We start from the raw sequence: 72089 nt of genomic DNA on the forward strand, positions 1-72089 counted from the left end.
TCGTGAACGAATCATTCGATTTAACCAGTTCTTCTTGAACCAGTACACCAAATCGAACTGAATCGTTTGAAATGGGTTTTTTTTTTCTTCTTCTTCCCATAGCTAATACTCATGCATTTTACTTATAATTTATTTCCATTTTCTGTGTATTTCGTTTAATACTATTTTATTCTCTTATTTTTATATTCTTTTTTTTCTTAACCTGTTAATCCACAACCGGACGCCAGCATCCTGAAATCCCGAATTTCTTAGGCCTCTAAATTATTAATGTGACCAAAAATATATAGCCTAGGCTTCATGTGTCTTTTTATAAAGTGATTTTTATAAAGTAAACATAAGAATATTGTTAGTACGGTAATATACACATTTACTGGACTTAAGCAACTTATCTTAAAATCAACTGATCACTCATATAATGTGTTTTTTTTTTTTTACATGATAAAATACATCATATATGATACATAAGGCTTTTGAAGAATGTTTATTTGTACATCTCTCAGTCATCACTAAAATGCATTGCATCTTGTTTTGCCCTGAGTTGCAGAGCTTTAATAATAATAAAAAAAACTAGGCATTTTCATGTATATCATCTTACTAGACATATTACTGAGAGACTACAGGGAAACCTGCATTGTATATATTTAGTCACTGTTATAAAAGTCTCATTCATTACAAGCCATAAGAATGTCATCGTACTTTTGACCAGGAAATTACAACAGTTGCACCAAACTGCATATGTTTTGCTCAGTTTGGGTCTTTGAAAGTGATTCAACTTACTGTTATTATGTCAGGATTTACAATGAGCACAATCTCTTATTTTTGAGGCAAAACAATGCACTCTGGCTTGATATACATGGTAGTAAAGTCTGAATATTTTCTCTTATGTTTTTTTAAACGTTTGCATATCGGTACTCGGCAAACCTCGAACTTTTCACACACTCCAGTTCCATCAGTGTCTCCCCAAAATTGTATGATTGAGCTCTATGTCTCTCCGAGATGTCAATCTTAACTGACCAATAATATTGGGGAGCTCTTTCCTCCGATTCCTTATTGGACGACGTGAATTGAGTATGATTGGTCAGTGCAGCGCCGTCGGTGGTGTTGTGATATCGCGATATCTCAGGCGTATGTTCTCTCGCTGCAGCGCTGTAGCGGGCTGAGTGTGGGTGCTTGACTGCCAGTGGATCCATCGTTTCTCTCTTCTCTCTCTCTCAAGCGAAGTGCAACCTGATATATCAAGGCTGTTTACGTTGCCTTTTAACTTTTGAAGGGCCAGCGGAACAGCGCGCTTGAATGTTTCAAAGGTGAGTGAATGCTGCTTCTCTGCGTCCTGGCGAGTATGAATCCATTCGCTCATTCAGTTGCAGCGCTAACATGTCGACAGTGCAGTACCTTAGAGTCGAGCATCAAGACTGCTAGCAGCTAGTCTCAGTCATTCTTGTTCGTTTAACTCGAAACTGCTTGAAAATCAATAAACGTTGAACTCTGGTTCCCATAGCAACATGTTCCCATGCGCGTCCCTTTGACAGCATGTCTTCGCGACTGTCGGGAAGTTCCCAAACTAACCAGTGCTAGTGTGCAGCAAACCGAGTTAAAGCTCACTTGTGTGATGACTGCTCTGAAACATTGATAGAACAACAGAAACCTTTTCTCTCTGTGCACGGTCTGTCAGTGTTTGTGTTGTGTGAACGTGCGTGTGGTCGGACTCTCACGGATGATGTATCTCTGCAGGATTGCCTACTTTGGGCATAATGTGTTTTGTTTACACGATACTATTAGATGTATTGATTGGTACTTTTTTTGTTCGACTGTCTGCTTTTCACCGAGTTGCCAGCAGTAATGGACTGTTCGGAGATGTTATTGTCGCTTTTCTAAGCTGAAGTGGTTTCTTGGCTTAGAGCAGAGATTAGTTGTTGTTGAACACATAACGTTACCTCATAATAGAATTAAAAGTGTGTACTTTGTCATTTTGCTAATTAAAAAATTAGACTAGAGATAGTCAAAGCCTACTGGAAAATCTATTTGTGGTGGTCAGTTTTGATATTGTGTCTGGGTTTCTACAAATAAATCAATTAATGGAGGCTCTGTATATATGAGCAAGATCACACTCGTAGCTGTGTGATATAGCTGTATATCAGCACGGCTGTGATTTGGTCATAGGTACTCACAGTGTGCCGATATATAGCCATATCACACAGCTACGAGTGTAATACTGCATTTATACAACAGTTCGACAGCATGAGTGTAAATAAATTACTTAGTGTCTGTATGGGCCCAGCGAGGGAGAGGCTTTTTTTTTATCAAGGGGGTCTCTTGTTACCATCTAATGGCAGAACAATGTATCTAAAATCACCATCAAGAACATACGCGCACGCACACTGTTTCCCAATACTAAATACTAGTATTATTTATATAAAATATAATTTTTTGAATGATAATATTTAATAAACAACAATAACAGCCAACATAAAATAATTTTGACTGAATGCTTGGCAAATCAGTCAAAAGTACGAAGGCAAAACTCTAATATACAGCTTTAAGTTAAATATAATGGGATAAAATTTTGCCCTCAGCCAAAACTATTTGCTCTGGAACAAACAGTATATCAATATATAGTTTGCCCATTAGATTTACCCAAAGCAAATTATATCTCGTGTTTAACCAGATTTGTGGAACTATTTTCTTTTTTTTTGTTGTTGTTGTAGCTGTGCCAGCTGTGCTGTCTCCAGAAAGAAACAAATAGCTATTTTGTGCTGCTCATTATCAAGTTGAGATCTTCATCTCCATGGAGTCACCGCTCGAGTACCGAAGGATGAATATCTGACCGTTCAGGCCCAATAAGGCACGAGAAAGAACTCTGTTCAGTACTCATGCTCCTTGTGAGAAGCGGATTTATGTGTGCATGTATCAGTTGTTTGCACTTTCTCAGACAGTTTGCACATGCTAACATTTTTGCTGCAAATTGAACGCACACAAATGGTTTAAAATCACTTGTTTTTAAACTGCTGTGCTTACAAATGCATTCAAATGACAAGCTATTGTGACGGCGCAGCATGGGAATGTCATGTGAACATAACTGCAAATGAGAACATTGACCAAAATCTGTTGGGTTGACAGATTTCTACCGATTAATCATGTCTACCATTACAGCACCAACACTATTTTATTGTGAAATAAAACAAGTATTTAAAAAACCATCAAGATTTTATTTTGGCAGAAAACCACAGGGAGCCCTTATAGCTTTTGTTTTTTTTTGACGTATAAACACTTGGTTGGTAGCCACATGTTGCGTTCCCAAAATTACATTACAGGGCTCCAGAATGCAACCATTTTTTTCTGCTGGTGTGTCAACTTTTTGTGAGCGGTCGCACTGGCACGCCCATCTCATAAGCTCTGCCATTTCTGTTGCATTTGAGAAACATCAAATGGGAAACAAAACTAAACTAAACCGCTCTACGTTTCAGCTGCGCAGCAGCTGCGCACTGGTTATCAGCTCAGACCGTGATGCAAACAAACTTGTTTGAGCTCAGAACAGCTTCACTCGGCAGCTAGATTTGATTTCACGACACTGTTACTGCACAGATGCAACAGTGCTGCCAGAATTAGTGAGAATCATTCGAATTCTACACCGCGCTGACAGGAAACCAGAATTGTTAACACTAACTGTAACCATGCTGTTGTGGTAGAAATCGTCGAATGCATTACATCATTCATTTCAAGGTTTGTACAACCTTTTGAAAAAGAAATTCAAGCACTTTTCAAGCATTTCACACAACTATTTCCAGCACTTTAAAGCTCTAAGATGATCCAGTTTTAATTTATTTTTTAATGGGATGACCAAGATATACTTTGTGGTAAACAAACACTTATGTAAAATGTAAAAAAATACAATTATAAATCACAATTATAACAAGTAGACAGCAGCAGAGGAGCACTTGTTGGCGTATTAGTCATTCATTTCTAACTGCACTTATTAATGCAAAACAATAGTACTTTTATGATTAAATGATCTTTATTTTGAATACCCTCACACATCACCCCCAGTGCTACCAAATGTGCTCCTGGCTCCACCGTCTGTAGAACTGAGTGGCGCTGGTGCCACTGCTCTCAAATGTTAGTCTGGAGCCCTGCATTATAACGAACCAAATACAGAATCGATGCAAATAAATAACACTGAAACATGAACTGTGCGCACAAGTGTTGTGCTTCACTCTAAAACACATGGTGGATATATATATATATATTTATAATATATGCACCATGTGTATATTAATAATTACAGCCATGTCACAAATTATTTTTATTTGTATTTATCGTGCTGCCCTAATAGGGATAGAGAAGCGTTTCCTGACTTTGTTAATGTGTTTTCAAACCTGGTAACTATCTGCCTAGTCCTGTAAATGAGGCGAACAATTCTCAGTGGCTCTGTCACGTTCCACTGTCTCTGATCAGCTTTATCACATGCAGCACATTTGCACTCCAAAGAAATGAATTAAAACAATCTAATCCATTTTCTAACATAAGCGTAACAAGTTGGACTCCTCTGATAACAAATCACAGACTTCAATTTTCTTCAAAGACGTGACCCCTTACCTTACTTGTCTTTTTTTTTTTATCAACCCCTTATCACAAAATATTATTATGGGACCGCTTCAAACCCCATAGTTCAGTTTAATTTAGAGGTATATGATATTTCGTCACACTGTTTTTACATGAAGGGGCATGGGGGAATTCTGGTTGATTTTGGCCAAGGGGGAAATTTGGAGCACAAAAAAATGTACTAAGAAAGAGGACAAGTAAACTGGCAGGGACTCTGACTCTTTATGAGCCCTGGTTTTCAAAAGGCCGCTGAGAGCTTTTGTGGCTGCATTATTATGAGGGTGGAAGAAGACTTCAGCTGTTCATAAGCAGTATCGATAAAATGTAAACTATATTCAACCCTAATTGCAGAGAAAGCATTTAGACTACTGTTCACTACTATTATTAGTAGTACTCAGACGTGAAAAGCCACTATTCACCTGTTATAAAACTAGTAGTATGTTGATTTAATAAGGCTTTGTGTGTCATATTTGAGCTGATGGAGTCTGTTATAATGGATGGTTCACTGTGGTACTGTTGTAAACACATGGCCAAGGCCTCCTGCAGGGACTAATATCAGTCACTTGTGGGAAGTCGGTCCCATTTGGCCCTTGGCTGGACACTTCCTGAGCCCTTGGCTACAGGGGCCACTCGTAATTTGGATCACTCGGATGCTCTTGATGACTACAGAGCTGGCCAAGGAGCAGTGCCGGCGCAGGCCCTCTGCCAGCATCACTAACCCACCGCTGCCGCTCTCTCCCCCCACACAGGCAGGTTTAAAGGAAACTCAAGTGAAAGCTTGCTCTACTGAACTGGGACTGAAAACACTATGTATGTAAAGGGCGCTAATGGATTTCGGGCATCCGAGATCAATAAAACCAGGAGACAAAAAAGGTTTGTGGCTTTCTTGTAACCAATATTCTATCCATGTTGCTGGCTTTGAAATTGATGTTTTTTTTTTCAATTGAAGAATAGTAGGTTGTACTTCAGCAGTTTGCATGGTCTTAGGCTGATTTTTGCAAAGTCTCTCTGAAAGTTGGAGCCAGCCTGTGTATGTTGGGCACAGACTTTTTTTTTTTTTTTAGTTTGAGACTGAGTCGGAGGATATCATATCAAACATGTCTGATATTTTGAGCTATCAACATAAGCCTTTCAAGCTCTGCATGAGGGATGCCTTTTATGAAGCTGTTTTAGTGCAGCGATGTCTTTTTTTTTGTTTTTTTTTGTTTTGCCTTTCATGTCTGCTTTTTGCTTCTCTTTAAAATGCTGTACTCTGCAGACCATACATTTGTTGTTAGAATCTTGACTAAACTGTCACTCAAGTTTTAAGAATTAATTTTTTTAAAAATATTTTTTATTTCAAATGAACATGAGAGCCTGAACTCACAGAGGAACTGTAGACAGCTTGTCTGTTGTGCTACAGTACACAAGTAAGTGTCATGGTCCATGGGTGTTGGGGGGGCGGGGCGGTTATTTACCCTGGCAGTTGAGCCCCTTGCTGTGTCAATCAAGGTGCCTCCAACCCAGTGCAGTTCACAAACGCACACATTCATATTTCATTACTGTCTGACTATCCTAACCTCAACAGCCCTGTAACAAAGACCTTGGGCCCTGTCTACTCGGACATCAAGACATATTTTAATAACAATACAGCCGGTGTTGTTCTTTCTCTTATCTGTTGTTTTAGCTGCTGAACGAACAAAGCAAAGGAAGGGGTTGTCAGGAGGTCCAGTCTAGCAATTATTATTTGGCAAAGCAGCCACCAGCCAGACTTTATAAGTGTGTGCCAGCTTTGTGACATTCTCAGAGTTATGGTAGTGATCAGACTGCACACACTGGGTTCTGATGGAGGAGTTCTCGTTGGCCTGCTATGTTTCCTGCTGTCCAATAAGCTGTCAAGCTATTGACATGACTGTTGGACATGTCACACCCCACCTGCTCCGCTCCACCACCCAGCTGAGATCAGATGCAAGCGCCTGGACCCTTCCCAAGCTCTTGATTTTTCAGTCTCTTTAGTGCTCCAGTGAGTTTTCAGTAGCGCATGCCTGGTCGAGCTAGTCGAGGCATCGCTGATGGTTGAGTTGATCTATTAGTTAGTCACACACCTGCACAGACCTAAACTAAATTTGCTGTTTTGAAACCAAAATGTATCCCTTAAAGGATTCCTGAAGATCTTAAGAGGTTTCTTTTAGAAAAGCATTGTAATTTTTCCTCTAGTTTTCAAATTCTTGGCAGAGGCAAGCTGTCCTTAGACCTGGATATAAGGATATACTTTCATGCCATGTCACCTCTCGATAGGGCTGTGCAAAAAATCGAATGTGATTTTCATGCACATCTCATCAGTAAAGACGCTCCTTTAAAGGCGCAATATGTAATTTTTCTGCTTTAAAAATAGCAGAAATCACTATATGTATGTTATATATATTTTTAGTTGTGTACTTACATCATCCCGACAGTTTCCACGAACTTTCAAATCCGGAGAAAATTATAGTTTAATTAGAAGACACGGCACGTTTCTTTATTTCCTTTTGTCGCCCGTCTATGGCGTCATATAAACTTTGACCCCTCTAGTTTATCTAACTTCCTGCGGAACCACCAAATACAAAGGTGAACAGAAACAAAGACGAGACGAAGAAGAAAAAGTAGTAGCCTTGATTGAGACTATTATATTTTATATTTATATTGTTTATATTCGTATTTAAACCTCAAGCAATAACTTAGTTATGGATCATGATTATGCTTTGCCTGCACGTTCTGTGAAGCGCAAACGTACGGGTGAAATAAATGACCAGAGATGGTTTTGGGACGAGAATCAACAAGACACGGGTAAATATTGGAGTTGCATTTCCAAGATAGAGAGAGCTTCGTGACAAGCTGAAACTACAGAGAGATGCCGAACTCGCTTGCATTCTGATAAACAGGTATGCATCCATTTAGCTAACTTTATCTATCCGTATATTTTGTGAAACGACGATGTCTTGTGTAAAACGCAAACGGACTAGCTCTCATGTAAATCTACATTTGTTCTACATATAGCTGAAGTATGCTTTGAAGAGTGTGCTTTGAAGTAGCTTCAAATGCAGTTCTCTAACTTGTTCGATATCATAGTATAACGTAATTATAATTATTAACGAAAGGCGACCGTGTTTTTTAACATATATTACTACTAGCTAGATGGAATATTGACTTGATAGGGGTCTCATAATTCATATAGACGGTTTCATCGGGCGCACGCGCCTGGACCTAAGTTAACTTCCGGTCTGTGTTGTGTATATCGGTCTGGCTGCGGTGCCTTCTACAAATGCAGTTGTGGTTGTGCTGTGGGATGTGTTTCCCATACATTTATTTATTTTTGGAGACTCGCCACAATTTTAAAACTGATCTTTTTTCAAAAAGGCTTCATTGAGTAACGTTACGTACTGCACGTTAAATAATAATAATTCCTTACATTTATATGTTTAAATATAAAAGCGAGGCACAGGTGTTTTTATATCGCTGTATTTCTGAAGGAAGACTTGCATGTTATATGCCTGATAGCAGCGTATGAGCGTACCAGCTCTGCTTCATTTACAGCTGTTACTGGGGAAACCACTATTTCTCGCGCTTTATGTCTATGCTTTAAAACATCTCCTGTTGGCAAATAATGAATTTGCATTTTCATTAAGTCCGCCTGATCCACGCAGCAAACATTTTGTTTGTTATCAAAAAATATCTACTCTAGAGGGACTTGGCTATTGTTATTGATTCTATTTGGAAGTCTACCAGAAGTTAAGTTAGGTCCACAAAAGCGCTCATGCGCAGTAACGTTTGTTTATGTTGTTGCCGTTGAAACCGTCTATATCTCTCCGTTCGAAAAGACGTGATTGTCAAAATACTAAGTTAGAATGAGTGAGGAATGATAGGGAGCGACAGAGCGTGTGTTCCAATGAACAGCAACTCCCATGAGCCTTACGCTCTTTCCCGACGTCATCAAAGTACGTCTTATGTTATTATTTTGATTGAGTGACCCCTGGTGGCCAAAAATTCCATACTACACGTTTAATTAGAAGTATATCTCCAGCACATGTGTTCAGATAAGGGATGCCAGGTTTTCACATTAAATCCTGCCCTGTTGCTTCTCAAAAGTCCAAAACTAATCGCGATTCCAGGAGGTTCCCAGATAAAAATAAAAATTGCTTCCCGGGGTCAAAATATACGTTTTTTTTTTTTTTTTTGGCATGGTTGTCTTGGTAAAATACGCATTTTAGGGGCTAAATATCACGTTATTGGTATACAACCGCAGACTTGGCAACACTAGTTCAGGTGGAGCAGCAGTTACTACACAGAGCCGTAGTCTACCGACAACTAACACAAAATCGCTTTCAAAATCGACAAACAATTGCCACCGATTTTAAAATTGATTTTGTGTATATTGTCAGTGAATTACTGCTCTGTGTAGTAAATGCCAACCAGTGTTGCCAAGTCTGTGGTTGTTTTTCATGTCCGCGGGTCAAAGCGACAATACCAATAACATGATATTTAGACCCTAAAAGGCAAATTTTACCAAGGGAACCATGCCATAAAACTTATATTTTAACCCCCGGAAATCAATTTTTTTTTTATCTGGGAACCTCCTGGAAACCCGGTTGGGCTACTTTTGGACTAGTTTTGAGAAGCAACTGGGCAGGATTTGTTACAGGAGCGTCTTTACTGATGAGATGTGCATGAAAATCGCATTCGATTTTTTGCACAGCCCTACCTCTCGATAGTTTGCGACTGTGAAGAGAATAAGAGTGTGACCTTCTGTGAAAGACAACTCTAGAGCTTTTCCTTGATCTTCAGCAAATATTGTGCTGCTGATTATATTAACTTCTTAAAAAGTTAAGGCTTGTCACATGAGATCTTTGGTGTCTCATGACAAGCATGAATCCTTTGATTTCAGTTAATCCAAAATAAGGTTTGCAAATCTGTAAAGCAGTTTTGATGAGCTGGATTTGCTGTTGGCCTGTTTTGACTGAAAATGCCATCAAGGATACTTCCACCCATACACTGCTGTTGGGGCATTGTCAGTTCAATTTTGTTATTGCACTTTTCTGAATGCATGTTTTCTGAATGCAGCTTTAGAAAGAACAGTGCTTTAAACCCCCAGTGAAAACAGAAAGATAAACTGCCTTCAAGCCTATATCATCTAAGGAGAAAAAACACATCATGACTGGGAACCGATCCTCTGGTTGATACTTATTTGTCTTTTATAGTTTTAGCCATATCATTAACATACTTTTTCAACTTCCAGTTAAAAAATACTTCAGGAGAGCTTTGAAGTCTCAGTATTATTGAAGGGATGCAGAAAGTAAATGACGTAAAGCTCCACTCACTGTTTAGAACAAATTAATTTAATCAGTCAGTTAAAAGATTCTCAAACTTACAAGTAAGTTAGCCTCTTGAGTCAGACTCATTTACATGAACCTTCAGAGTTCACAATTAACTTTCTTATTGAACCCATCATTATTTTATTGTTTATTTTATAATCTTTGTGAACACTTTTCTTTGCAACTGAACCATCTATGACCAAACAATTTTGCAAATTTGCAACTTTACAAAAAATGGGCTCCAAAGTATGTTAAAGTCTACAACAACTGATAGTATTGTCCAAACATAATCTAAGATATTAGTGCATTAAATAGCCATGGTATCAGATTTACTGTAGCAGACTAAAGATATTGATCTCAAATATCTATTTGTCATTTAAAATGAATAGTCCCTCAGTGTCAGCAGTAAGAATTGTGATATGACTTAAGTCTTATGATTCAGGCTTCCTTGTTTCTAAACTTCTATTAATAAATTTTGGCAGTTAGGCTAAACACACACTTTTTTTTTTCCACGGGGGAAGTGAGGCTTTTAAACAGTACTTCAGAGGGGCTGTCTGAAAAATCCTTTCAAAGTGCGCAGTTCAGTCATCTGCACTTATTTGCCCATCTCTCTGCTTGCATTTTGAAGTGTCGTTTGTGCTGCTTTGGCTCGTTTGACTGATGGAGTGCTTTGAGGTCAAAATAACTATTTATCAGGCCTTCTTTAGTGAAACCTCTTGGAGAGTTCTTGAAGAGCACATTTGAAGCTATGATTAAATGGATCATAGCTTTAAAAAAAAAAAAGTCTTATTTTAACAAGATTGAATTTGTCTCTAAGATGGAACAGGCTACGTTTGATATAATTTTTATTTATTTATTATTATTATAATTTTTTTGACAGTAAAAAACGATCATTATAAAAAGAGACTCTGTCACTGTTATAATGACCCAAAATAATATTTGAGCCCACTTTCAAGACAAGGAACAGTTGAGTGTTATAAGAACTAAAATTCTTTTTAATTCTGTTCTATTTTTGGTTCATTTTAAGGAACTAAACTTAGTTTGGTTCTTTTAAAACTGTGTGAAATAGTTGAAAAAATCAAATACAGATTAATGTTTACCATTAACGTTATAAAACGTATTCAGTCCACAACAGAAAGTTATTTTCTTTGTCATAGTTCTTCCTTTGATTATAGGGATAGCTCACCCAAAAATGAAAATTAGATGTTGATATGCTTACCCCCAGGGCATCCAAGATGTAGGTGACTTTGTTTCTTCAGTAGAACACAAATTATGATTTTTAGCTTCAGTCGTTGCAGTCTCTCAGTCGTACAATGCATGGCTAGTGGTAACAGAATCTATAAGAATAAAAAAAACACAAACACAATAGAACTGTTAGATTTAAATCGGAACAGCCAGCTAAGGATCTAATGCAACAGTTTTGAACGAGCGCACCTTTTTTAACAACCCAAAAACAGACACCAGAGCCCTGCATTTCAGCCTGAGCCCAACAGCCCTGACTTTTCACGTCATAGTTCAGATGCGGACCGGGCCTCCCGCATGTTTAAGACTTCTCCTTACTTTTACATTTTAGACATCCGTCAATTAGTGATGAAAAAAAAAAATAGCTGCGCTGGTGGAAACAACATGAGACTGTGCTACCGCAACTGTCGAGCGATTCGACAGTTTTGTTTATTATCCCACAGCAGCAGTAAGATGTTTACCCCCAGGGCATCCAAGATGTAGGTGTCTTTGTTTCTTCAGTAGAACACAAATTATGATTTTTAGCTTCAGTCGTTGCAGTCTCTCAGTCGTACAATGCATGGCTAGTGGTAACAGAATCTATAAGAATAAAAAAAACACAAACACAATAGAACTGTTAGATTTAAATCGGCACAGCCAGCTAAGGATCTAATGCAACAGTTTTGAACGAGCGCACCTTTTTTAACAACCCAAAAACAGACACCAGAGCCCTGCATTTCAGCCTGAGCCCAACAGCCCTGACCTTTCACGTCATAGTTCAGATGCGGACCGGGCCTCCCGCATGTTTAAGACTTCTCGAGTGAGCTGTGAATGCACAAGACACAGGTTGAGCAATAGGACACGTTTTAAGTGCACATACTCTCTCTGGGGTGAGAGCAGCGTTTATCTGAGCATACGCATCAGGTTTTGTAACATAATGCGCTCTCGCTGCTGCTTCTGCACCCCATACACATACTGTAGACGCACTGCAGACAGAGTATGTGTGAACATTGGGCAATAAATATATTTCAACACCTGAGGCACCGCTACAATGAGTTCTATGACCAATGCATGGCAAAAAGAATAAAAATCCCTGGACACCTGTTTTATTTTATTTATTTATTTATTTATTTTTGCCATATGTCTAGGTATTTTGTTTGACATATGTTTCAAATTTATACTGAATGCATTTATGACTGTAAAGCATGCCTGTGTTTGTCAAAACCGTGATTAAAATCGAAATCGCAAAAGGTATCAAAACAAATCGTGATAGTTTTTTTTTTTTGTCCATATCGCACAGCCCTACACATTACTCGTGTATTTTCCGTACATTTGTAGTGTGAAAGGGGCTCAAGAAAGCCAAACTACAAGAGTTGGCCATCTGAGGGGCATGTGACCGCAATGGAGTATAGTCCATAAGACATTGAGCCATGAGATGTTAAGTTTAAAGCCCTTAAAATACTTATTAGGTTTTCTTTTCATTTCATGTATCTTTATATGTTTTAATTTTAAATTACAGCTCAGTGAAACACTTTAAACACCAACACTTTTTCATTAAGTTACCTTTCTTGTAGAATTGTGATTCAAATAAAGAACTTCATGGTGACCAGATTGTTACTTAATCATTTAGGCTACAAGTCAATATTGCCTATATGGAGAGTGATTTAAAAAAAGTTAACTTGTAAAACTGCGGTGTTAAATGCGATGCGGTTGAAAATTTGGGTGCACATAACTTTTATGCTGGTGCACCTAAGAAAAAAGTTAGGCAGACCAGTGCAACCAGTGCAAAAAGTTAGTCTAGATCCCTGGTAGTACAGACGTTCCTATCGTTGATAGCAGAGGAGCGGATCCAGCGAGAGCTTGATGGAGGCACGGAATGTAAAGTTTTTTACGAGTTGCAGCAGTAGAGCTGGCGCAACAGTAATGAAATGTGAATAACCTCGTCCACTTTAAAGCGATACTAAACTCCAGTGGAAACTCAAAAAGAGCAGAGTCGAGTCATGCCATACCGTACTAAGCTGTACCAAGCCGAGTAGTACCACGCAGTGGAAAAGAACCATAAAAAAGATACCAGCTGCGATGATGAATGAAAATGTTATTTTCTATATTTGAAGATTGCTTTCAAAAATAAGCCTGATGTCCATTTCTTTGGCAAGAAACAACGTTGTTGAGAAAACTGATGATTTTCACAAGGGAGTGTTTTCCAAGTAGACAGCCTTGAAATGAACCCTGCTGTGCATCCTGTCTTCAGATATTTTGCTCAGAAACACTCACATACACTGGTATGGAAAGCGTAAACCTTTCAAATACGTTTTTGCGCTCACTTTGAAGAGAAGCAACAGCTTGGATATCTGTTAATGTGGCGAGTGCCTTGAAATCCCTCTGACGGAAACATGTCGTTTCCACAGAAGGCAGGAAGTTAGATTCAGTTCCAGCGTTGTACATCAGAGAATGCTCTGAAATCTGGAAAAGCTCTCTCTGGACGCAGGATGATATGACTCATATTGGTGGATGTTTACTTTGCTCTGCTGTGTTTGTGCTCTTCCGTTAAGTGCACTTAAAGTCTAGCTGAGATTGGTCAGATTTAGGATAATTTTATGTTTGTTATATTGGAACTGTCTTTCTAATTTGCTTATTCCAGGTTCAGAGGTACTGAAGCACATTTTCACCTTAAAATGACCCACCTTGGTATTTGAGTCATACACTAAAATTCTGCACAGTATGGCGCTATACTGCAGGCACACACACGCTCTCAGAAACCTATTGCACCCAGTTAGTTGTCTCTCTCTCCCTGCAGGCCTGTGTGGAATATTCCAGCCTATGTGGGGGGTGGGGAGCCAGGCTCTCTCACTGGGGAACAGAGTTGTTCGCAAGCTCAGTAAGAGGATTTTTGTCCCTGTTGACTGCCATGATGCCAGGTAGGAAGCTCAGCAATAAGGGGGTGGGTATTTTTTATATTTAGGTTAAGAAGATGAGCATGGTGGAGGAGTCAAATCACTTCCTCAGATCACCATTTATTGTTGTTTAGCACATTTCTGCTCCAGAGACAAACCGAAAGAAGAAACCACATTCCGCTTTATGAATCCTCCTGAATGTTTTGCAGCATCTCTTATTAATATCAAGACTAATATTAACTTTAAGGAAGCCCCAGCCCCAGTGATAGTTCCAGATCAGTTGACCGCTCACAGTACCTGTGTTATTGTGTTCCAACGATTGCTGTTAATTTACAGTGTTTTTATGTCTTTAATGCCTTTGAAACATTTGAATTTGTGGAGTTTTGATGTAAAAAAAAAAAAAAAAAAAAGTCTTGAATATATCAATATTTTGTTGACTTTTTTTGGTCGATTTTGTTTGCAATCATCAGTTTATTTGATCAGTTTATTATTTGATAATTATAAATAGGTAATTTTTTGGCACCACATGTAGTTTTCCAGTCGAGTGGTTCATGAATTTATAGCTGTCATGGAGTTCCATTAATGATGGTGAAATGGCTTGCTATTATTGCAAATTACATATATATTATTGATTTTATATCTAAAATATTTAATGATGTTAGAAATATTAAAAATTTTATCTTTTATTTTTTAACTAACAGTTTCTAGTTTTTTTGCCTTAAATATTTTTGTAAAAATTATTGCGGGTGGTGTTATTTTTTTGGGAAAGTTTGATAAGATTGAAGTACGGTGCAGATTTAGCAGCTTGTATTTTATTCTTTTTTCCATTTGTGCTTGTGTTTCTGTCACAGTCACTCATTTTTGTCCTATGAGAACTTGCCATATGCTGCTGTCTGAATGCATACCAAAGGCTTTATATAGACCCACTCTCTGATGTGTCAGCACTGTTTAACTCTGTTTTGTCTGCTGGTTTCTCATCTCTAATTAATGTCACTAAGTAGTTCTGACTTGCTGTAATGGTTGTTTGAGCAAGCTCTGAAAACACTGGAAAAAGCTCGTAAAAGTGTTCCAAGCATGGCTAGGTGGTATGACGGTACATCGTTACCGCGCAATAAAATGCCTGTCATTACAGATTTTGCTGTATTGTGTGTTCTGCGGTATGCAAATATATCTGCATAACATAATACTACTTAAAAGTTCTTGGCATTCGTTTAGAACTGGCCCTTATTTCCACTGACCAGGAGCAGACCCCTCTACGTCACTAATGTGACCAGAATCGCTTATGTTTTGCGCAAGGAGAGCTTGGTTCTCTTCTGTCAACCATTGCTGAACTGACAAATTCAGTTGTTGTTAAAGGGTCAGTTCACCCAAAAATGAAAATTAGGCTATAAACCTTGAAGTCATCCTTATGTTTATAGACTGTTTCATCGGGCGCACGCGCCTGGACCTAAGTTAACTTCTGGTCTGTGTTGTGTATATCGGTCTGGCTGCGGTGCCATCTACAAACGTAGTTAAAGGCAAGGTGATGAGTAGACTGAAGTTGGGCTCAGGTGGTTGTGCTGCGGGATGTGTTTCCCATACATTTATTTATTTTTGGAGACTCGCCACAATTTTAAAACTGATCGATTTTCAAAAAGGCTTCATTAAATAAACATGAGTAACGTAACGTTACGTAACGTACTGCACGTTTAATAATAATAATTCCTTACATTTATGTTTAAATATCAAAACGAGGCACGGGTGTTTTTATATCGCTGTATTTCTGAAAGAAGACTTGCATGTTATGTGCCTGATAAAGCAGCGTGTGAGCATACCAGCTCTGCTTCGTTTACAGCTGTTACTGGGGAAACCTCTATTTCTTGCGCTTTATGTCTATGCTTTAAAACATCTCCTGCTGGCAAATAATGAATTAGCATTTCCATTAAGTCCGCCTGATCCACACAGAAAACACATTTTGTTGGTTATCAAAAAATATCTACTCTAGAGGGACTTGGCTGTTGTTATTGATTCTATTTGGAGTCTACCGGAAGTTAAGTTAGGTCCACAAAAACGCTCATGCGCATTAACGTTTGTTTGTTGATGCCGTTGAAACCGTCTATATGAAAAAATAAAAGTTTTTGATCTTTCATGCTGTTTGATGCAACATTTTTGTAAGAAAAATATCCATATTCAAAATGTAATAATCACTTTAATCTAGCTTGTGCCGGTGAGTCTGCCTTTGTTCACCACCCAGAGCCATGTGAGACACTTTGTAATGGTTTAGCTTTTTATTAAAATTCTCTTGAAATAATGCTGTGCAACACCTGTTGAGTGGCATCAAACCGCTTGAAAGACAATTTTTAAAATAACTCAGATTTGATCTGTAGGAAAGAAGAAAGTCATATACACCTATGATGACCCACAGGTTAAGTAACGTTTTTTGGGGCCGGTTCAGAACCAGGATCTGGGCACTGGATCTGGCACCAGCACTTGTGGAAAACCGGTACCAGAGAGCGCCTCTTTCAAACAGCATATGATGGTGTATTTGGGATGTGAATGATGTTTAATAAAGTTATTAAAGGGATAGTTGCATGCAAATTACAGCCTCAAAAAAGACTTGAGGCTGTAATTGGTGCCAAAAGTGCTTCAACAAAGTATAGAGCAAAAGTACCTGCATTGGGATGAAAGTTAATTCCTAAATGTCACCCTTTCATCTGCTCCATCTAAACCATCAGAAAATACTTTCTTTGTTCAATGTTTTTTTTGTCACTGTTAGATAAGCTGGGCTAATCAAGCTGTGGTGGTCCTCTGAGTCTGAACGCCTGTCTGTGAGCTCTTTCCTGATTCTGCTTCTGTTAAGAAACTCTGAGTTGTCATTTCATTTTCTTTTGGGTTCTAATGGCATTGTAGATTATATGAGGACTAGGAATGGTTTTAGTGACACATTCATCTCACCTTTGGGAATGATTTAAAATGATTTACATGTCCGTAGAAGGAAGAAGAAAATTTTAATAAAACCACAGTGAACCTATTATAAAATGTTACACTCAACATTGTGCGTTTTTGTCTCTGAATGTGAGTTCTTGCAGTATTAATGTGCAGTTATATTAAAAGTTGCCATAGGACTCCTCTTCCCACCTTTTCTTTTTTGCCTTTTGTTTAGTCTTAAAACGTGTTCTGTAATTTACAATATCATTAATAGGGCTGTCACTTTTAGTTTGAAAATCGATTGCACAATCGATCGGACAAACCAAAAAAAGTTTCGAAAATGAAAATAGGGAATCGATTTTAACCAAATATGTACACTGTTAATTTTTAAATAATTAAACAATTAAAAAATATAGATGTAACAAAACTCACAACCAAGCAGAAAAAGAACATAAAAAATTCCAAAAGTGCACTATGCGTTGCGAAAGCTAGACAGAAAATACCAGCAATTTTACACGGCTATAAGACCCAGTGACATCGAAAGGGACCTCTTATGCTGCGTTCACACACCAAATGTGCATAGAGCGTCTGGCACGAATAATTTCAATGATAAGTCAATTTAAAGGCGCGTTAATGTGCGTATTGAGGTCTCGCGGTGCTGTTGACGCGAATTCGCCTCATTCGCGCATCCAGTTCCAGCTCTCTGTTTATGTTCGTCCGTTATTTGACGTTGAAAAAGGAAACATCTTTTTTTAGTTACGAAAAATAGATTTTACAATCGATTCAATGAACACTTATGTCTTAAAAATCGAAAATGATTTTTTCACAAAATTGACCGCCCTAATCATTAATGACCAGTAAAAACTTTTATAATGTCACCAGTGTTGTTCCAGTTTGTAAAATGCGATGATTATATATAGGTTGATTCATTTAGGCACATGATAACCCTCCATTATTTCTAGATGGCCTACTCATTTTTCACTAAAATTAAAGGAGCTATGTGGAGGTTTTTACTTAAAAAAAAAAAATCTTTTAGATAGAGTTTTCATTTGTACATGTATGAGCCAACCATGATGTAAAAAAAAGAATGAGACCTCGACTGCCCACCACGGTTGCCTCTAACAGCCTGTAGGCTCAATTGTGTGTGGAGGAGTCGGGCCTGAATTTGCGCGAAAATTCACAAAATATGACGTCATTCGCGTTCTCGTCTACTTGGGCTTACAACCGTACGGCACGCCAGACATTATAGTAAGCAGCAGCAATAGTGTTTTCAAATGGACTCTGCGGATGGAAAGAAGTGACCAGCCTCCAGCACAATTCAGACACCCAAGGTCACTCCTCGGAAGTAAAAAAAAGAGCGTGCGCACTGAGAACGATCATGAGACTGGCTGCAGTTCCTCTAACGGCCACTGGTGTCAGTAAAGGTTAGAAATATCAGAACCTACGCAATGCTCCTTTAAGTATTTATTCATAGTTCACGTTTTTTTTTTATATCATGGCACATATGTATTTTCATTTTTTATTTTTATTTTGTTTTTTATTATTATTATAATTTTTTTATAGGTATATTACTCCTTGTTGGGCCCTGCACACAGTGAGATCAGTAATGTCTTATTTGATAGAAACCGTATTAAGAAACAGCAACAGTACAGACATGCTTGAACACTTCCAGCTGTCATTTGCAGCATCTGTGCAGAGACACTTTTTTACTGTTACAACAGTAGGAATTTAAGACAGTCCTTCTGTGCTTGTGGGGTTTTGTTTCAAGCATTTGATTTGTGTGGTGCCAGCCCCAGGCTTGGTAACATCCATTTGCTGGACTGAAGAGATCTCAGGAGAGACAGATGGGAAGACTTGATTCCAGATGCTCGCCGAAGATTATCATCATCTATATCTATGCAACAGCATCTTCCATACCCTAGACTCACGTTCTCTCTCTCTCTCTCTCAATCTGTCTTTGACCACCCACCCCCCCACTGTGACAATCTCTTCTCATGGAGTATGAAGTCTAAATCCTGATATGAACACAAAGCCTTTAATTAGTGAATAATGCCTTGCGTTTTTGCAAAGTTCAGATATGGATGAATAATCCTCCCCCTCTTCCTGTCTGCTTCTTAGAAGCTCTTTCCTGCCGCAATGCACTTTGTCCTTCCCCTTCATATCACCCCTGCATTAGATGCTGTGATATGGCTTTTTGAAGCACTCTTCGCTCAAAGGCTTGTGATTTCAAGCATCAGTTGATAAATATTCCATGGAAGTTCCTTTCATAAGCAAAGTGCAGAGAATGTGGCGCTTATCTCTTCGCTGACAGCCGGAATACACGCTCCCGCTCTCAGGACTGACATGAGGGTCAGAGGTTGCGAGATGCACCTGTACCTTTGTGTGTTTTCAGGCTTGTATCTCTGTAATCGGCAGAAGGCTGCCATGAGTAACACTCGGCTTGGGCTGGTGGGTTGCGAGTGGGCCTGCTCGGTGCCGTCACTGAAGCATTAGCCCATCTGAACTCGTCATCAGTGAATAATCGCACACATACCCCCGTAGTCAGGCACGAGCCCACGACCGCCTGACCGAACGTCTGTTTGTTTTCTTCATCCGATTCCACATCTTAGGTTTGAAGGAGAGCTGAGGCATCCTCCTGAGGCAGAACTTAGAAATCTCAGCCTCACTGCAGCTGTTTAATGTGTAAGATTTGTGGCTTTTATGCATCAGGAGAAATGCATCGCAACTTCTTTCTTTTTTAATTTGCAGGGCTTGGGGGCTTTGGTGACTCTGGTGATAAGAATCTCTCTTGGGTTGTCCTTACAGTCAAGTTCATACAGAACTTAAATTTGCTACAGGTTTTTCTGCAGATGTGTGGGTCAGTAATAAACGTTCAGAGAGTTGGTATATGAAATTTAAGGCAATTTTATGTCCCAGGGGGTTGATTTTTATTAAGACATTTCAACTTTTGTTCTTTTACTTACAGGATGATCACATTAGTCTTGGAATCTTGTTTAACCATGCATTACTTTCATTGCTACTTTTATTTTTTGCATAATTTCCCTTTTTGTATTGTTTTTGTTATTTCTATTTTTTTTTTTTTTACCTTGTCCCAGACCCACATTTTCAGTGTTGTTTTGTCATTTCCACTGCAGTTTTTTTAGATTATGTAAAATGGTTAGCAGGGTTTTTTTTAAATTTTTTTATTGCCGAAAAGATATTTGACATTATACGAAATCTGTTAGGATTCCCCTTTGGTGCATGGTAGTTCATTGTTGGACATTGTCAGTAGATAAAAATAAAGTTGCAATGAAATGGAAGTAGTAACAGCTCTTTTGTTCCTTATTGTGATGTGCATCCAAGTGATGCAGATTACTAAAAGAGAAAAAAACATAGGGTGGGCATTTGGTTCTATCCATCAGTCGTTGATTGGATGGAGGCAGACTAGCTGAATACAAGCTTGCAATTGGTTGTAAGAAAGGGTTTAAGTGATTAAATTAGTCTGGCATATGTCAGCAGGGAGAAATCTGGAAGTCTTTTAAATGAATTGTTCACAATGAGATACATTTAAAAAATTGCTACATTTTCATTTCATACTGGCTTTAGTGTGAAAAGTGTGCTTTCAGAAATATTATTTTCTAAAAGTCTACAGGACAACTAGAGCCCATAGTTACAGAAACATAAATAATAAGCCTATGAAAAATTGTTGATTCGTCAAGAGCTGTCAGTGATTGGCGTTTGCTCTTGGTGTGAATATCCTTTAAGCTTCCTTAGAGCCACGTCTGCACTTGAGCACTCCAGGAGAGCTTCCTTCGAGGCTGTTATTTGGATGGACTTGTGTGCATTGCAAGAGCTTTCAGGAGAATGCCTCGGGTCTTCAGTTCACAGTGCTGTTGCTGACAAGGTAATATGTGCATTGTTTAGCTTCTGTTGTGTGGTGCGGTTGTGTGACATTAGTGCAAGATGTCAAAAAATGAAAGTGAAAATAAATTTTGATTGCTTTCTGTCACACTTTTTATTATTTGAAGCTTTCTAATTTACCATTTCTAACTCTCACAGGGCTCCGAGATTAGGTGATGAGAGGAAATTAGTTATGAAAAACTAAGTTATAGTGTCTACCAGCAAGCCTTGCAGAAAGAGACTAATGGATGAATGAGAGATGGGGAGGTTGTGAGAAGTAGAGCTGCTGGAAATCATTAGATATCTTTAGGCAGAGAGACTCTGTAGAGAAGCATTTATGAAGCAGCTGCTAAGTAGGGGTGGGCGCTATACTGGTATGAAAGTGACTACTGGTATTATGTTGTTCCATGATATGGATTTTGCTATACCGTGGATACCGTTATATATTCATGAATTAAGCTTAAGTTTTAACCTATGCAGTTTGAGCCGGAAAAGGGAATTGATTAGTTCATCTATCGAGTCTTCTGGTTTTTCGAGTCGTTTGTTCATCACATGACAACCCTGTAAGCTTTAACTATGCAGTCTGAGCTGGAAAGAGATTTAATAATAACCAACTCTTTATTACCTCTATTACCACATTCAGTGTTATGGAAAAGAACCAGAAATTCACACATTTATATACTGTAAGAAATATAAAAAGATAAAATTTGAGACCAAAAACGCATCACATAACTGTAATAGTAAATAATAATTATAATAATGATGATGATGATAATGATAATGATGATAATAATGATAATAACTATGCACCTGTTTGTAAGGAAATTAATTTCTCTATCCAATGCTGCCACATAATGTGACAAAAGAACGACTCGAAAGACTCTCTTTCTGGCTCAGACAGCATAGGTTTAAGGCGCATTTGACTTGAAGCAGCACTGCACAGAATAATCACTGTATGACATCAAAGTACCGCGAGAGCGATTAGATTGCAATGGATCTTTGTGCTCACTTATCTCTTGCGTGGTACTTTGATGTCATACAGCGATCATTCTATGCAGCGCTGCTTCAAGTTGAGCACCCCTTTAGTTTATGGGGCTGTAACGTGATGAACGAATGACTCAAACCCGAAAACATGTCGGATAAGATTGCGTAAGTCAATGATGTGTTAGAGAAGTAACACGTAACATTTTAATTACTTTTTGCTAAAATGAAGGAAATGAATGAAATGACTAGAAAAAAGATTCATTCATTTTGCTGAACGAGACTTAAAGGTCCGAGTCAGTAAAATGATCCGAACTTCCCATCACTAAAACATAGAGCATTGTAACAGACCAAACTAATAGAGCTCAAATCGCCTACTCCAGTGGTTCCCAAAACTGAGGGATTGTGTACAGTCAGCAGATTATTTTGCAATCGAAACCTCTGCAGGGTGATAAAGACTACACTGAATAACTGTCCCGCTTATCATGCGGCCACTTGCCTGATAAGTAAATAATTGAACACAACATATTAATTTGACATATTTTAGTTACCTCAACATGACTCCCATTACCCGCTTGAGTGCTACGTTATCAGTGTAGCTGTTGTGGATATATCAATAACAGACCACTAGATGGTGCGATTGAAGAATCAGTTAAATTGGGTTAAATAACTGACAAAAAGGACCATTTCAAATTTTCATAAAAGAATCGTGAAAAAATAATTTGCTCAGAAATATCAAGCAGCACATCTGTTTCTAACATTGATAATAATCACAAATGTTTCTTAAGCAGCATATTAGAACGATTTCTGAAGGATCATGTGACACTGAAGACTGGAGTAATGTTGCTGAAAATTCAGCTTTGATCACACGAATACAGTGTATGTATTTTATATATATATATATATATATATATATATATATATACATATATATATATATATATATATATATATATATATATATATATATATATAATACATATAGCCTATATGTTAAAACATTCAAATAGATCATTTAAACTGACAATATTTCACAATATTACAGTTTTTCTGTATTTTTAATAAATAGATGTAGCCTTGGTGAGCATAAGAGACTTTCCAAAAAAAGTTTCTAGAAAATATTTTTCCCTACAAAAGGGGGGCCTGGCAGAACTACTGGCCAACTCAGACATACTATATTTAATTTACCCTATTTTTCTGACTCGCATCAGTCCAAAAATATGTCATGACGAGGAAAAAAAACATATATAAGTCGCACTGAACTATAAGTCGCATTTAATTAGAACCAAGAACCAAGAGAAAACATTACCGTCTATAGCCGCGAGACTGCGCTCTGTGTCTTCAGTGTAGACTACAAGATATATGTATATTAGTGGTGGGCATAGATAATTTTTTTTAATCTAGATTAATCTCACTGTGGTCTTGAAATTAATCAAGATTAAAATGGCTCATTTGAATCGCGTTGCATATTTTTTTTACACACCCATGTTAACAGATTCCAGTTGCATGCCAGGAGTGTTGCGTCTGCAGCAGTGCAGCGATCGTTTACGTACCGAGTAGTGGCCTGCAAACAAGTCCTGTGTAAAAGCACATACGTAATGCACACGGACTGCATAAACACTGCAGACAGAGTATGTGTGAAACAGTCGTGAGCAGGGCCGTAGCTGGGGTCAGCGGGGCCCGGTGAAGGTTGTACCAGTGGGCCTTCAACATTTCTCACATTATTACAGCATACTTTCTAAGGCGGATATTTTGACATATTTTGTATGTATTGGTCGGCACAAGAGCAAAAAGAAGTGAATTCGATGTTCAAGTGTTTTGAGACAACTTTCTCTGCGTGAGCCCTGAACACCAGAACACCGCAGTGCTGAATTGGGCTCTTTCACATCTTTTAGTTTGTTCAAACTGCAATTTTTTTTTGTTCGTTCAGGTGCTGGAGGGTCTGTGATACGCGGCTCTCGATCTCTCTCATGCACACCGAACGGGAGACTCTTATCGGGTGATAAAAAAATATCGCCTGTAATCTATTCTCAAAGTTGGGTTTGCTATGATCACTTTCATCTTGATATTTTATATAACCTACTAGCTGAGGCCAAATTAAATTTTTAACCTAATTAAATTTGGCCCCTGGCCCCTGAGTAAGACTATGAGATGAGACTGAGAATCCCAGGAGGCAGTGTAGGGATATCGGGAGAATGTATGCAAAGCTGCTCAAAGAGTCATAGGAATTTTACAGATGAGCACCATATCCCTGAGAGACTGACAGGCCCCACACATCTCCCCTAGTGCGACACTCAAACTCCCAACATCTCTTTGTTCCCATAATCCACTGTGACGGTGAGGGTCTGACTGGAGGAGGGGCTGCAGGATCACACGGGCCATTTATAGGGCCACAATAAAATGTTGGGGCCCTGGATATTTGTCCACAGGGTCAAACAAAGAGGTCTTTCTCTTTTTTTGAGAGACTTGATGTTGCTTTTGTTGCAACACTCACTCAGTGTTTTTAATGTTGTCCATGGTATACATGGGGCCAGACAAAAAAATATTTTTTTCGCAATCTTCATGGAGAGGTCAGGTTCTGACTTTTTTTGACAGTGTCTGTTCTGTTTTTCTATTTAAACACAAGCCTGTGCGCTTCTAGAATCCTCTGGATCTGATATTAAGATGTTCTTGTCCAATCCATCCTCACAGGCACTGAATCTGCCAGCCCCGCAGTAAGTTAAGAATGGGGTGCTTTCAAGTGCACATCTGATAACTGGCCATATTTTATCCGCCGCTCTTCTGACGGCTTCTTTCTGCCACTCTCCCACCTTCCCTATTTTCATTCTTTCTATCATATGAAGCTGAAACCTCCATTACTCTCGAAATGTAGAGCTGGGCAGATGAAGTGTGAGATGATTTCCTGTGAATGTGGCCATGTGCTGACTCTCGTTACTCTCGCTCTTAATGGATTCCACACTTCTGCACACATTGTGAGCGTACACGACATGGACTTCTGGATATGTCCTTGTTCTCAAGAATGGCACAGTTGCTTTTGCAGAGTAGATGTGTGTGGGTGTTGTTTTCATATTCATTCTCTCCATCTATGTCTGATAAGGGTGTGAGAGCCAATGATTGAGCCTAATGCTACGGTTGGGAAATGACCCACATATATCAGTGGAAACTGTGTTGGAGTTTTTTTTTTTTTTTATCTCCTCCTCTCCCCTTAGTTTTTGAAACTCCAACCTTTTCTTTTGAGAGTTGTTTCAGACTAATTCGATTAGCTTTTTAATTGCCTCCATTCATAAGAGTGTGTGTGTGTGTGCATGCAGACATGTGATGGACGTAGGGTTTAGAAGGACCTCAGTTCATACACACATTCTAGCGAGAAGTGTCCTGAAGGAGCTGCCACGTTAACAAGAGGAGTGCATCTCTCTCTTTCGCTCTCTCTCTCCCTCTCCCTCTCACTGTCTCTCTCTCAAGCCTTTGGCATGTGCTCTGATTGTTAACTAACCCTCTGGGGCTTTTAGCTAAAGTACATCCTTATTTGGTGTATGGTGAACATTAAACACACCATAGGCAGGGTGGACAACCTGTACTTAAATGCATCATTCACTTTGGCTCTTTTTCCCCCTCCATATCTTGACAAACATGAATGATAAACACATTTGTGTATAGATTATATAGTAGGGACTGTGTGGGAGTCGTGCATGACCTCTTATGGAATAGTTCACCCCAAAAACGTGAATACATTTTTAAACCTTGATCAATGCACATGAGTTCATTAAATATGATAAACACATATTATCCTATTTAAGCATTTACTTTCAGAAGCTTAAGGAAAAAGTGAACCGGCATTGTGAGCTTTGCTCAAGTTCTCATTCATATATTTGATGGCCACTAGGGTGACTTGAAAAAGACTGTTTAATATCAAACTTATTTTGTCTGCAGCCCTCTTTCTTTTCTAGTCCATGACAGTATGACCTGAAGGAATTACTAAATTGCTGGGATTTCATCTTTGAGCTTCTGTGATTTGGGTGAGAAGAAGGCATGAGAGACGAGGCTTTTAATAGTAACTGCTGACAATGCCCTGCAGACAGCCACACGTAAATGAGGTGTTAACTAGCACTGACATGCTGAGATTTACTGCCGTGACTCCAGGACAGGCATCCTGAAGATCAGCCTCCGTGAGTTCTTTTATTAAGCAGACGTGCAATGAAAAACATTAAATACATTTTACAGAAAGGATTAATGACAATGTGTTGCTTATGTTGCCTAATGTAGATTCAGCCAAGAAGAGCTTGAAAAGTTAACCTGGTTTACTGTACCTATTATTTTGTATACCATAACATTGTTACATTGTCATAAATGGGAGCCTTGTCAATGTGGCTTGTATCCCACAGAATGTTATAAACTAGCAAATATCAGATTTAAGTGCTTCGTCTATATTTTCATTTTATAAAAGATGATCAATACCCTCTTTACAGTGTGATTTACTGCAGTTTTTAAATGAACAAGCCTCTCCTCGGGTGCTGGAAGACTGTAATGGTGCAGATTAATTGTGGGGTGAAGAGTTGCAGTCACTCTCCAAACACTGCAGCTGATGGATCGTCACTACATAAACGACTGGGCTGTCGACAAGCCTGTAAATTCATCATGAATGCAATTACTAATATGTATTTGTTTCTTTTCCATCATTTATAGTCTATTTGAAGCCTGTAAATCAGTGTTTCTTGACGTGAAAGTGTACTTAATACCTAGGCCAAATGTGCTGTGCCAGTTTTGTTTGCATTCACAGGTTTCATTTATGAATAACTGCCTATAGCTTGGAGTTGATCTCATCTTAACATCCTACAACAGTGCTGCATTTGCCCCCAACACCATCAGATGAGATTTAATAGTACATTTAATCAGCGGTTTGAATAACTTGGATAACCTCCTTTGTTAAAGCTGTTTGCAAACAGATGTTTGCCAGGAATGGGATATGCCATCAAATCATTTGGCAACCAATAAACAGGCTTAGCTGGTGTTAAAGGGTTACTCCACCACGAAATGAAAATTTTGTCATTAATCACTTAGCCCCATGTCGCTCCAAACCTGTAAAAGCTCAGTTCGTCTTCGGAACACAATTTAAAGAAATTTTGGATGAAAATATGTATCGACCAGTAAACACTACAAAAGACAGGTGACTTGTGTTAGCTCCTGTGTCGCAGATGGTAAAACTTGGTTCGAATCCACCGTTAGGCAATCTTTTCTCTCTCATTTTTAATTTTAAATCGCATCAGAAAAGCATTTATTTTCAATGAAAGTTAAGGAAATAATCAAAAGATTAATAATGTATCGGGTAGGCTTAGAGTGGGATTTAGTGTCCCAATAAGGTGGTTAATTATTTGAATTAAAATGATAATTTACACTCAATATGTTATTACTGCAAACTGTTTTATAATGTATTATAATACCGAGGTGCAGATAACTGCCACTATTTGCAATAAGTAGTATAAGTCGTTTTCGTCTTCTGTGTAAAAAAAAAAAAAAAACTTTCCTCGTATATATTGTTTTGTAAAAAAAATAATTTTGTTTCATAGACCCGGTACTAATAACAGCTTAACATTATTTATCTTTGCCTACCTTTGGGGTCTTTGCTAGTATATTATAATATCATTATGCTGCAATTAGTTAGTTATAGATTAAGAGCTGCTTTTTATGTACAGATGGGTTGTTGCTGTGAATAATAATTAGTTATTAAAATAACATTATTTTCTGTAATAGGGCTTGCGCGTCGTGACGTCATTACTTGGCGTGGCCGCCACGTTGAATGCTTCCTTTAATGCCACTCGGACTACTGCGCAGTGTTTAGACATACTCCCTCTCATCCGTGTGTCTTAATTTGATGAATTAAAAATCTATTTTAACCATTTTCAACCATTGCTGTATTGTGGGTTGTAATAGCGCAACACATAATAGCCATGGGGAAAATAAAATGAGAATGGATTAACTTTACACTGCTTTCCTGCTTGGAGGCGCGACTACGGAGACCAACGTTAAGCGATTTGTGAAGCTAGGTCTAACGTGACTTTAGTTACAGATTGGCGTGAAATCGTGCTCTCACAACAACCACGCCATCTTAAAAAGCCCAACATCACGCTAAGGTTGCTTTCAAGTAATCAAAACGATGCTTTGAAAACATCTGTTTCGCTGGAAGGACAAGGAGTAGCAACAGGACAACAGCAAAACAGGTCTGACAGGTCTGATGGAGGGGCTAACGGGATATTTTACAGGAAAATACTAAAACGGGAAGACAGCGGGAAAACAGCTCAAATACGTAAGAACCCCGGAAAAACGGGAGGGTGGACAGCTACTAACTACACTTTTGAAACACATTGTTAAAAGTCCATGTGTGAATGGTTGTTAGCACTAATGGTTACTAAACTAGCAGCTAGGTAACGTTAGAGCGCAGCTTACCGGATTACTGTATACTGTTTTGCCGCTGTTCCGTTTCTGTGATTTGCAGCTCCTGAACCCATCCATTTGTGAACCCAGAATGCAACTTGGCGCCCAAGCCCCATTTGCATTGTCTGCTGGTTTATTTACCGTATTTTCCGGACTATAAGTTGCACTTTTTTTCCATAGTTTGGCTGGTCCTGCGACTTATAGTCAGGTGCGACTTATTTATCAAAATTAATTTGACATGAACCGAGAGAAATCAACCAAGAGAAATTAACCAATAGAAAACATTACCGTCTCCAGCCACGAGAGGGCGCTCTATGCTGCTCAGTGCTCCTGTAGTCTACACTGAAGACATAGAGTGCCCTCTCGTGGCTGTAGACGGTAATGTTTTCTCTTGGTTCTTGGTTCTAAATAAATGCGACTTATAGTCCAGTGCGACTTATATGTTTTTTTCCTCATCATGACATATTTTTTGGACTGATGCGACTTCCGAAAAAGTTCGAAAAATACAGTAGCTACTTTTCAGTACACCACATTATATACCACTTACTGTAGTACTGTAAGACTGGATGTTAAAGTGCAAATTAACACCTCACCACTTTTGTGGGTTTGCTACTGTTACAGTTAAAAATCGTAGAAAAGTAAAAACATTGGTTTGATGTAAGCAACACAGATACAACAAATAAAACTGATAATGGGTGAGTTAGATTTATAGTGTGTTAATAATCAAGCATTGATTGTCGTATTGGTGACAACGAGGGGCTTAGGGCCCCATAAAGGCTTGGGCTGTTGTCACCTCAGAAGAGATAAGGACACTGTGATGACTTAGTCTTCCTCAGGTTGCAGACACATTCTTTAAAAATTATCCTTTAAAATATTTATTCGATTTTTATGTTCACACAGCTCAGCTGGACCAATATCTCATTACTGTTTCTGTTTCTTCTGTTTCAGGTATGACAGATTATTTTGTCAAACCGATCCCTAAATGAACCGGAGCAGAGGATTGAAACTATGGCATAAAGCGCAATGATGGCACAGTCAGATGTTTACTGTTGATTGGAGCTGGGTAATTTCACTGCTTTAGATATTAGTTATTCCCTTTTTGTGTCATGCCACATTAAAATCTCTATGCAAACAACAAAATAAAATAGTTAAAATACAATTGTACAAGTTACAGGATTCAGGATGCTTTAAATAGAAAGATCAAAAGAACAGCGTTTATTTGGAATATAAATCCTTTGTAACTTTATAAATGTCTTAACTGTCACTTTTGATTAATTTAATACATCCTTGCTGAATAAAGGTATTATTTTCTTACAACAGCAACAAAAATTTTTTACTGACCTGACCTGAAATTTTTGACTAAAGGTCGACCGATATTGGATTTTGCCGATACCGATAGCTTGGTTGGACCACACTGGCCGATACAGATTAATTAACCGATAGTTTTTAAAATGGATACTGGAAAAAAAATTAATAAATAATAATAAAAATTTAAAAAGTACTTTATTTACAAAAAAAAAAGAAATATTGCTAAACCATACAAATAGTAGTAGTAGTAGTAGTAGTAGTAGTAGTAGTAGTAGTAATAATAATAGTAAATGTTGAAATTACCACACTCTAATAGGGCCCTATCAAATCGGTTTAATTTTCTTAAATTTACAAATTCTGTTATTTAAATTTTCTGGATTCTGTTTTTTCCATTTTAATTTTACTCCACTCCTTTTTTATAGTTAAATTAAAGTTTATTTATTATAAAGTAAGTCTAATTAAATAAAATCATGAACTTTTTCAAATCAATTTAATAAAAGTTTTTAAAAAAATTACATGATTAGGGCCCTATGAAATGTTTTATTTTTTCTCACCATATATATATATATATTTTTTTTTTTTTGTTACCAAATTCTGTTTTAGCATGTCTAATTATTGTTAATTATTGTTATCAAATCAAGGCATGAAACATTAATTTTATTTGTCTTTAAATTACTTAAAATTAAGCAATTTTTTTTTTTTTTGGCAAACAAAAGGGATTTACTATTAAAATTAAAACATGGAAGAAATGTTGTGTGATTATTACTTGAAAATAATGTTTGTTTCATTTTAGTAGTAGTAGTAGGCTATGTACGTGCTGTCTGTGATTTCAGCCACTAGAGGCAGCTCTTGTACTGTATAATGAAAACGGAGCCTTCTCAGCCACTCCAGCAAAGGACGAAACGCGGAAAACTATCGGCATGGATTTTTGTTGATAACGATTGTTACAGCAATCAACTATCGTAAAACCGATAAATCGGTCTACCTCTACTTTTGACTGTCTTTGTTTTACAGTAAAATAGACAAATCTCAGTTACTTACTGACAGATCTTAACTTACATTTTACAGATCTAAGCTAAAGCTACATAATAAGCCACTTGCACAAATTAAGTAAAGGTGGATTTAGCCATGATGTTTAAGCCTTCTCATTAGTCAGTCAGTACAACGGTTAGGCTATTATGTTTGTGTAAATGAGACCGTATGGTCTGATTTAAGTTAAAGCCTCATATCATCCATGCAAGACTTATGAATGCCATTTTGTCTTGTTTTACACACTCCATCGGACTTCAGCTTGATCTGATGATCAGCCTCTTTCCACTCATGAAGCTCCGTTCACACTGACAGCTAATTGATGTAAACTGGCTGTATCCAGTTCATATTCAGTCTTCATTCCCATTGCTAGTCGCCACATAGTGTTGCATGGCATCTGGTTAATATGTGTGTAGAGTGACTTCAGTATGTTTGCTAATGCTGCTTATGTGTGTGTGTCTGTGTTTGGGGGGGGGGGTCTCATAATGGCTGTGTCAGATGGTTTGCCTCATTTTACGAGAAGTGTTTAATCCCCCCCGTTGTCCGTAAGATTGTAAGCTTTTTCGTAGTATAACCGGTCTAATCCCCTGACTACTGATGAATTGGATGATGAGCATTGCCTTCAAAACAATTTCTCTGTTCACCCTCTGCCAGAAGAGATATGCCTATAAACACTGGTTCATCATACAGACTAGTATAAATAGACCACTGACCAGGAAATTAGATTTTTTTTTTTTCTTTTTTTTTAAGCTACCAAATAATGTGTCATAATCAAGTGGCAACCTTGGAAAGCTGTGGCCTGAACTTGGGCAAGGCACTGAACCCCCAGTTGCTCCCTGGGTGCTGGATCTATAGCTGCCCACTGCTCTGTGTATGTGTTCATGGTGTGTTCACTTCTGGTGTGTGTGCACTTGAATGGGTTAAATGCAGAGCACCAATTCCGAGTATGGGCTACCATACTTGGCAAATGTCATGACTTTCACTTTTTCACTTTCACCTCCCACTCTCTCTCGTGAAGCCCAAACGGAAGTGACTTAAACTGTAATTCATCGTCTGGCCACTTGAGGCTGGCTGCAAAAGGGAATCAGTCTCCTAAGCCCCTTTCACACTGCATGTCGGGCCCGGCATATTGCCGGAACATTGCCAGGTCGCCTTCTGTGTGAAAGCAACGACGTCCCGGGATTGATTCCCACATTGAATTCCCCCCCCGGGTCGGGGACCTAGTAACATTTCCGGATTCAACCCGGGACGAGTGCTGTGTGAACAAAAGCCAGATCTAATTCCGTGTCGAAGTGATGATGTGCAACTCTTTTACCGGCTGTTTTGAAGGAAGATCAGCGTTCGCAACGAAAAAATAGTTGCAAACTGTAATGAAGCGGAAATCAGTTAATTCCTCATTTTCCGCGAGATCGTTTGCTTGCTTCAGTGAAAGTATAACGTGCCAAATGTTTTCGACTCGTACATTGCACGTCACGCCCTGATGTCACGTGTTGTTACGGGACCTTTACAGGTTGTGTGTGAAAGCACGCACATATCCTGGGTCATCACTGGCAGTGTGAAAGTGCAAAATCTAGCGACCAGGGAACAATTGCCGGAACACTTTACCCCTGTATTTGCCGGAATGGCAGTGTGAAAGGGGCTATAGACTCCCCATGTTAAAACGGCCATCTTTACTGCACAAAAAGTGGTTTTGGTCTATATAGCTAATTTTTTATTATAGGCTTTTTTTTTTCTTTTTTTTTTTTTAGAACTCATTAGTTTCAATTATATTAAGCCTTAAAGTTCTTTATTATTAAGGGCGCGGCCACTTGAGTGACAGGTTGATTGCTGCTGCTGTCACCGCTGTCGAGCTAGGTGGGCATAACTTAAGCAACCAGCTCCCACGTTTTGGCCCATTTTCAATTATCTTGGAGTGACGCATGGTTATGCACTGCCAAGATGGCGACGGCTGGCTCCACCCACTTTTGGCTTAAAAAACGCTCTTCGAAATCTATGGGTAACGTCACAGACACTGCATCCATGTTTTTATACAGTCTATGGTCATAATATGCTGTAATGCTGTCATTACATAATGCTGTCTGTAATAACCCACTTTCTTAATCCCCAAAACGTGAAATGACTGATTTGGGGATTCGTAGAACTTCTTCCCATAATGTAGTCTGTACGTCAGTGGTTCTCAAATATATATATATATATATATATATATATATATATATATATATATATATATATATATATATAATTTTTTTTTTTTATAAAGATATCTAGCAAAATTATTTAAGATATTATCTAAAAAGTAAATTAATGCAATTATTTAATAATAATTCACTAATAAAATTATTTTTCAAATATGGAGGAAATAAACCATGCAATTTTCATACAAATCTTCTCCTTTGATCCCATCTGCAGTATTGTGTAGTATACTAAGAGTAAACAAAGGGGTAATGTTTATTTTAAGCCTTCTTAGTGAAATTTCTCTCTCTTATCAAACTGTATTTAGTGCTGCTTCTGGATATGCTGTGGTTAACTGCATTCATATAGAAGCCAAAGTTGTTTTGACTAGGGTCTTCATGGTGCTGTTGATGGAACAGGTGTTTGATTAGATCATGAATCACAGCCAGAAGGAGATCTTTGCAACATCTGCTCTTTGATCATCTTTCCTTTCCAGCTATAAACTGGATTTGCATCTTAGTGGGAGAGTAAATAGTAATGAACCTCAGTCTAATATCTGATCAAACCTGCAAAGAGGTTCAATCCTAGTGCATCTGATTAGCTTGAGCCTTATGGCCTGTTCACACCAAGGACGATAACTATAAAGATACCGATAAAGATATAATTCTAAAAATCATTCTCAATATTAAAGAATAGCAGAGTCCACATCACCGCTATAACAATTAAGACACAGAGAAACTATATCGTTGGAATCACTTTCAGAATGCTTTTTTTCCAGCTGACAAATGATAAAAACATTGACACCCAATCAGAATCAATCCTGCCGTAAAGAGCACGAGAATTTATAGCGGCAGACGAGTATGGGCTTAGAATAATCAGACAATATCGTCCGCTGGTGTGGACGCTAATGTCGCTATCTCTGTAGTTGTCTTTATAGTTATCGTTCTTGGTGTGAAAGGGCCATTACTCTCCTGATATTACACCAAAATGAAGGGCTCATTTTAAGTCTTGACCACAGTGTGTGTCCTCTATAACTGCTGTTTTGTTGATGCGGGAGCTCCCCCATACTCCCTTTTCTAATGAGAATTACACTTAATTACATCCAGTACATTTGACATCCATTACATCCATTATTATTATCCTATCAACTGTACTTATTATGGGCTGCATCTGTTACAAGGGGGAATCCTTGTGATGTCCCTCTGGCAATATCTTTTTCTCTGATGAGCTTAATTATGTAGCTGTTCCACACCAGAACAGAGGGGATTGGTGGTGTGTTTTTGTTTCATTGGTTTCTTTTATTAATCTGCATCTATTCTTTAGCTTCCAGGTCTGGCATCAGTAATAAGCTCCTTTTGAAGCTTCTGATTGCCCTTGATTCATCGCCAGGCTAATCAGCAGTTCAGAGGAGTGGAAATGTCCAGAGTTTAGTAAGACCTGACACACCTGAGCTCAAACACATGACTCACTTCTCAGTGCTGCCCATAGGGCAACACATCTCCTTGGCGTTGGGCTTGTACTATGTCTGCTGTTGTTGGGAGGCATCTGACTATGTCCTCAACTAGAAGGAGCATGCCTCCACCCAATCCTGGCCATTGCACCTTCATGCCTTGCAACTTTGGCTGTGAATTGTTCAAGAACATTACATATAATGTAGTATTGCAATAGTATTTCTCATTGTACAGTGTAAGCACAATATCCAAAATTAGCTTCAAGTCACCATGATCAATGATCATGCTTATAGGCTTTGATAAATATTATTGTAGAAGATTCATGAGTGCACATTATTGTAAAATGGTGTCAGGTTTTTTCATTAAAAAACCACCTGTGAAGCAACTGAGGGAAAGGAATTGTGACTTTTATTGCAGCTTTAGTTGTTATGAGCATCAAACTATTTTCTGTTTCTTAGTCAGTGACTGACGAATGAACCTCTGTCGGCCATTGAGTGCTCACCACTTGGGGTGCCATGATCCAGGGTTGTGTTCTGACCACAAATGTAGCCAGTGATTTCTGGTATGCTAACAATTTTGTGCAGCTGTTTGCATGCAGTTGGCAAACTGTCGTCTACTGTTCCAGCCAACCACTGAGTGATAAAAGACTTCAACATGGGCATAACTGCCCTTCTGAGTCTTGAGCTTCTTTTCCAGAAGCCATATTGTAAATGATCAAAATCTTAACTCAGGAGACTTCTTTCCTTCCTGTGTTTGGCTTCAAATGTACAAGCCAGCACAAAGGCTCATATATGAGGTATTCTGTGATAAATATGTTGGGTAATAGAGCAAGAAATCCTGTTCCCTGTGGCATTTCAAAATGTGGTTGGATACCATTTAACACTTATTAGGTTTTCTTAAATAGGTCTCAGATTCTCAATCTGTTTTCTTTACTGCCAAACCTTTGTCACAAAATGTTTTAGATATGACAGAAGTCTCCTAGTGGATTAAACATGCACATTAATTAATACTCTGTGGTAAGATAAATCACTTTAGTTGGCATTGTAAGATTTTCTTAATTATAAAGATTTAAAGCTTTTATTCTCTTTAATAGAATTGATTGTGATTACCATAACTCGCTTGTTAAATAAATAAATAAATCAAAATCATCAGTGGGGCTCTAGCTTCTTTCTGCATTGTCTGGTGTTACCTGAAGAGCCCGTGGCAGGCCTGAGTGGGGAGGACAGGCCTGCAGTCTCGGGAGCAGGTCTGTGTGGGTTGTGGTGACAAATGAGCTGAAGTCTTGGTATTCATTGCACCCAGCTCTCCTGTGCCAGGTCTGTCCTCCCTTTACTGACAACCTTTCATGTGTCAACAATGCCTCCCACTGTTCCCTGAGCTCAAGGTGCCAACAGAGGACAGCAGCCTGTGAAGGTGATGCTTAGGGCTGGGCGGTAAGGCTGTATATATTATGCGATCATAGACATAGATTTCATTGTTTCTTTTATAACCTGGTAGATTTATTCTCAGTGGGCTGGACTGCTTGATGTTCTTTGCACATGGTGCTGTAACAAAGTAATGCAGAAATACAGAGTGGGACGTGTGCCAAAGAGGTCAAGACAAAACATACCCCTTTTCATACCACTTACCCTCGTCCATGCATACACTAGCTGTGTTTACAGACTCCCAAATAATGTTTTTATAACCGCTTGATGGATCTTGCAGATAGAAAAGCCTTCATGTGAACACCTCAGTTGATTCGGATGGGCTCAAACCGAATGGGTTTTTGACTGGATTAAAAGGGGTGGTGTAGACCTGTAATAATCCGGTCAAAAGAAGAAAAAAAGTAAGCATGTAAACTGCTGAATAATTTTTTTAAGTTAAATGTGAAAATACATACTAATTTTCTTGTAGATTAACATTGAACTTTGGAAAGGTGCATATTATAATAACAATATTATTATAATTTATGTAAATAGCAATATATTAATTATACAATAATATATTCTTTTTATTATTTTTATTTTATTATTAGTTTTTTGTAATGGTCCATCCACCAGAATGTGTAAGCTCTTTAGTCACAGTGTTGTTTCTAATGCTAAAATATAAATATTGTTGTACTTTTTCACGTTCCTGTTTTACAAGAAAGGCAGAAAAAGAAATAAATATCTTTATTATTTTCTGCACAATTATAGTCACTAAAAACAGAGACTGGAAAAGTACTTAAACACAATGCCAGCAAGAATAAAATCCGCTATCAAGGCCATACAAAATATAGTTTTTTTTTGTTATTGTGTATGTGTGTGTGTGTGTGTGTGTGTGTGTGTGTGTGTGTGTGTGTGTTTAAGTTTTAAACCTAAAATATGTTTTTCTCTTTATTATGACAGGTGGTCTAACATATTTATTAGACTGTATTTATTGACTGTAATTGGGCATCTTGGGGTAATTGGGTGTTGATGTCCTGATCCAGGTAGCAGGAAAACAACTGAAGATGTGGTGAATTGATAACAGCCTGCATTGGAGGAAAGAGCAGCTTGTGAATTAACATTATTAGGATGCAGAGGGGGCGTGGTCAACGTCAGGTCGTCTTGGCGACTGAGACAGTGCTAAGCGCATTCTGATGGGAAGTGCTCTACTGAGATGGATGTGCTTGTTTTGAATTCAGTTTTGGAGAGCACTGCGTTTAATAAGTTAGCTGAACCCTGCTTTTCTCATAGGAGCAGATCAGCCACAGCTCTAGCTGTAGGGACGGCACTTTGTTAAACCGCATTCATCCCGGTCTCCTATTACCAGCCGTAAGCCGAAAAGCCATTTTCTTAAATCTAGCATGGTATGATGCTCCCTAGGACACGGTGTACTCTTCCTTTAAGTCCGCTTTGCCACTTGTTCAGAGAAGGGATTACATCCGTGTTCCTCCTGTTTTTAGTTTGATCTCTGGATTATACAGAGCCTGGCCATATCCTGTGCATATTAGTGGATTTGAATGTAAATTATCCTTGTAAACAGATGCACCCTGCACTGCGGTGTGCCGCCTGATCCAGATGATCCATCCGCCTGATCCAGAGGCTTGATCAGGTGCTCTACGTTAGGATTCAGACAGCACTTTCCGAGCATGTCCCTGAATCTCATAGTAACGGCATCTGAACTCTGCCTGGGAAAGATCAAATTATTTATAGCCTTGGCAAATGAGATGAGCTGCTTATCTTTCACGGTGCAGTCAGACGCTGCTCTGCTCCGCATGCGAACAGAGGATGCAGGGCGACATGGGGAAGACGAAGTAAAGGGGGGAGAGATTAGAAAGAGATGGAGCCCAGGTCTGTCAAACAAGTGCAAACTCTGCAAAGAGGATTAAATGGGAAGACTGGAAGAAAGAATGATTCACTTTATCTGATCTTTCATAGCAGTGAATGTTTCAGAACTATATGAAATCAGGTTTCCACCTAATACATATGCAGGACAGGCGAAAGGCATGTATGCACTGGTACCATTCATCATGCCTGGGTCCTTTTTTCTCCTCTCGTTAAATATGGAGTGTTTGACACTGTTGCACTTTGTTTGGGTTGATGGATTGATGCGTTTTTGTTCGCCGCTGACCTTAGACTTAGCTTTACATTCACAGTGGTGTGGACTGCTAATGATGGCATTGGCCTTTTGTCCATGCCAAACGCAGCACCGTAATTAGTTGTAGTGAAAGGCAGTGCTGTTCTGCTTATTGATTTTTATTCTTTGCGAGGAAGATAACATGCCAAAGAGAGAGAAGGGATGATATGATTGAGAGGCTGCTGATTCGCATTATGAGCTACATTTACAAAGTTAATGAGATTCTCTCCCAAGTACAGAAACCGCAGCAGCAGAATATGATTTGTGAAATGATATGTAAGATGATATGTAGAGAATGTTGAATTCTTTTTCTTTTCTGCTCATGACTATTGTAAAAACGGTAGTCGTTGCATAATCTACAAGTTGGGTTTGCATCCACATTTTTATGCAGGTTTTGAGATATTGCATCAGAAATGATGAATGGAGAAACCTGAATGTGAATAAAGTTTCCAAAGTGTACACACACAGACAAATATTTTACACATTAACTAGAGTGGAAACACATTAACCAATTAAGGTCCTAGATGGGCTGTGTAAAAAAATAAATAATAATAATTACCCATTCATTTGGCGAAGATGAATATTATCAGACCAGTATCAGTGTATAGGATCTCAGAAGTTTCATTCACAAATTGTTTTGTGATTTTATATCAATGGAAACATCAGTGATTTAACAGTAATTTTCACTGTACAATAAAATAAAATATGTACAATAAAAAGTGTTAGATTAAACCTAAATAAAAAAAATGCTTAAAATAAGAAAATTTGCATTAGAACATAAATTAGAACCAAAAATGGTCTTGTGTAAAGTTAAATGAAAATAACTTAAAAAAAAAAACATTTAAAAACTCATAAAATGACAAAAGCACAATAAAATTACTAAAACCTATCCTAAAATTAAAATGAAAACAAAAAAACATGAATGTAAAAGTTAATTCTAAATATTCTTAAATGCTATAATAGTATATAAATTATGCTAAAATAATACAAAAACATAACATGCATACATAAAAGTTTATCTTTAGTAAATCCAGAAATTGGCTCCATTGTGAATCTTTTTTGGTCAAGTGCTGCACATCATTCCCTTAACAATAAATACATCTTTTTTTTTTTTTTTTTGATTAGATTTAGATTAAGATTAAATTCCCTCTGACTGGATTACTGATGATTAAACATGATTAATCTGAAATGTCACTAGTGAATGGCGGGGCGTTTAAGCATGAGATTGCATGTTTTATTTCAGCTCAGCCACTGGGTGTTTCATAGAATGTGTTTTAATGTACGGTTGTGTCTTTGTATTACAGGTAAGCAGTGATGATGCGTTGTCTGGCAGCCCGTGTTCACTACAAGACCCTGATAGTGATCTGCGCTCTTCTCTCTCTGCTCACGGTCGTTCTGTGGAACAAGTGTACGAGTGAGAAAGCGCTGCGCTTCCTGCCCCGGCACCCCCAGCCCCCTCCCAGCCCGAAAACAGACAGCCACCCGCAGCAGCCCCAGCCCCCTGAACCTCCACCTGTGGTCGGCGGATTGCGATACGAAGAGATCGACTGCCTGATCAATGACGATGTCACCATTAAGGGCCGCCGAGAAGGCAGTGAGGTATACCTGCCCTTCAACTGGATGGAGAAGTACTTTGAGGTGTACGGCAAGGTGGTACAGTACGATGGCTACGATCGATTCGAGTTTTCACACAGTTACTCCAAAGTATATGCCCAGAAGGAGCTGTATCACCCCAGTGGAGTCTTCATGTCTTTTGAGGGGTATAACGTGGAGGTGCGTGACAGAGTCAAGTGCATCAGTGGAGTGGAAGGTGAGTGATGTGGTAATGGTTACACCTCTTCATTTCTGATCGATCTTCTCTGATAATGGCTGCTTAGTAATACTATGCCGAGGTGTCCGAACACATGTAATCAGTTAAGATGGATTGTGATTTACACCTGGTATTAACTCGTGTCTATAAACAGGCATCAAAAGTGCAGTAGAGATCGGGGCTGTAACGGCACGCACTTGCACCGAGGTTCAACTTAAATCTGACAGTTCATCTTTATTCTGGCTTGTTAAAAATAACATCACTCGGGTATTGATAGCTGTGTGCGCAGGTGAGACTTGTCTTAAAAAGTTAGTCAACTAGGAAAAGTTAGGGTTTAGGGTTAGGAAAAGTAAGACTGATTACGCAACTGCTAGTTGGTCAAACTAGTGCAACTTGACCCTGGACAACACAGGTTGCTATCTGTATTTAAATTAGATGCATTTAAGCCATGCCAGTTTAATTCAAACATTGTGAATGTGAATGAGAACTTGAGTGCACAGTGTGAAGATTTGTGTGTGCGCTCATCCGAAGCGCGCAAACCTGCGTTCCGGTCTCAGACAGTGCGCAAATATTGAGTTCTCTTCCAAGTCTTCTGCTTGAATAAACACGTTCACACAAAAGTTATGTCAACATGTCCATCTTGGTAAGTATCCTAGCAGACATAGACATAGTCTGTTGAACATATAATATCAGTGAATTAGATCCGTGCATTGTTTTAAAGTGACAGCAGGATATATATATTTTTTTTTTTATTAACCTACTGTCTGCGATTTTTAATGGTAATCAAAAAATAAAAGACACGGAAATAACTCACTGCTCTTGATTGAAAAGTTTTGGAAACTATAATAAAGATTAATCTTCACTTTATACAGTTAAATATGCAATGTTATTTTACATTGCTTTATTAAATTTCTGTACCTAAAAAAACTAATGTTTAAGCTACCTAAAAAAAAAAAAAAACCTGTAAAACCATATCTACAAACTGAACCGTGAGTAATTTGAACCTTTTACACCCCTAGTAGTGATGCTCTGAATTTTCTGCAAAAAACAAAACAAACAAAGACCAAAATTATATATATACAAGGCCAGAGGCAATCACACCCACAATCACGTGTGTGTAAGTGCATCTAAAAGCCACTTCATGTGAAGATTCTGTGCCACCTCTGATGCATATATTTAATTAGGTTAGAAATAATTGGCCTTTATAAAGGTAAAAATCGCATTACTTATTGGAAAGTCAAACTTATTGAAAAAGTTCCTTTCTGTTACTCCTGCAAACTAATCACTCTACAGAATATTGTTTAAATCCATTCCACTGGTTTTCCCCCTCATAATTAGAGCAGAAAATGGTAGAAAAATCTGCAGGTTCTGTCTGGCTCCTAATGTGTCTCACACAGTTACTTTCTCCCTCATCAACAAGATTCACCTAAATACATGTCACATTAAAGCAGCACTTAATTGTGGCACACTGGGAGAAGTGAGAGGCAAAGCGACCTGCCTCATTTCTAACACAACTTGTTAGTGGCCATTAATAGTCATTTAGTGCAGTCCGAGAGGAGTTTCCTGGAAGCCAGGCTCGAATTATCTACGTCTGGTTCTTAGTAAGTAATGCACCCTCAATGGACTATACATTAAGCAAATGAAAGTGGGATTGATTCAGCCAAGAACTGAATCACAAGAGCTGATTTGATGACCTTAGACGTCATGGAGAATCATTTTGCACTCAGACTCCCTCCCATGTGTCTTCTGGTGAATGTCAATGAGGAAAAGCAAAACCAAATTAAAGCAGAGTCATTTCCTTTTTTGATAAGGAACCTAAATGACAAGCATTTCAAAATGAACTGATAGATGACACTCCTTAACAGGAAGAAGCTGATTATGGTGGTCTCTGCTCCTTCAGAAGCTTTTTACTGTCTAGAAACTGCATTTTTCTCTCCACTGTGTCAGTGATCCAGCAGTTTCACTCCCCTGACAGATTACTTTTAATAATTTCCTGCTGGCTCACTCTTCTCTCCACCCCTCTATCTCTTTGCAAGGACCGTCCTTCAGCAGACGGGGTTAAATGCCATTTTCGATGCATCACAGTGATAAAGCATAACTCTGATCCCAGTCTCACTCCAGTTCTTGGATCACTTCTTCCTGCAGATCTCTGAATATCAGACCAACAGCACCATATCAAAGCTATTATAACAAAGTTTGTGATGCTCTCTAAAGAGAATAGAGTCGCTCAGTGCCATTTGCTCTTCGGTATTGTTTTATAATGAGACTGGGTAATGAAGTAATCACTTCTTAAGGAAGTATTGAAATTGAGTTTAGTCTGATCAATACTGGAGTATAAAGGATGCCTTCCAAACCACAACATCATTGCTATTCACTGAAGACGGTGAAGTCTCTCACAGTGCTTCATAGGACACTAATGGCAAACAAAGTAGAAGAATCTTTTTTAATGAAGTTAATATGTATCTAATTTAGAGCAGTGTCAAATCTGTTTGCTTGTTTGCATGTGTGAGTGTACGTCAGCGTATCCAAACAAACCTCACTTTACATGCTCAAAAAACAGAGAGCATTCTGCAGTATTCGGTCTAAAATGCAGAAATTCAGCACATCCAAACACCCTGGTCTGAAAAACTCATTGATCAGCATTCAGTATTAAATCACTTTCGACTCTTTTCTGGTGAAAGCTTTTAAAACATGCAAACCTTGTTTTGTGTGTGCATTTAAAGAACCCCCTTTTGTGAAGCACCACAAAGAGGCACATTCATACCAAAATCCCTTGTGGCAGGTGGAAAAATTGGGTTGTCTGTGAGTCGAGATGAAATTCTCAATGTCTGTGGCAGCACAAAAGCAACAGAGTTTGTACCAGTCCCATACTTTTGTTTCCTTTCTAGCCTCTTCTCCTCCATAACCAAGTGTAAACTGCCTCAAAACACAAGTGTAACATTTAAGAACGGGCTTGAGTCCAATGTTCAAGGAATGTTACAGTGCTGGTGTGAAGGTCGCGCAACTTGCGGGTGTCCGTGAGTGTTGGGTCTCGCTGAGCTAATCAGTTAGAGTGTATTTTTAACTTGGTGTCTGGCATCAAACTTTTATGCCAACAGTAAGCAGCTTTGATCACCTCAGTAGATTTAATTCACTCTAGTAAGAAATATGGACGTTTTTTGAAAGGTGTTGCACATGCAAACACAAAACAAAGATTAATGAGAGGTTCTGTTCCCCTCGCTTTCATCCCAGCCGTTGGAGGCACAAAAACAGTGTGTTGAGCTCAGAGGTAACAACCCACATGGGCCTGCGGCAGTGTGTTTGAGCAGAGAGCCTATTATCAGAGACAGCGGACAGACTCATCAGTCTCCGTCGAAGGACAGAGAGAGGGAGAGAGAATAAAAAGGAATGAAAAGGAGATGAGTACGGAGGGGTGACAGTGAAACAGAGCTTCTTTTTCCTCCTCCTTCAGTTTAAGGGATGGCGTCTCCTCCAGCAGAGGATCAGAGTGCTCTGAATAGTATCTAGGCCAGAGAGTGCCTCCTGATACAGGTCCCACTTAGAGCCAGCATGTGTATGTGTGCTTCCTGGAAAGCGGGAGGCAGGCTCATTGGTGTGTTTGTCATCTGTATTGCCTTGTTATGTCTGTGTTTAACCCTGCATGTGTTTTTTTATGTGTATGTTTGTGAATAGATCCTTTCAAGCCAGCTATAAAGGAGCAGTGTTGTTGCAGTGTTATGCCTGTGGCTTGATTATTGTTATTCCAGGAAATAGAATAGATGAGCCGTGATTAAAGAAAAGAAAAGGTTGGAAAGAGGGTGAATGAAAGCTGGGTAAACTGTAGCTCTCAGCATTTATGTCTATGTGGAAAGCACAACTTCATACTTCAGATCCAGGTTATTTGCTTAGGGGTTTAGTGGCTTTTTCCTCCCAGTGTTCACTTCAAACATACTTTTTTTTTGTATGTTTTGCTGATTGAAGGTGTATGTTTTCACTTGTTACTGTGTACCCTGGATTTTCTATCTGATCTAAATTGTTTAAAAGTCATGAAACCAGAAACAAGATTATTTGTAATGAATGAAGATGGCAAAAACCACTGCTTTACATGATCACACAAAAAGACTCTAACAGTATAAAACATTATCATTTAGACATCATTTAGTTGCCAAAATTGAAGATATGGTTGTATATGCGAGTGATTTACTCGAAGTGTAGAGGGTTGCACATACTGCCGTTCAAATTTTTGGGATTGAAGTCTCTTAACCTCACCGAGACTGAATTTAAAAAAAAAATAATAATAATATATATTATATATATTATGTATATATTATATATATTGTATATACCAATTAAAAATATATATTTTTGTCATTTTAATATATTTTTTAATATATTTTAAAATATAATTTACTTCTGTGTTGGCAAAGCTGATTTTTCAGCAGGCATTACTCCAGTCTTCAGTGCCACATGATCCTTCAGAAATCATTCTGATATGCTCATTTATTGTCAAGAAACCGTAATGATCAGCAATGGTAACTGCTTAATATTTTCGTGGAAATCATGATACTTTATTTCCAGAATTCTTTGATGAATGGAAAGTTCAGAAGTACCGCATCTATTTAAATATTTTGTGTCATTAGAAATGTTTGTAGTGATCAATATATTGTTTCTTTACTGAATAAAAGTATTCATTTCTTAAAAAAAAAAAAGTAGTGTACATATAAATATGTTTCTCTTATTTTCAGTTCAAAATACAGTTTCTAATATCTCTTCTTCTGGTTCCTTCCTACAGGAGTACCTTTGTCCACCCAGTGGGGCCCTCAAGGGTATTTCTATGCTATCCAGATCGCTCAGTATGGCCTGAGTCATTACAGTAAGAACCTGACCGAGCGGCCACCCCACACAGAGGTGTATGACACAGCGGAGGAGAGAGACAGCAGGTCTAGCGTGTGGACTGTCCCTAAAGGCTGTTCCCTCACCAGAGTCTATGACAAGACCAAAGTCACTTCAGTACGACAGTTCAGCGCTCCAGGTACAGAAGCAGATATTGAACTACATGCTTTCAGTTTATTTGGTCTAGTTTCATTTCTCTGCCATTCTTCTGTTCTTCATACAGTCCATCCCAATTTTGATTGATCTTCTATTCTATCTCCTCCAGCTTCACACCTAGTATGCATACAGTTCAGTATCAACTAGACTATAACAATATATATATATAATTTATGTATTTTTTTATTTTTTATTTTTATGTCTTGTAAACCCTTTAGTATGATGAAATACTTTTTTGTCATCCTTACACATTTCCTTATCTCTCCTATATTCTTCTTTCAGCATTTTTGCATGGCCTCTTACAGTCCTGCTCCACTGGGCATGCACATAAACACCCTCAAAATGTCAAAACTCACTACTAACAGTGCCTCATACACTACCGCTGAAAGATTTGCGTTTTATTTTATTTTTAGTAATGAAGGGTCAAGTGGCATTGAGGGCTGAATAGCTGCTGAAAATGTAGCTTTACCATTACAGAAATAACTTTTAGAATATATTCAAGCACCACTGTCCTCTTTTATAGAGAACAAAGAGGCTATTTAATGACTACAATACTTCTCTGTAGAAATAGAATCATGAAAATAAATTCTGCTTTCATCAGACAGGATTTTTATACTTTCAGTCTCCAAATTGCATGCACATGATTATGGGGTTTCCCGGACAGTGAAGGAAACATCTATGCAGCCTTCAGATATCACAGTAGACAGTACATTCTATTCCTCCCTCAGGATACTGCATGATACGGCAGCATTTTGGGGGTTTCTGACACAATGTGCTGCTTAGCATTGAGCTAATCAATAGCCATTAGAATTAGCAGGGCTGTCTCGCTGGCAGGCAGTAATTGGGTGTCATCACCCAGAGCATTGATTAGAGCAGGGCCAAGGCTCCAGCAGGGCACTGCCTCCCTCCTGCTCTCTCCGTCCTCCACATCACTGCTATTGATGAGAGGGTAATCAGAGCAGGACAGTACAAATCCACTTAGTCTCTCCATTGCCTTATGTAATGGATTTATGAATGCAGCTGTGGCCTGATGGTTAGAGAGTTGGACTTAGGTCTGAGTCTCAGTGCTGTCAGGAGTTGTAGGTGGAGGGAGTGAATGAACAGCGCTCTCTTCCACCCTCAGTACCCATGGCTGAAGTCCCCTTGAGCAAGGCACTGAACCCCCAGTTGCTCCCTTGGCGCTGGATCTATAGCTGCCCACTGCTCCGGGTGGGTGTTCACTTCTCACTGCTGTGTGTGTGCACTTGGATGGGTTAAATGCAGAGCACCAATTCTGAGTATGGGCTGCCATACTTGGCAAATATCATGACTTTCACTTTCATTTTTTTAAATAGTGATAGGGGCTGTTTGAGACAAGATGTCCTTTGCTGCCTCTTATCTTTTCCTTTGATTTGCTTTTGTCCTTTATCCCTATCCTGTCCTATTTTCTGTGTTGCTTTAATGTTGTTGATATTACTCTGTCTTGCGCGTTTTCTCTTGCTCGAGTACTCGGCCTCATTCTTTTTCTTGTGCTCTTTTATGCTTTCTTTTCTCCTCTCAGTAGAGGGTATGAGTTGGTTTCCTTTTTGTTCTGCATAACCTTGTCAGAAAGCAGCACAGACAGAGGCGGCGAGAGGGATTTGACTCTTAACACTTAGAAACAACTTCAGGATGTCCTGAAGTGTTGAATGTGCATTTCTGTAAAAAAAAAAAAAAAAAGAGAGAGTTAAAGTACTTTGATTGAGAGTTTTGGAAAATGATCTGCTCCTTTTGCAGCAAGTTGCACTGCAGTGTGTTCAACAATCTTCTGGAGGAGAAATTAGTTTTATCACTGTCCAACGTGAGATGGATGGTTTCAAAGTTGTTTCACGGTTGGAGCTTTTCTGCCTCTCTGACATTAAGTTGTAGGTTTAATTAACCCCAGGAGAAATTGACAAGTGAAACCTTGTGCTTTCAAGAAAACCCGTAGCGTCATTATTCGCAAGTTCTGTCCATTAGTGTGTGTGAATCTGTACTTGTTTGGGTGCTTTTGTACTTGTTTGTGCATGCAAATGATACTGTAAGGGAAATTTGCAAGGATTTATACTATGCTGTTCATAAAATCAATTTTCATAGTCATCTAAGGTTGTTTATTTGTTGTTTTTTGACATTAATTTAGCATCAGTACCATAAGCTTGTTATTGTACCAAAGGCAAAATTTTGCTATGGATGCAACAGACATCCAGTTAAACCTGTTGTAACTTTTTTTTTTCTGTTCCTTGTTTCTAGAAAACTCAGAGGGCGTCTCACTTCCTCTTGGCAACTCGAAAGACTTCATCATCTCTTTTGACCTCAAGTTTACATCTAATGGTAGTGTCTCTGTCATCGTGGAGACCACAGAGAAAGGTCCTCCGTTTGTTATCCACTACGTCACCACCACCCAGCTCATTTCTTTCAAGGAGCGTGACATCACCTATGGCATCGGCCCTCGGACTACATGGACCACGGTCACCCGCGACCTTCTCACCGACCTCCGCAAAGGCATTGGCCTATCCAACACCAAAGCGGTCAAAGCCACCAAGACCATGCCACGTCGTGTGGTAAAGTTAGTGGTGCACGGCCACGGGATGATAGACAATATCACAATCTCCACCACTTTGCATATGGCGGCTTTTTTCGCAGCTAGCGACTGGTTGGTGCGCAACCAGGACGAGCGCGGTGGTTGGCCGATCATGGTGACTCGTAAACTCGGGGACGGTTTCCGTGCTCTGGAGCCGGGTTGGTATTCGGCCATGGCACAGGGGCAGGCCATGTCCACTCTAGTGCGTGCCTATCTGATGACAAAAGACGACACGTACCTAAAAGCTGCCTTGCGTGCCACCGGACCTTTCAAACTGCCATCGGAGCAGCATGGCGTCAAAGCTGTATTCATGAACAAGTATGACTGGTATGAGGAGTACCCCACAATCCCTAGCTCCTTTGTTCTCAACGGGTTCATCTATTCACTCATAGGCCTGTATGACCTGGCTCAAACGGCAGGTGAGAAGCTCGGTCGGGACGCAGGTCAGCTGTACAGCAAGGGGATGGAGTCCTTGAAAGTTATGCTGCCCTTGTACGATACAGGGTCGGGCACCATCTATGATCTCCGCCACTTTATACTGGGCACTGCGCCCAATCTGGCTCGTTGGGACTACCATACAACGCACATCAACCAGCTCCAGCTACTGGGTACTATCGACAACTCACCCATATTCAGGGACTTCGTCAAGCGTTGGAAAAGCTACCTGAAAGGAGGGAGGGCCAAGCACAACTAAAGGGGAGCACACCTCTACGATCTTTTCATGCCCTCACATCCTCTTCCCGACTGCCACCATCAGGACCACAGTGTCTAGTGAGGAGAAAAAGATGACTGAACACTTCGGTGGCCCTCTAACTTTTCAGTTTGAGACCGTAATTGCAGTGCTGCTTGTCTGTGCTGATGTTTTAATTAGGTACAGTACAAACGCAGCTGCTTGCAGCATGTGTCTGGATAAGGAAGAGGTAGGGCTTATGTATTTAATATTCAAAGCTTCAGATCTGCAGGTTTGAGTGAGAAACACGTCTGCTGAGATTTGCCACATTTGGGCTCACTTCAGTCAAGATGAGGAATCGCAAAGCAGCTTTCCAAAGTAAAGCTCGGAAAAGAATTGGTCATCAGACAAAATTGTCGAGAAATAAATCTTTGAGAACAAACTTTAGCTGCACTAGCTATTTAAGATCATAGCCTGTGAGCAGAGCATTGCATATAATGCATATAAGCGACGGATAAAAATGCTGAAAATGTCCTCAAGTGTAGCATTGTTATATTTCACAGAGCATTGAAGGATTACTCGGTCAGCTTTGACATTGGAATGAAACGCGCCTTTGTTCAACCCACTGTCTAGCCTTCAGTCTGCATTTCATGATCCTTTGCTCTGTCAGACACTCGCCACAATCAGATTGAGCCGTCACGATTCCGGCCCAGTCCTGCCCATAATGCACTTAAAGCTTTAGAGAGGTGGTTGTAGGTCACTTGCTTCCTGTTTACAACAGATTTCAGGAAACATTGCTGTAGTTATTAAGACACCACTGTCCTGGACTAACAAACAGAGAGGCTGCTCTTTGAGAAATCTGGGGGACTCTGAAGAGTCGTGTAGCTGGTGTTCTTCAAACTTCAGTTAAATCGTGCTTCGTGTAGATTAGTCATGCACTTTACTTGTGTGGCATGCATGTGTGGTGAAGATGCGTTTATACACCCATGTGATGAATTATGACTTTTTGACATCAATCCAGTTTTTTTTTTTTCACTCATCCTTAATGGCAGTGAATCATTTCTAAGGGAATTTTTCGATTTTCTTTATTGTAGCTGTACCAGTTTCCTCAAACATAATTGCTGTAATGTGGAGCAAAAGAATGAGGATGTTTCTTTCACCTTCAGTTGAATAACTTGCATCTCAGGCAAGCAAACAATGCTGTTTAATGTATTAAAAAGATACTAATGATCAGTACTTCCTCATTAAAGCATAGAGTGTACTATTTTTATTTTACATATTTATATTTATATTAAAGCTTCTCCTCACATCACCCAAAAACATTTCAGCAGCCTTCTGACCAGTGCAGCCAAGTGTCCTCAAAAGATGGCCAGATGTTATCCCATTATCTGGCATCCTGCTGTTCTGAACCATTTCGAACAGATGTTTGCGTTCCGGCGTGCGCTTTTGGCTTCAGATTCTCAGAAAATAAATGTCAAAGAAGGGAAAAATGTGTCAGTTCTGAATGTTTGATATGAAAGCTTCTGATTTGTTTGGCAGGGATGGCGTTTTGAGACTATGGGTGCTTTAGTCCTGAGGCGTAGCTTTTGTGTTGACCTCTTTTGGTTTAAAAGTAATGTTTTTCCCGTGAAATTCAGGTTGCTTGTAGTCTCGCCGACGCAGTTCTCACATAAAATACTATGCACATTTCATACTAGACAAAGCGATATTTAAAAGTGGAAAAAATAGTTACCATGAGTGAGACCGAGAGCTACATTTAATTTATACTGTACCAAAGTCTTTAAAGTTTGGGTTATTTTTATCCGAAGTATTGAAGTGTTTTGTATTTTGCTGTATGGAACATTTGTCTTTTCATTTTTTTAGTTGGGAAAGGTGATAGGATAAAAGGAACACTTTGAGTGGGTAGTTACATGCCTTCCTCTTGCGAAGAAAAACCTTTTAATACTTTTTTTTCCACATTCAGTCTAGATTTGTAGGAAATGGAGTGGGTATAGAAAGCAACAGGGAATATTATTAATCACTGCTATCTATGGGGATGTGTGCAAATCTTGAATTAGGGCTAATGCTCAGTGCTACAGATTTCAAAAGGGAAAAGAGATTTGGATCAGCATCTCTGTTCTTGAAAGCCTTGTTTCAAAGCAGCCTCCTTTTTGAGTTGAGTTAACTAAACATTGTTTGCATCTGAGAACTCCTTGGAGCAAGCAGTGTTAAAGCACAACTATAGTTTCATTAATTTATTCTCTCTCTCTCTCTCTCTCTCTCTAAAAATGTGGACTATGTGCAAAGCCTTCCTCTGCAAGAATTGTAAAACTATAGAAAAGAGTAGAACAGGATTACATTTTCCCTCTTCTCTTTCCTTCTGTTTCATTTCATTCTTGATTTATAAATTGACATGCGAGGTGTATTTCATGTGTATGCAATAAATGATTGAACTGGATCACAACAGCTGCACATCCAGAAGTTGTTTAGACTTTGCAAAGGAAGCACAATGTGCGATCATTTTTATGCAGGGCAAATGTTTATTAAAGTCTTTGTGCTTTAAATTGTTTTTTTTTTAATTGTATAAATAAAGGCATTTTGTTTTATACATAAAAATGTGTCCACTGTGTTCCTTTTAATAATGCAGCATTTTCATATGCATACTGACTAGATTTTCTCATTTATTTGGATTTTGATTCATTGAAGTCCTATCCGGTCACTTTTCTACTTCCTCACTAGCTGAGCAGAAATGAGCAGTGTTAAACACGTCTTCAGGTGTCTGCTGTTCATTATAACCCCCACCACATTTCTCTCTATCTCAGTCACACATATGGACACTGCGGTTTAATTACTAGCTGCAGCCTGGGGTCTGATTCGGCACATTACCCTCCCTTCTCATTCTTCTGTCCTGTCTCTGCCTCTCTCAGTTCTGCATTGGCTGAGCTCATAACACTGGTAGACTTTAGGTGAAGGCGCCCCATGGAGCTCATCTTTTAATGACTGTCTGATCAGATTATCACTGTTTTACCAGACTCCGCCAGCTGACGCTTGCGGTCTGTCTGCAGACAGTCAGGTTTTTTGTTTTGTTTGTTGTTGTTTTCTTGGGCCTGATATTATTATTATTATTATTCTGATCCAGATTTATTTATTATTTTTTATTATTATATTATTTTTTTCTTTTTTTTTCATTTTGACATATTTCCGTCAAAAATAAAATTTTCCATATATAAAATGTTAACTCTTAGCTGATGCTGTAAATTGGGAACCTTCTAAATGGGTACATTTACAAATATGTTCATTAATGAGATTTGCAATAGAAATAGGATAAAATCTGAAGTGAAATAATTAGTTAAACTGTGACTACAATGTGTAAAATTATTAGGCCTATAAAAATGACCAACTCGTGGATTATATACAACAGCAGAAGACCCCACCGGTTACCACTCATCTCCACTACAAACAGGAAAAAGAGGCTACAAGTTGCACAAGCTCACCAAAATTGGACAGTCGAAGACTGGAAAAATGTTGCCTAGTCTTATGAGTCTCGATTTCTGTTGAGACATTCAGATAGTAGAGTCAGAATTTGGCGTTAACAGAATGAGAACATGGATCCATCATGCCTTGTTACCACTGTGCAGGCTGGTGCTGGTGGTGTAATGGTGTGGGGGATGTTTTCTTGGCACACTTTAGGCCCCTCAGTGCCAATTGGTTATCGTTTAAATGCCACGGCCCACCTGAGCATTGTTTCTGACCATGTCCATCCCTTTATTACCACAATGTACTCATCCTCTGATGGCTACTTCCAGCAGGACAATGCACCATGTCACAAAGCTCAAATCATTTCAAATTGGTTTCTTGAACATGACAATGAGTTCACTGTACTAAAATTGCCCCCACTGTCACCAGATCTCAACCCAATAGAGCATCTTTGGGATGTGGTGGAACAGGAGCTTCGTGCCCTGGATGTGCATCCCACAAATCTCCATCAACTGTAAGATGCAATCATATCAATATAGGCCAACATTTCTAAAGAATGCTTTCAGCACCTTGTTGAATGAATGCCACGTAGAATTAAGGAAGTTCTTAAGGTAAAAGGGGGTCAAACACAGTGTCAGTATGGTGTTCCTAATAATCCTTTAGGTGAGTGTATGTATGTATATATATATATATATATATATATATATATATATATATATATATATAAACCGGTTGTTTTACTGGATCAAAAGCGTGCATCAAAAAACTACTCTAATTTGTAGTTTCCTTGTCGATCTGTGTGTGACTCATACTTTTGACTAACTAAGAATCAGTTCTATAGTAATTTGTTCTTGGACTACACTGGTCCCACTGTATGTTCAAGTTTATAGAAAGTCATTTCTTGCTGTATTTCAGCAAATTTCTTAATTCTTTTTAGACTGCAAACATTGTCAGCAGCATCCCTCAAAAGGAAATCTCCATTAATCATTAGATCAATAATCTTTTTCAGCCTTACTTTATTCTTTTAAAGCAAGACATTACTGACAAAACCATTGATGATGAATATTATTTTTTTTTTTTAAGTGAAATTTGAGATCACAAATCTCCACTTTCGAGAAACTTACACCATACTCTCCAGTATTATTCCTATCTGTATTCTTAAGGTTTTTAAAGAGATTTGTTCATATATCTTTTGCCTGATTGATTTAAAATTGTTAACATGGTGATTTCTTTTTTTCTTCCTGGCTATTGCCAGTTTTTTTATGCCATGATAGAAAGAGATATCTAAAATCTGCTCTGTAAAACTGTTTAACTCCAATGTCAGCACAATGAAGAATTTGAAACATGGCTCTATCCAATGTTCAGATTTCTGTTCTGTAAATATATGCAAATGAGTGTATATTTAAATTAGATAAAGCTTCATTTGCATATTTAAACATCATTTTGGAAATATTTTTAACAAAAACAACTGTCTCCACATTCTGTGGTTAATCAACTGGGGAAGTATGGTGATATCTATTATTAAACTTTTTTCTTTTCTTTTTTTTTTTTTTTTGTTTACCCTATTCACGTAGTGCATTGCCTTGAAATGTCTTTTTAAAACTCTTCTTCAGAGATAGACTTGCTCACACGTACCAGCAATACACAGGAAAATAATTCCCAAACTAACACTGAACTGTCAAATATCAGTTTAGTCTTGAGTGTTTCATTACATTCAACTCATGTCTGCCTCCCTGATGTCTACAGCAGACGTTCAGTTGTCTGCTTGGTTTGGCATTGTAACAGGACACAGCGAGTGATGTGGCTTTTTATCTGTGTGAGATACACACACACACACACACACACACTTGTGTCATTTCCCATTTGTGACCCAATACCTCAGCTATGCAGAGTTCAGACTCTTCTCATCCGGACACCCTGAGAAGTTCTGATATATTTTACCCTTGGTAATATTACTGTGACAGAATTGACAAAGATATCAGTGCTAAAGAGAGAGAGAGAGAGAGAGACAGATGTGGAGGCAGAAGTTGATGGGGGGTTGTAGGCCATGCATGTTGCACTTGCAGCACTGTTTGATTCTGTCTGTTTGTATCCGGCCTTCACACTGCTGCTGCTGCTGCTTAATTATGCAGTAAGCAAGGCCACACACACACACACACACACATCCTCTCATGTTTGCCCTCCAGATGATACACACACAAACACACACTTAATGAAGCAGATGAAGAGTGTTTGAGCTGAATAGAGGTCGAGAGGTAATGAGAGAGTTGCTGCAGTGATGAAACAATCGCCCTTCTCTGCTAATCTGGAAAGACTGGACAAATGCCAGTATTATAGTGGATATTTCTCTTAAATGGCTTTTTGCATCATAATTCATATGCAACCCACTTCTTAAAAGACAAAATCCTGATTTAGGTTTGGCGTAGGCAGTCTTATATTAAATTATTACAGAGAAAAAAAAGAGATTTCATATCAGTAACATTTGGTTCTGCTTTTCTTAGTATATGTCCTTCACTGGAGAATACAGAAACAGACAGATTTAGATTATATTGGCTCTGCCAGTGGTTTGCTTCAAGTCAGGGCTATTGGAGAATAAAAAAGGCTCCTCCTATCCACTAATAAAAAAGGAAAAGTATTGAACTTAGCAAGGAGCAAATATCTAAATTTTTTGAACATTCTACCCCTACATTTGTCCCATTGATACTGTGACTATATTTAATTTTCATTGTCAATGTGTCTCACGTTTCCTTCATGCATTTCCTTCATCAATGTAGAGGCAAGTTTATGGAGACAGACTAAAAAGAAAGCATTTAAAAAAGAAACCACATATATGACAGTTGACAGCTTCTGGAAGAATATGAATTTTGACATGACACTGATACAGAGAGACGTGGTAAATTATTTAGATTAGAAAATGCTGCCATCGTGGGGTGACATTTGGCATAACTTTTATGTAACGACTCGAAACCGCTTCACCCACCCACACCTTCACCAACTGTTCATTCTGCCTTCTGTTGAAACATAGTGGAATGCCTGTTTTGCAGTTTCATTTCAAAATCTGCACACCAGAAACACAAGATGTCCACACGGATATGTTGTAAAAGGAAAAATATTTCACAGGATGCGGTTGATCATTCGAAGAAGATCTATTATTTGACACTGTTGTATAATTTTTTTTACTTGTTTCAATTGTCATAATCCGTTATTTATTATTTTTTTATGCGCTAGTATTCATGCTTAAGACAGGCAGTTACACCTGAGATTGAGTTTACATCTCTCTGAAAGGGAAAATGCTTTCAAAAAAATATTTGTTTACATAATTCTTAAACATTTTTTATTTGTCATTTAATTGATTTTATAGACACACACTACAATTCAGAAGTTTTTTTAAAGCAGCTGCATGATCATCCAGGTTGCATTTATTTAATCAAAAAATAAATTAAAACAGTGAAATACTGTTACAATTTAAAACAAATATTTTAATATATTTTAAAATGTAATTTATTCCAAAATTGAATAGCAGCAACTCTTCCTTCAGAAATCATTCTAATATGCTGATTTGGTGCTCAGTAAGCATCTCTTATTATTATCAGTGTTAAAAACAGTTGTATTGCTTAACGTTTTTGTGGGAACCTCTTACTGACCCCATATCTATGAACAGTAGTATATATATGGCAACCTGTCTACACATTTTTGTGTGCATCCATGTTTGGATTGAAATTCTGTGATGTCTGAAACTATGTGCTTATGAATCGCTCCTGTGAGCGTTCTCACCTAGCCGGTTGTCGGCTGTGTGTGTGTGTGTGTGTGTGTGTATCAGGTCAGGTGTGTCTTTACAGTGGAGGATGATGTCTGTATGTGTGATGAAAAGGGCAGGGCAAACCGAGCTGGTCTCTGATCAGGTGGAGTGGAAGAGTGTCTCTCTGTATCTGCCGGTGTGTTGATGTATGTTTAGCCTCTCTCTTTTTTTGAGTCAGCCACTGAGGGCCGTTCATCAAGGCATCATGTTCAGCCTCATCAAACTACGTTGTCAAACTACAAGTGTCCTCAATGTCAACCAAGTGCCCAAAGTAAGTTCACTCATTTAACAAACACAAAATTACCACAACAAACTGATATCGTGTGCTTTTAGTTGTATAAGTTTAAGGTGTTCTTGGTATAGATAAACTGATAATAGGAAGCACTTGATTTTTATTTTCTTTACTCTCTTATTACTGTGCAACCTGATGTGAAACAGTCTGAAGGTGTGTACCCAAACATATTGTGATTTTCATATTAATGCTTTGCATTATTTTATTGCCTTACCTTTTTTTCCTGTAGTGAGAACTGCCTTAGCTGTCTTTATTAAATGAGGTGTTTGTGACTCTTTCCCATGGTAGGCATTTCAAGAGGACGGTATCATCTCCGGATATCGGCATCCTCGTAGTTCAGCCACAGACTGTGTGTTGAGTCTCTTTCAGCTCACCAATGAGACCCTCAATGTCTGGACACACTTTCTACCAACCTGGTACAGAGAAACACGTTCATTTGTGCAATCTCTGTCACCCTTTATCTCTCATGCTTGCTTTCTCTCTTTCTCTATGCATATCTCCATGTCTTTGCAACTTTTCAGTATGGCATTTGTTATCTTATAACACACACACTAGTATATGAACTCACACAGTTTTAACAGCACAATGGTACCCTGGGCTACATGGTAACAGTATTTAGACTGAGTGTGTGTGTACGGTTTGCTGAGACTTGAATATCTCCAAAGTGGATTGTTACATCCCTCACCGTGCTTTAACCCAGCTGAGCAGCTCCTAGAAGAGTTAACCTTACTGGATGAGCACTGTTAATGATCTCCTAGTGTGATTCTCACCAGAGCTTTCTCCAGACCATTGATTCATTAACTTCTGGCAGTCTATTTGGCTTTATCGTGATCTTGTATGGTTTTATTTATTTGTATTTTTTTATGGCATTAAACAGAGTTAATTTTGTAGATTAATGCCTACTTGTCATTGCATCACTTAAATTTCCAGACAACTTCCATCTAAGTGAAGTGAGATCATTTTAAATCTCATTCATGCATCCACTCATTTTTAAACCAGTGCTTTACAAAAAGAAAAAAAGGACAAAAAAAATAATAAATAAAAATAAATAAAACGAAAGCAAATAAATGGAAACATACTTTTTAAATAATAAATGTTACATTATTTTATACTATAAAGCTACAATAAACATATACTATCAAATATTATATTGTTTTATTCATATTATTTAATAATGTTTTCATAATCTCTTCTTTTTTCTCTACTGTTCTGCTTAAATTGGCTGCTATATATAATCAACTGCTTTGAATCTTTCTCTTTCTATGGATGTAAAAGCATATCCTAAATTATTACATATAAATGTCAGTTTACCGTTCAATGCAAAAACATGTTTACATATTTTTTACATATTTTTCCATGGCATGTCTATTTAAAGTATGCCATATCTCAAAGCTAACACATCCTCTGATACAACACAATGGTTAAATAGACAGTCAACCGAGAGTAAATCAATAGGACACAGCTTGGAATCTGTAACCTGAGTCTGTGTTAGTGTTTGGTTCTATTAAACTCACTGATCCCTCTAAAGCAACCAAGAGTAAATCAGACCTGTAAGCATGATTCATCGCTCATAAATCTGAGATTTAAAGACTAGATTTAATAAGACAACTCTAAATGTCAAGTTTCTTAGGGCACATTGCTAAATCCTAGATGCTCGCAGAAATCAGAGTTGTGAAATATTTGAGTAAATGTATTTAATTTCAGTACTTTAGGAACTTTTTGGATACTCTGTAGGTTTACTGAGTATCAAATATATTAGTTATATCATAATATCATAATTATTATAACTTGTACTCTCTACATTACTACAATAAATTTTTTAATAAGTATCTGTAATCTTCACTTCAAATTTTGCATGGCACAAGTTTTTTCAGCAGCGGTTTATTTCCGCCACAAAACAAGTGATATCGGCAATTACAGACTACATCTCGTGGGTTTTGCTCTTATTCAGTTCAGTTCTATTCAAGTTTATTTGTATAGCGCTTTTTACGATACAAATCATTGCAAAGCAACTTTACAGAAAATTAAGTTTCTACAATATTAAGTAGTAGCTTAAATGGTGATTGCAATTATTATGTGATTGCATAGTAAGTAGCACAGCTTGTTAGTTCTGTATGTTGTTTCAGGGTCCTCTGAGGGTCAGCATCATCTCTTCTCAGGTGTTCTGGATCCAGACCGGAGCTTGTGTAAATACTAGCAAAACAGAGAAACAAATAGAGACATAATTAGCGTAGCTGCTGTTCCAACCAAGTAAAATTAATTTAGTTTTGTTGCTATAGATATAGCAAACCCAAGGAATTTAAGTGTTTTTATAGTAAATATATAGCTGGTCTGCAGGGGTGGGAACCCTGCATGCAAGATATCTTTGGAAACTCTACCATCTGTATTAATTCTAATCTTTACTGTACGTACTGTACAGCTTATAAACCAGCCTTATTGGTGCTCTTTAGACCTATAGAAACCTTTACTGATAAGACTGATCTGTGCGATCTGTGTGTGTTCATGTACTTCTGTTTGTTTCTGTGTCGTTCTGTCAGATACATTCCTATAGTAACAAACTCTGCAAGCAAGTCTGGGCAGGTTAAAAATTTGAATACAATTTTCTTTTTCTTTTTTCCTCAGTTAAACACATTCACTTGCTTAGATATAGATTCTGTAGTTTCCATGTCAGCAACTGTGTGTAGAAACTATGCAAGCAATTGTCCTCTAGGCTTTCTGTGGAAAAGAATGTAAACAGTCATAAGAGGAAAAACTTGTCTGTCACTGTCTCATCCTTTTTTTTTTTCTCCATCAGGTATTTTCTATGGAAGTTGATGACAGTGTTGCTGATGGATGGATGCGTTGTATGATGCATACACATGGCCTCTGCTGGTCTTCTTGTTCTCCTGCTGTGTGTATCCATTGGCCTCCAGCTGTGCCCACACCTTCAGCACCATGTCTGCTTGCTCTCGTCATATCTGTTACTTCTTTGACTATGGAGCGCTCAGTCTGTACAGCCTCGGTAAGGGAGGAACACACAGGCACATTCACTGCAACACTCTCAGTTCCTTGGCTTGTTATATTTGCCATAAAGACAAAGTTCAAGGTTCAAAGTTCTGTACTGCAATATTTAACAGACACAATGGAATCCTTGCGCAATTAATTCAAATACAGATTGCATTACACATCACATACAGCAGACAGTATCACAATTCTGTACATTATTTCTAGCGATGTACTGGTAATAGAATTTTTTCCAACACACATAAGCTGATCATTATATATATTTTTTGGCCAATAGCTAGTAAACAAAAAAATAAGTTGTATGTTTTGTGTAAATAAATACAAAAAAACTAAAATCAATGATTTTAAATAATCCAAGTGAATTTAGCATCGCAATGTTATAATGCTGAATATATATTTAATGAATTTCAAATACATTTAAACATCTTAATTATTCTGAACTTTTATCTGCTAGTGTAGGTAAAATGAGAATGCACAAATAAATATACAGATACATTTAAAAATATTCATGTGACTGATTGCATGTTGATGCAGGATCAGCGATCAGCTACTCTGCATACGTATTTCCTGATGCATGGGTGAACAGCACTTTTCATGCATACTACATTCCTGTAGCTGTACTAAACACCATCGTCTCAACCAGCCTGTCCTGCTACTCGAGGTAAGGCTCCATTTCATTCTATAGTCTTTATTGCTAGCACACCACCATACTAACAACACAAATGCAGGTTGCAAAAATGTGGGTTACATAGTTCTGGTGAGTGGGTCTTTGAGTATGTGGAACAAGCTCAGTTCATTCTTGCATATCAAACTTGAACAGGCAAATATATGCTAAATATACAAAAACACCCTAATATACAGAAAAGAATTTACATAAGTCAAAAACAGTAGCTATATTACAAAGAATAAATATAGTTCATTTAAATGTGTTGTCCGAACCATTCACAGCAATGCTTCACTTTTTCAATGCTGGCTACACCCCGAAACCACATACTCTCTGAGTAGGTACTTCTTTAAAAAATTTATGTTTTATATAGTATGAATGTGTGTAGCATGATATCCTGACATACTACATTTGTCATGTTGTCCTGGTTATGTAACCAGCATCAGTTGCATTCCTTATATATATATAATGTACTGTATATATGTATAGCCTATATACTGAAAAATGTACATAGTTAAGTTAGCGACCACACTAACTCCTCAGCATGAGAACCATTAAGCAGAACCATGAAAGAAATGCTGTAAACCTAAATACAGACATGTTATAAATTCAGTCTGTGCTACAGTAATTGTGTGGAATACAAAGTTTATTATATAAACATGACATTGCAGTTTTATAGTTGATTATTTTCTTAATTTTCCTCATTTTGTGTTAAGGCTTGGCTTACCATTCCTTCACTATGACATCGATGAAAGGTAACAGTTTAAACCCAGAATGTGTCAGAATCCTCTGGCACTCACTAATGTTTTCTTCCTTTTAACCTATTAAAATACTCTATAATATTATTAACACATACGCTTCCACCTAATTTTATTAATGAGTGTGTTTTTGTGATAATGACAAATCAGTCTCTCTTTACCGCTTCTAACAATTACATAACCTCACCACCAGCACTAAAACTGATGTTTTCATTAATGAACATAAAACATGTCTTTCTTCCTCTACCTGTCAGTTTCTCTGAGAGACAGAGCCCACGGCTGAGTAAGGTGTTGCGAATTCTTGCCTTTGCCTACCCTTACCTGTTTGACAACATTCCCCTCTTCTACAGGGTAAGTTTCAGCACACTCAACGCAAATACCCAGGCTGTTTAGACAACGATCTAATTGGTTAAATAACCTAATTTCTAAAGGAATGAAGCTGATAAATCTGTGTTTTATATCGGAAATGACTGTTTTATCTAATTATCTAGTTCTAATTTTTTTTTTTTATTATTTTTTTTTACTACTGGGAACATATTTCTTACATTTTAGAATATTTTTTCTAGGTTAAAGTAGAGTTTTTTTTCCTCCCTGGAAAACCCAATGCAGTGCATTGGTTTTAAAAAAAAAATTACAATAAAATGTTGGAGTGACCTGTAATTTTTTTCTGTTGCCTCTTTCTAGTTGTTTCTGTGTGTAGGTGAGGGCTGCACTGATAATGAAGCAAACTCCATTCATGTTCACCATACATTGTTGGCTTTTCTTACCGCCTTCCTGTTTGCAACACATTTGCCTGAGAGACTGGCACCTGGACGCTTTGATTACATAGGTAAGTAACGACCCCTCACATAGATATTAAATATTTATACATATTCAATATTTTATAGTTTCTGTTTCTAGCTGTGCATTTTCACAATCTCCTCTAAGAAGACCCTATGGGTGTAAACTAGCTCAATACAGTGGGTTTTCAGAATACAGTCAGTATCTGAATTATAATGGGTGTTAAATTAAGTCCAGAATCAAAAATTCAGAAACCACGACTAAAACAGGAAATCTTCATTCATTGTTCTCAAGTGAATGGCTCTCTTCTGACCCCTACAGGCCACAGCCATCAACTGTTTCACGTGTGTGCAATTATTGGGACACATTTCCAGATGAAGGCCATCGAAGCTGACATGGTGCTGAGACAGTCACAGCTGCTGGTCACTGCTCCTCCTATCACATTTAATAACACCGCTGGATCAGCTCTGGTCTGTGTCTGCATCAGTCTGGGGATCATATGTCTTTATAGTCTACCTCTGCTGTACGGCTCCTCAGAAACACACACGACATCGGCTGAAGGGAAGAAATGCAAGCACTAAAAGCTCATTGAGACAGAGGGTCTCTGAAAGAATAATTGCAGTCTTGCACAAGTTACTAAAGTTATTATGAAAAAAATATATAGAGGACATTCTTATGGGATATTACATTATTAAAAACAATCCCCAAGAGGGGTTTGTAAGTTTACGGAAACTATGCAACCTGAAATTGGAAAGAGTAATGACTGTCTTACCGCATGAATTCTGCTTCTCAGGGAAGATTAGGACAATGTAAGTCAGTGGGAAGGTGTGTCAAAGTGGTTATTTATAATGTATAGAAACACATTTATTAAATGAACGACGCATAACAATTGGGTTTACAATATCAAACCTGATCAGGTAAATTTGGATACAGAAACACCCTAATTTACATAACTGACATACTTTAATACAAAGGCGTGAATTGGTGATAATTCTGTCTGTCCAATTTCCATACAATACATAATAGAGTATGCGTTTGGAATTAACTAATTCACTTGAATTATGAATGACACTTTCCTACGTTGCCTACTGTATGAGAGGACCATTTGGGATAAACCAATGCTCTAGAATGACTTTTCTACAATAGGAAATAGAGTATTTTCTTTTCAATTTTCAGACATTTGGTCATAATTTCAGTATAGAAGGAAACTTTACTCAAAACTGAAAATGTGCTGTTAATTTACTCGCCTCTAAGCCATCCAACCCGTTGGTGACAATTTTTCTTCAGATAGTCTAAGGCTATGGATTACATGTAATATTTTTTTTTAATAATGTTCAGCTTCTTGCACAAGCTGATTGTTTTGCATCATAAGATGAAGTATTAGTTTTGTGTTTTTTTTTTGGTTTTGACTCTCAAGTGATGGTAGCCATTGCATTTTTTAAATCACCAAGGACCATGGTTTCAGCTAAAAATCTTCTTTGCTGTTCAACTGAAGAAAAAAAAAAGTCAGCTACATCATGGGTGGTCTAAGGTTAAATAAATCTACAGCAGATTTTTGGGTGGTTTATCGGTTTAAAATATGTCCCGAGATTATAACCAAATGTCTGAAAATTACAATGTAAACACACTCCACTATTTCATTCTCATGTGGTGCTATTACTTTTATGTACAGACAAACAACTCAACAACTAGCACTGTGTATAAAATAAATGCACAATTACATGTGTGCACAGTGCCAAAGTCTGACAGCTTAAGTATATATTACACTTATTTGTTTTCAGCGCCACATTTTTCCTGTTATCAACAAAGGAATGTGGGATGTATTACATATTTTCATAACATCAGGTCACACCTTGGTCATGCAACCAAAATTTTAACTATTTATTGTTTGCAGTATTCTTTATAATAAAATGTTTTTTTTTTTTCAGCCTAGACCTGGTTTTTATTTCTTATTGAGACCTGTAGTTACCTTCATCGGCATGACGGCAAAGCCCTTTTCACACTGCACGTCGGACCCGGAATATTGCCGGAACATTGATCGGGTCGCCTTCTGTGTGAAAGCAACCATGTCCCGGGATTGATTCTGGCATTGAACCCGTGTCGGGGAGCTAGTAACATTGCCGGGTTCGACCCGGGAAGAGCGCTGTGTGAACAAAAACCAAATCTAAAGCTGTGTCAAAGTGATGATGCCCGTTATCGTGCAACTCTTTTGCCGGCTGTTTTGAAGGAAGATCAACATTTGCGACAAAAAAATATGTGCAAACTGTAATGAAGCAGAGATCAGTTTGTTCCTCACTTTCCGTGCTGACGCCAAGATCATTCGCTTGCTTCAGTGAAAGTATAACATGCCTAACATTTTCGACTCATACATTACACGTCACATGCTGATGTCACGTGTCGTTACGGGATCTTCAAGGGTTGTGTGTGAAAGCACGCACATATCCCGGGTCATCACTGGCAGTGTGAAAGTGCCAAATCTAGCGACCCGGGAACAATTGCCGGAACACTTCACCCGTGTATTTGCCGGAATGGCAGTGTGAAAGGGGCTCAAGAGAGCTTTATACGGATATATACACTGCCCTCTACAGCCTGGTGGAAGCAGGACAAGTTAGAAAATACAGTGATTGTTACACTTCATGGGCCCTATCTTGCACCCAGCGCAATTGACTTTGTACACAGACGCATGTGTCATTACTATTTTGCACCTGCGCAAAGCGCGCTTTTCCCTCCACAGAAGCACGTCGCTAAACTAGTGAATGAACTTGCGCTCCCTGGGCGGTTCAGCGCAAAAAAGGAGGCGTGTTCCGGCGCAAACAATCCCTGGTGCTATTTTGCTGTTCCATTAAACAACTGCGCCACTGACCAGAAAAAACCTAGTCTAAAGTCAGTGGCGCATTGCGCGTTGTTCATTATGCTTATTTAAGGGCGCATGCTTGACCATAATGTATAGCGTGCACAACGCGCATACACTTTGCTCATGTAATCTACACAGATGCAACAGTTATTTTTGCAAATCATAAACTGTTACACTAAAAAAAAATATTAACACATGAGATGACGGAAATCATTGTGGTGTGCCACGAAGATGTGAAAAAATAGGCATAAATCTAGCTTACAAATTATTCAGGCTAATTGTAGTAATTAAGGATCAGACCTGTTTGCCCAATAGTCGCAAGACATATAGGCTATGTAAGGACATCTGACAAATATGTTTGTCCGTCAAGAACCAGGAAATAAATCGATGAAACAATTGTGGCTATTTCCTCCCACGCCTGTTTAACCGACGCTATTTTGGGTGGGTTTCTCCCATCCCCATACAACACACCTTCTCTGTCTTTCACTGCTCTTACAAGAACATCAGTCTCCTCGGCTGTGAACCGCTCCTGGCGTGCGCCTGGTAAATACGCCATAATAATAGCAATCCATAATGGAACTTGCGCACCTGCTTTTAAAGGGAATGTTGGATGACGCTCTGATTGGTTTATTTCACGTTACGCCCAAACCACACCTAAGAATAATGAAGCTACTTCAGACCAACCCATTTTAGATTTGCGCCGGGCGCAAGATCCATTTATCCCGCCGGGAAAATAGCAACAGCGCCGAGACCCGCCCACAAACTTACTTGCGCTTCGCGCTTTGACACTTGCGTTTCAGATCGTTAAAATAGGGCCCCATGTCTTAAATCCCTCAATGTATAGTCAGTTTCTGTATGCTTCTACTCAAACCTGAAATATTGTCAAAATTACATTTATTTCTGGCAGAAGGAAGGTTGGCAATTATATTGGAATTATTAGTTTATCAATGGGACATAATGAACAACTTTTACTTCCAATATATTTCCTAGTTTCAATTAGTACACAATGTAGTCTATTATTTGCCAAAATATTATCAGAAAAAAAAATAGTTTTGTTTGTTGCTAATGTTAGGCCTATAAGGACTGAAAGAATATGATTAAGCTGTAAATTTGTTGCTTCTTACGTGTTCTACACATTATACAGTGGAGCTTTCATCGTTGTTATTTAAGCTGTCAATATTTCAATTCAAAACATTTCACGCACATTTTCATAATTAAAAATTCAGTAATTCATATTCACTTTCCACAGTTCACTTCCGAAATATTCAGTCTGTTTAAATATACGATGTATAATATTTAGCAAGTTTTAGTCTATTTTATTTTACTTTACAAATTTACTTCCAGTAATTCAGTGATTTAAATTCGGCAGAATATTCAGCATTGGACATCAGCATTGGGAACTGCAGGAATAGCAGAGTACCGATGCGTGATCTGCATCAGCTGTTAGTCTCTCACCAGCAGACATCATTGTATTTTACAGGTGACCTGTTAGCATGCAGGGAACCTATAACTATCAATCATTAGAAATGTCTAAGGTTTTGCTATAAAACAAGAAATTATTATGATTAAAAAAATCTGTGACGTTAATTTCTTAATTTTTTTTAGGAAATCTTATGCATCTAGTGAGAGAAAATCTAGGCGATTTTTGCGAAACAATGTTGCTACTTGAAAGCACCAAAACATACCATACCCCAACAGGACCTCGACCCTATTTTACGTACACAACCCTGGCAGCGACGATAGCGGAATCTGCTATGCCTGCCAACCGCAGCATAGGCCTATTCAAGCGAAAACCAACATACGATTTGAATAGTTGATTTGAGATGTATAAAATATAACTGCTTATTTTATGTATAACATTATGTAGCCTGTGATTAAGGGGAATCTGTCCTCTCCTTTGTGCCTCTCTTCCTCCCCATCCTCATTTTAGTTTACTGTGCAGACACTGGCTGATGTGTGCTGCTGTTTGCTCAGCATTCTGTGTTTTATACAAAAGCACACATCTTACAGTAAATTTCAGAGCCCAGCTAAGAATGCATTGTTGGTAGAGATTAAACTGCTGTTCTCACACCCACACATTCAAAGAGGCTTGATGAAATGAAAGCCTGAGTTCTTTCTATAGCAGTATTTTTATCTGTTTGTTTTGTTCAAGCGCAAATTGGTGTGAATGGTTTGTTGGCAATACTGTAGAAAACCCTTAACACTTGATTCTCATTTGAAAAGACAGAATGATTCAAAACTTTTCTTGAAAGTGAATACTGAGATTTCAAAAAGACTTTAGGGATTTGTAATTAGGAACACCATCAGCAGGGGGCAGCATAGGACAGTCTATCTTCTCTTGTTTTACTAAGTGGACACATTTGTTAATTTTCTTGCATTGTAACGATCTCTAAATATTAATGAACCACATAAAAGTTTACTTTTAATGCAAGAGTAATGTAAACTTATGTATGGATGTATATGTAATGTGTGTAATTATTTTTTTCCTCCAGTTTTAATGGGTGCCAAACATCCTAATTCATCTTCAAAGTCTTTACTTACGACATGTAGGAAGTGAGAACCTGTCATGTTTGATCAGTGAAAAGGGAAACAGCTGTCAGTTCTTCCTCTGCTCAGTCCCACTGTTCCAAGACCTCCTTGTAATAATATTGACCTTTGACCTTGCCTGTACTGTTTACTCAGACTGCCTTTAAGCACAGCACCAGCCAATATCACACAGTGCTGCTGCTGTCTGCAGCACAGTTTCACTCTCACACTCGCTAATTACTGCCTAAATACCCTCGTATCTCTCTGTGCTGCCTGTTTGTGTTAGCACACAGCACACACATTTGGCCACTTAAACATCCATTGAAGCATTGTGATAAATATGACTGATTGACTCTTCTGTGTCTGCCTGCTGGGTGTTTAATTCCTGATGTATTTGTGAGGTTTAGGAACTGAATTCAGGGATGGCAGACAAATAATGTTGGTGGATGAAATTTCAAAACAATGGAAATTAAACTGCTAATAATAGGTCTCCATCATGCCCTGCCTCACCCACTGTTAAGTGCTAAAGATGAGTTAACATATTTTATTGCTTACTCTATGGATTAATTTGAGATGAATTATTTTAAGTGACCATTTGATCGTTAGCAATCAGGTCATTTGCATTCCAGTAGACTATAAGATGGATTGGCTCCAGCATGCCGTGCTGCTGGTCCTGACGCTCTGTGTTTGTGCGTGTTGATGGATCCAGTTTGGCTGTGTTTGTTTAGCCCTTAGCTCACTACTCATATGAAAGCCTACGACTCAGCAGTGAGAGAAAATATATCCCCATCCCTTCCCTCCCCTCCCCTCTTTCTGTTTCTCCTAATTACACAGAGTGTGTTTGTACAGCCGGCATGATGTTTTCAAAGTACACAAGCAGGTTTTGAAGCTTTTGTTGGCCTGACTTGTTTCCTGTCTCTTTATTCAGTGGCTGCCTTCACCTGTTAAATGGAACACATCCCATGAGTGATTGGTGCAATGGTTCACTCTCAGGCTCCATCAGGATAACCGCCACAGCTGTGGGCCAACATGGGAAAGAGAACGTGTGTGTATGTGTGTGTGTGGAACAACTGTTATGAGCTGTGGTTCTCCACCTTTTGACTCCCATTGCTCACACCAATATTCAAATGCAGCAATCACTTGGACCCACTTTATATTAAGTGGCCTTAACTACTATGTAGTTAAATTTGAATTATTAATTTGGTACAATGCACTTATTGTGTACATACATGTTTTTACATTGTACTTATATTTGAAAAATATCTGCACATAATTACATCTGTAATTAATTTCTGTAATTACATTTATAATTACATGTTGACCCATCCCTCACACCTTAACACACCCTTACACTTACCCATACCACCAAATCTGTCCCTAACCATACCTGTTTCCCACCTCAATAGCAGCAAAAAAAAAAAAAAAAAGTTGCAATACAATATGAACACAATAAGTACATTGTATTTATTTTTTGATGTAAGTACATAGTAGTTAAAGCCACTTAATATAAAGTGGGACCATTAGGTTTCCTCATATATAGTAAAGCCACTTAATAGTTGTTGAAAGGGGTGAATGAAAATTTTTGTATTTGTTATGTTAATGTTTGTTTTGTCTTAGTAAAATATTCTTAAATCATCTTGGAGGTTTACTGAGACCTACTGCTTAGTGTACATTTAAATAATGAACTGAATTAACTTATGAAATTAACTGAGTTTCCTACAGTATGTAAACACGTTAATTGCAACAAACAAGTAGGAATACACAATATACCTATATAACACTGATAATGGTATAACAGTTTGGAAATCAGAAAGAAATATTATAATCTTTAAGATATGTCACAATAAATATCAATTTATCAATTTATATAAAGCGTTTCACAAATGATGATTGGTTTTAGATTAGTTTTATTGTGCATATAAAATAGTACAGCATTGTAACATCTGTTGTCTACTGGTTATCAGCAATAACATTTTATAATATCATATCATATAATATCATATATAATATCATATATGACCATTTTAATATGAGTGCATACTCATTTAGAAACTGTTTTTATGTAAATCTAGAAATATTTAGAATGACAGAAATGTGTGATGTATAAAGAACAGTCTGCATGTATTACTGTGTTAGACAGTACCAGATGTGTGCGTGTGTGTGTGTTTGTTTGTGTATTTGTGCAATATGTATTTGTTGTTGTTTGGCTATTTTAGTAGTTTTAGTACATCAAGCTATGTCAGTACATCAACAAAATTACAGTTAGAAATTAAATAGTTTATATAACTAATGTTTATAACGTTATGTGTGTGTGTGTGTGTGTGTGTGTGTGTGTTGAGGTTATTACCTTGGCAGTATTATCACACATTATAATGAATTTTAGGCAAACCCCAAGCTCATTTTAATCTCTGGGCTTCAGACATCTGACTGGCTGCCTGTTCTGAACTCCACTGTGTATCTTCACCCCAAACACAGGCAGCTGTGACTACTTAGTGGGCAGGAAACCACTGAAAGCAGATAATTCTCCATTTATAACTTCTGGTTCACTGTTTATTTCTTGTTGAGTGAGCCAGTGCTGGCTGTTCCACTAGCTAGCATGTGTTGACCAAAGGCCGTTGTGTGCTGTCCTTCACGTTGATTGCTGGATATTGAATATCCTTGAGGTAATATCAGCCAAGCCTCACTTTCTTTAGTCATTTATCTAGTGAGGCAAACCACAAGTCTTATTTTAATCATCTCTGAAAGGGTTTTCTTTAAGTGGCTCGTAAAGAAGGAAAAAGGAAAAGCATGAAAACTTTGGGGTTTTTGAGGCTAACCAATAGCGCAAACCACCAAGTATAGCAATTAGCCAGCAATGTAACTTTCAGAGTGACATGGGGACAGAGCTGAGTCAGAGAACGACACGGAAACCAGACACAGACCACACAGAGAAGCACAGCGCAGTGGGACATTCACAGAAAAGCCCAATTTAGATGAAAAACTTTAAACTAAAATATGTTTGAAACATAAGGCACATATTAGAGCTGCCTTGCATGACAGTTAAAAACAAATAAACGTGAGAGGTTAAAATAGCACAGGAAACACAGTACTACATGACAGCACATTCTCAATCACGATGACACCTTAGAAATGTTTAACAGTCACCTCACGGACAGAAGAAGGATTCTGTGGCCAAAACAATGAACAGAACACACAATGTGATTGTGTCATTTTTAAACCTTAGGCACTGTAGTGCTTTATTAATCGAAAGACTCATTTGCAATGGACTCCGAGGTTTCCTTCTCTGTGGAGAATATTAAACAGATATTAAATGAATCTTTGATTAGTGGCGCATGCTATTGAGGAGGACAGATTTGCAGTGAATAAAGCTGTTAGGCCGTCACTAAGCCATTTTACCAAGGTCACTGTAGATCACAAAATTAACCAGCTTTTTTTTAGTTTACAGAATAATATTTTCCATGAACATTTATATATATATATATACCACTTTTGGTTTTCCTATTTTAAACCTAGCAAGAATATTTTCTTTTATTGTAAATTATTAATGGAGTCATAAATCATCTGGCAGTGAAAGCTAGTCTAACTTTGCATAAAGTAATTAACATGTTTATTCTAAAATCAAAATAATGAAATATTTTCAGTCAAGTGGATGAATGAGTCACTTGACATAAGATTAATACCGCAGAATATGAAAAGTTTTATTTAGTTCATTTTGATTAAATGTCAACGACTGCATGGTAAGACTTTAGAATAATGTTCAATTTGTTTAACATTTGCACAAACTCTAAATGAACAGTATTTTACATTATTAATGTAGCTTAATGTAAATTTATACTTGTACTAGTGTTATTAATTCATGTTCATCAATAATACATTGTTAATCTATGCGACTTGAAATGTTAAAAATGTGTCCGTATATGTTGAAATGAACATATCCTGGATTAATAAATGCTGTAATAATTCTGCTATATAACTTATACTATATAGATCAATCTGGAAGATCATTTAGATCAGCATATTGTCCAACCCTAAAACTGATCTACATAAAGGCATTACAGACATGACAGTATTTCTAATTACTCTAAACCTGCTTTGAAACAATGTGTATTAAAAAAAAAAACCTATTGATCATCAGTAGTTCATGTTAACTGTTGTATAAACTATTGCTAACATATGAATCTATAGATTGTGCATGCAGAAACATTTTAATAGCCTAACCACATGCTCCCACACAGTCACATTTGACTCCGAGTGAAAGAAAAAACTATTATTTTGTCCAGACGGTTACAAAACATTACAGTAAACAAGTAATGACTTGAAGCTATTATTGAAACTGGTTTTTAGAACCACTTTAAAACCAAGAATACAAGAGTGCATTTTGCCATGTGTTTTAAGTTAGATTTTTAATTTAGATTTACATTAAGTATAATTTTCAGAAGTATCATGGATGCTTTTTTGTTGTTGTTTTGTATTTTGTCATTGACCAATATGTCTGATTTTTCTTGAAATGCACTCTAGGCATGCAGAATGAAAGGGCGCTTCCAAACTGGGCCTCTGGACTTGAATGATCCCGCCCCATATCAGGACTGATGGTCCTGCTGGAAAGAGGAAAGAGGAAAGAGGAAAGAGAGACTTTGTGTTGTGGGAGCCTCCAGTAACACAATCCTCGGGGACAGAATTCCCTGATCCAAAGCTGGATTTCAGCCTCGTTTAGCCAAGAGTATAAACACTTAATCCAGCATGAGATTTCCAGGCCTGATGGGTCAGCAGTTTAGCTCTTTATTTCACGCCCCTATCATCTTGTTATAAACAAAGTCGGCTTTCAGTTACTCCTGTGAAATTGTTTTATAGGGTGCATGCATGATTAAATATTCATTATGTTCAACTAGGCACTTTGTATATAAATCCATATTAGATTTCTCTGGCAGGCTGCCACACCACATGAGATGGATTCTTTTTGTAAAAAAAAAAAGAAAAAAAAAAAGAAAGAAGAAGCTTGAACTCCTTAGCAGCTCTTTTCTTCGTGGTTTATTTGTTTATGTTCTGATGTAAATGACGACTTGTTGATATTTTCCTGCCCAACCTGTCATCTCCCCATTTTCTTCTTCCTCTCTTTTCTAGTTCTTGGCTTAGGAACACATGGATCCTTTCAGAGAGAGGAAATATCGGAATTTGTGGTAAGCATGGGAAAAATAAACAACCGTGTCGGTCTGTTCGGCTGTAGAGGACCTGGCCTTCATGTTTGAGGGTGGTGTAGGGAAAAGAGAGCCAACCCATTTTTTTCAGCCAGGGGCCAGCTTCCTTCAAAATATTTATACATTAGTTTTCCTTGTCGGGAAGCAGAATATACCTCGGTATTGAGGAGCTCACCTCTTATACCACAGGGAAAATAAACCCCTCAGCAACAGCAGCGTATTCAAGCCTGTTTTCACTCAAAAGACACATTTAAAAAGCAGGTTTAGAATCATACAGATGCATTCCAAAGTGCTCAGCGATTCCTAAAGCAGGTGGATATCACACCTTACAGTCAAAACCACAACAACATTGTTGTACTGCCAGGTTCAAATATTCTACACCTGTTTTCTATTCAAACAGGCTTCAAGCACATTCAGCAGTGTGCCGTTCCAGCACAGCATCCTAGCATCTGTATTTTGGCAGGTCTGCAAGGCCAGACCAGCTGTAGTGTGAGGAACACTCCGGATTCCTCTCTGGACAGAACGTATCAGAGAAGAAACACTGTGTTGGACTTTTGAGAATGAGAGCATTTCAGTACCCCTGCAGGACTCATTTTAAAGAAGCACCTTTTCATTTTTTGTTTTGGGGTTGTACTTCTCAAGCAGGTCCTAGTAAAGTCCCTCTCAGAATCTAGTTATTCTCATCGCTGGGTTTGAGCTGGCGGTCAAGCAGACCACACACTCTGTGGGAGAGAGAGAGAGATCGCATGAACCGTGGACCAACCGCAGTTACCGGAACTCACAAACATGTGGAAACAAGGCGGGGAGAGAAAGAATAAAGAGAAGGCCTGTCATAAAATAAAAATTTAATAAAAAAATCAGAAAATCTCTATGGGAGTTTTCTCATTTTGTATGTAAAGC

At 38.2% G+C, this 72089-nt stretch overlaps 1 protein-coding gene and 1 pseudogene across 4 annotated transcripts; both read left to right on the top strand.

Moving 5' to 3' along the window:
- Window positions 1-491: 491 nt before the first annotated feature.
- Window positions 492-50117, top strand: LOC113052345 (D-glucuronyl C5-epimerase B-like). Of its 4 annotated transcripts, XM_026216803.1 has the most exons (6): window positions 493-1304; window positions 13945-14065; window positions 29186-29300; window positions 39081-39586; window positions 44358-44597; window positions 46862-50117. In XM_026216803.1, exons 4-6 carry the CDS (start codon window positions 39091-39093, stop codon window positions 47884-47886), a joined length of 1761 nt encoding a protein of 586 aa, XP_026072588.1. In that variant the 5' UTR covers window positions 493-1304; window positions 13945-14065; window positions 29186-29300; window positions 39081-39090; the 3' UTR covers window positions 47887-50117. The 4 variants fall into 4 exon arrangements, with proteins under 4 accessions (XP_026072589.1, XP_026072590.1, XP_026072588.1 ...); XM_026216804.1 differs by lacking the exon at window positions 29186-29300 and having other exon boundaries at window positions 492-1304; XM_026216802.1 differs by lacking the exon at window positions 13945-14065.
- A 5015-nt stretch (window positions 50118-55132) lies between these two features.
- LOC113052348 (membrane progestin receptor gamma-B-like) lies at window positions 55133-62546 on the top strand (annotated as a pseudogene).
- Window positions 62547-72089: the final 9543 nt, after the last annotated feature.

The sequence above is a fragment of the Carassius auratus genome, chromosome 32, assembly GCF_003368295.1.
Source record: "Carassius auratus strain Wakin chromosome 32, ASM336829v1, whole genome shotgun sequence".
Lineage (NCBI taxonomy): Eukaryota > Metazoa > Chordata > Actinopteri > Cypriniformes > Cyprinidae > Carassius > Carassius auratus.

What these genes read in the sequence shown, in the direction of transcription:
- LOC113052345 (XM_026216804.1), top strand. Translation starts at nt 39,091, where the DNA reads ATGATGCGTTGTCTGGCAGCCCGTGTTCACTACAAGACCCTGATAGTG. An exon ending in GTGCATCAGTGGAGTGGAAG is followed by an intron (nt 39,587 to 44,357) that starts GTGAGTGATGTG and finishes TCCTTCCTACAG; the next exon opens with GAGTACCTTTGTCCACCCAG. An exon ending in ACGACAGTTCAGCGCTCCAG is followed by an intron (nt 44,598 to 46,861) that starts GTACAGAAGCAG and finishes CCTTGTTTCTAG; the next exon opens with AAAACTCAGAGGGCGTCTCA.